The 65,724-nt window shown below is 34.4% G+C and overlaps 2 protein-coding genes across 9 annotated transcripts; both read left to right on the top strand.

The window, feature by feature from the left end:
* The first annotated feature begins 5,066 nt into the window (after positions 1-5,066).
* LOC101899801 (peptide transporter family 1) lies at positions 5,067-53,629 on the top strand. 6 transcript variants are annotated; one of them, XM_059129785.1, is made up of 7 exons: positions 5,067-5,220; positions 10,630-10,853; positions 42,533-42,611; positions 47,398-47,626; positions 47,683-49,012; positions 49,073-49,309; positions 52,821-53,629. In XM_059129785.1, the coding sequence occupies exons 2-7, from the start codon at positions 10,818-10,820 to the stop codon at positions 53,130-53,132; spliced, it is 2,223 nt and encodes a 740-aa protein (XP_058985768.1). In that variant the 5' UTR covers positions 5,067-5,220; positions 10,630-10,817; the 3' UTR covers positions 53,133-53,629. The 6 variants fall into 6 exon arrangements, with proteins under 6 accessions (XP_058985768.1, XP_058985770.1, XP_058985769.1 ...); XM_059129787.1 differs by having other exon boundaries at positions 5,105-5,220; positions 10,641-10,853; XM_059129786.1 differs by having other exon boundaries at positions 5,123-5,338; positions 10,641-10,853.
* Positions 53,630-56,978: 3,349 nt separating this feature from the next.
* On the top strand, positions 56,979-63,403 carry LOC131805975 (microsomal glutathione S-transferase 1-like). Of its 3 annotated transcripts, none has more exons than XM_059129791.1 (5): positions 56,979-57,096; positions 59,693-59,934; positions 62,852-62,887; positions 62,986-63,065; positions 63,129-63,403. In XM_059129791.1, exons 2-5 carry the CDS (start codon positions 59,758-59,760, stop codon positions 63,379-63,381), a joined length of 546 nt encoding a protein of 181 aa, XP_058985774.1. In that variant the 5' UTR covers positions 56,979-57,096; positions 59,693-59,757; the 3' UTR covers positions 63,382-63,403. The 3 variants fall into 3 exon arrangements, with proteins under 3 accessions (XP_058985774.1, XP_058985776.1, XP_058985775.1); XM_059129792.1 differs by lacking the exon at positions 56,979-57,096 and adding an exon at positions 59,404-59,422; XM_059129793.1 differs by lacking the exon at positions 62,852-62,887.
* The last annotated feature ends 2,321 nt before the right edge of the window (positions 63,404-65,724 follow it).

Here is a 65,724-nt window from a genome sequence, read left to right as displayed (position 1 = left end):
GGACAACGAATGTTTTCTCATCGGAGAAAACCAAATTCGACAGTTAACCACTTTCAGCCAAGCGAAGCAACTCTTCATCTCATTTGTGGTTTTCCAGCCAAATATAAAGAAATCACACTGTCACGCATGAATTCCATAACGAATAACTTTTTTTCTAGAAAAATCTCACCAAAATGCTTTTGTACGTTTGTAAACAATACAATGAGCTGTCACTGGAATAATTTTAACAGCTGTCGAACGAGTGGCTTAGAAATGACAGCAGTCTGAATTTGGTTGCAGTTTTTTGATCTTTCAAAATCAAAGATCAGATGACAATACGAGGATTATTTTATTCGGAAATTTTAACCATCAAGTGAGTCAACAAAAGAGTATTTTGGTTCTTTTTTTTTTTCAAAATATGATAAAAAAATCCTTTAAATGTGTTCGCAGTCCGTCAAAATATCCTAAAACTGTATTTCTCATAAGGAAAAATATTATAGAAAATAGAAATGGGGATTAAAAATATGACAAAAACTTAAAAGAATCTTGAAATCGGAGTTTATCCTTATGTAGAGAGTGAATCAAAAAGTGGACCGTTTTTAGCCCTTTTTTGAAGGGAAATGAAATATATCTCAAAATATTAGGGCTTCTTGGTATATGGTCAAGGATGTATAAGAGCCTTATAAAAATTGTCCTTAGAACCGAAACTCTTTGAAGGTTTTGACCTACAAACTAGTGACTACCAAAACCGCTTGGCATTCTCCAAACCCCATCTGTATTCTTTTGTTATGTATAAGTATTTTTAAGGGTTTATTAAATTTAACTTTAAATTCCTTTTGTACTGTGAAGTTTTGTACTATTTCACAAACGTTTACAATAATTTCATGTCGTGGAAAAATAAAACGATATTGACTGTATCAAATTTGTATTGATAAATATTTTTTTCATTGGCACACATATAACCATCATATGCTTTATTAGGGTTAATAATTTATTTAGCTTTAAAGCTATATTTAAATGCCTATACTCAAGTCCAGCTTGAGACATACAGCAAAACAGATTGAGAGAATAACTTAGCACTGGACACGACCAACATAAATTTAGCTTAAATTGTGCTTGCTCCTCACCAATTCAATTCAATTAAGCTTTTAACAAAAGAAAGCTTTTTTTAGTGAAAATAAATAAACAAATCGGCCGTATAAGAGTTCCAGCGCTAAATTGTAAACAGCGCTATATTTAAATAAAATGATAAAGCCATTTACACTTTTTTCACTGTCATGAAACTTTCTTGAACTTGAACGCCGTTTGTTGCTGCAGGTTATAAACCTCCGCAGACGTGTGTTATCTATACGCAAGTTTTTATGAGGAATGGAAGAAAACTATTTTCCTTTGTTTTGATATGTAAGTTAGTACGTATATGCATTTATTATCAACAAATTGTAAAGGGAATGGGATTTCACTCTTTCATGTCGGAGAACATTCTTGTGTAGATAAAAATCTCGTAGAAATTGTATATTAATAAATGATACATCTGCACAGTCTACGAAACTGAAAGAATTGTTTGATGAAATCTAGATTTTTACACCGTACAACACAAAAATAATTACAGGAAAAACTCATTAGATTATGAAAGTAGGGATAAAAAAGAAGAAATGCGTATCGGCGTTGTGAAGGTATCCCCTCTATTTGGGCGAAATCCATCCTATTCCACATTTTTTGAAAATTTTGGATTAAGATTCCTTGGAGCTCTTGCGAAAATATAGTGTCTTTGGAAATATTAATTATAACAATTAAAGGATTATTTTGGTGAAAAGTTTCACCCTCAAGCGAGTCACCAAAGGGTTATATTTGTGGGATCGTAGCAAGTCAAAATATTCTACAAAATTATTTGAAATCCTTTTATGGATCCTAGAATACGTCAAATGTCTAAATCTTTACCAAACGCCAAGAATTCATATTAAGGTCAAAGTTCACATGATTTTAGGCAACATATTCCTACATATCATTATTTTCTAAGGATGTCGTCAAAGGCCAAAATATTTTTATCAAATTTCACTATATGTCCTCAAAGAAAGGAAATCTCAATTTCCACTAAATATCAAGAAAATATTTGCATCAATGTTGTCAAAAAACGTGAAAACCCCGTCTGCATAAAATAAACGTGTTAGCCAGTAAGTGTCAAAAGAAGACATATTCACAAGACATTTAGGTATAAAATTTTTTAAGAAAATTTCATTCGAAATGTGTATATTACAAGTGACCATTTTCCACTGCTAATTTGATGTGTTTCCATTTTAAGTCAAAATCTTCTTTTTTTTTTTTGGGAATTGTAAAAAAAAAAAATATTTCCGATCAAATTTCGTTGTGAGCTTCTGAACAAATTTGTATTAAAAAATAATTTCCTATAAATTAAATACTTTCGTTACAAAGTTTTCATATACATAAGTTAACTGTCTAATAGCCAGTCTAGGTTGTGGAAGATTCCAGATTTGTTTTCATGATAAAAATCCCAAAAGATTTTCAAACTTTTAGACCACATGTAAGGCTTTATAAAATATAAAGGGACCCCAATATTGAGACTCATTTAGAAGTTTGAAAATTTATAAAATTGGTGAGATGAAAAAACTGCAACCAACTTTAGACTACTGTCATTTATTTCTAAGCCACTCGTCCGACAGTTGTTAAAATTATTCCAGAGACAGCTCATTATATTGTTTAGCGTACAAAAGCATTTTGGTAAGAATTTTCCAGAAAAAAAGTTATTCGTGTTGGAATTTAAGCGTGATAGTGTGATTTCTTTATATTTGGCTGGAAAACCACAAGTAAAGGAAGTGGACGGAAGAAAACAGCAACATCAGCAGAAATGGTTCGAAAAGCAAAGAAACGACTTGATCGAAACCCCCGTCGCAGTGGCCGAAAAATGGCTCGTGAGCTGAACATATCGCAATATTCCATTCGGCAAATATTGAAAAATGAGCGCGGTGTAAAGCCATTGAAATTCCAAAAAGTGCAAGAACTTACACCGCAACAGAAAAAAAATAGACTCAAAAGAGCTAAAGCGTTGCTTCGCTTGGCTGAAAGTGATGAACTGCCGAATTTGGTTTTCTCCGATGAGAAAACATTCGTTGTCCAGCAGTTTGTAAACAAACAAAATGAAAATGTGCACCTTCGGTAGGCCACCAGAACTCTTGATGATGGTGTGGGCCGCCACAACAGCCGATGGTCGCTCTCCGCTCGTATTACTCGATTGTGGCATCAGAATAAATGCCTAATAGTATCGCGAAAATATTCTGCAGGGTGTATTAAAGCCAAAATGAGGATCCTCTCTTCATTACCAGCGCATAATGGCTACCAAAATCTCCAGATACAAGTCCGTTAATCCATTGTACTATTGTGTCTAGAGTATTTTGGAAAGCAAGGATGGCACTAAAAATACCAAAGTATCGATCAACTTAAGCATGCGCTTCTCCGGGAATGGATCAAGATACCGCAGAGCAACATGGGGGCAGCGTGTGACGATTTCATTGGCCGTTGAAAGGTCGTAATTCGTGTCAAAAGTGACAAAATCTAAACTTATTCTAAAACTTGATGCTATTTCCGACATTTTTTGCTTTCATTCAATATAATTTTAAAAAAATATATAAAAATTATGGCGTTTGACTTTTTTAGTGGACCTGAATCGAACATTTTCGAAAGAAAACAATTGTCAAGTTTCATCTAATTTGCTGAGGAATTGTGACAGAAATAATTACCACTCGAATTCTAAAGTCGATTAGCCGAAGTAAGCTTATTTTGTATTTTTGTATTTATATCAATACCTTTTAAATTAAAATAAAATGTATACAATTTATTTATAAACGTATTTTTCCATATTTTCTTACCACTGCCACTAATCTTGGAAGAGGTAAATTTATGTTGTATGTGACCTCTCGAACTAAATATAGTTGCTATGGAACCCATGGTATGACTTTCAGAATAGGTAATATTTAAAATCGAATGAAACTACTTTATTTGATCAAAAGAGGCGTCGTCGATGTATTATTTACATCAACTCAGAGGGAATTTTATAAGGGATAAATATCAAAATCTGATCCGATCCCGACAAAACTTTGAAAATTTATTTTCAGGATGTACCCAAGATCTTGTAACGGAAATCCTTGCTGTGGAGTGTGTTATACGGATTTTGGTGACTTGGATATAAAATCGGATGGTGGAGGGTACTTAAAGTTCGGCACGAACTTACAACATTCTTACTTGTTTTTTTTTTTTTTTTTTTTTTTTTTTTTGTACAGATATCTTTGGTTAGACATTGTTTTCTAGCCAAATTTTTAGGCAATCGGTCCATTGCCACAACTCCTCTCCAAGATTATTCAAGAGATTTTGATAATAGCCAATTTGACCATAAGTCAGATTTTTAACGAAAAATCCACGAAAATAAACTCATGAGTACCAGCTTCAACTTATTCAACAAAAAAAAAAATAGCATTTCTGTCCTCTTGGTTGCAGAATTATTTAAATAGTTAAAAAATTCTCTTTATTTATATTTATACTATAATAAAATCGTGGTAAAAATGCATGAATTGAAGGTTAAAATCGTTTTTACTCATTAAACCTCCCTCGTAGCTTTGCAGTGTCTCAGATGACAAATAATCGAACAATTCAATAATTTATGAGAGCACTAGACATTATAGAATGTAATTAGATAATAATCGAAGTCTAAATAAATCTCTCTCAATGGCTTTTGTGAAATAGAAATCCATCAAAACAAAGAGAGAGAGAGTGAGATAAAAAATTGCACTGCAATGCTCTTTTTGTGTGGTAAAATATTCAATGCCACCAACAACAATAAAAGCCCCAAACTCACACTCAAACCCAACTGCAGCTCAGAGCGACGCTTCAAGCAACAACAATTGCAATAAACAACACAAATGCCGATTAGAGTGTATTTGTGGCTTGGTGTTACACCTCGGTTCGTTTGTTGTTGGACGATTTAAGTCGTTCGTTGACATAACACATAAGAAAACAAAAGTCGAGAAGAGATATTGATGCTCTGCTCTTGTAACAACCGAACATTACACTGATGCCAACCGGGCAGTGGCAGCAGCGCTTGCAGTAGCCACAAACAATAACACTTGTAACCCGTGTAAACGATGCTTTATTTGTGCAACAACAGTTGCCCAGAACAGACGTTGTTTCTTTTGGCGATCGGTCGGTGGGTTCGGTCAATCGGTCATTGTAGTGGTCAGTATTCAGTGTCAAGTGTTGTTGCTGCAAAAAAGAAGAATTGAAAAAAAACGGTGTCTTTGTGAAGTTAGAGAATAATCGCACAAGTGTTTCGTTTTCAAAACCGTTTAATAAAGTAATTGTGTTAAAAAAAATGCATTATTTGGTATTTTAGAGCAGAGTTCTATTTTTTCTTTTTATTCCTCCTCCACACTCATTTGGCAAAGTGATAATATTTCCATAAGAAAATCACGCACCTCACGAAATGACCCTCAAAAAAAGTGTTCCGAATCGCATGTGTTCTTTATTATGGCATACATTACCTATTTGACTAAAATAAATGTCGATGGCAATAGAATTTTAATTATTTTAACTGTTCTGTTCAATAACACATTAACCACACATCGGTGACATACCTAACCTATGAACATTCACATATAAATATATTATTGTGTTTATTTTTGAAAAAAAGTGGGGGTTTGTGCATACTGTGGCTCATGGAGGGAAAAAATAGTACGAAAAGAATGTATTAGAAAACAATTGGTTACAAACATATGTAAGCATAGAAATATCTGGAAGCGGTTAAAAAAACAAAATTCAAGAAAAAATAAATTTTATATAAAATCCACTATTTTTTGACCAGAAGGTTCTTGAAAAACGCCAGATTCGTGAGTTTAAAAAAATATATAAAAAAGCATTTCTAAAAAAGGCATTATTTTTGTATAGCAGCTCAGATGGCTGTAAATGCACGATTTTATACCAGGAAGACCTTGCAAAACATGTTGCTACAAATCAAAAATTTGGTCTAGATTGAAGGTGCTTGTTTCCAGACGAAGAATATTTTGAGTTGTATTTAAAAAAAATATGATTTTTTGTCAGGAAGTTTTTGCAACGTCCAGGACATACTTAAAAATTCAAAAAAAAAAAATCAAATACCGGAAGTTTTTAACACCCACTTTCAAAAAAATCGTTTCTCGATCAGTGTGATTTTGGCAAATATTTCGTTTTAGGTTTAAGATTTTTAAAATTCTTTAAAAAAAGTATCGATCAATTGTGATGGATTTTTTCCAAACACTTTTTAAAAAACTTCCGACCAAAAATCCTGGATTAAAAAAAAAATTCTCAAGCGCTTGCCCCCTAAAATTTTTGGATTTTTTAATTTGTCAAACTTGAATTCTTTGAAAGTATTAGAAACCAGTAAAGAAAGTCTTAAAGTCGAGCGGGGCCGACTATGATACCCAACACCACTTTGCTAATTTAGTAGAGCTCCGCATAACAATTAAAAGTTTTAATGGGAGAATTCAATCATATGATTACAATTGTAATTTAAAGTTCAAAGGACTAAATATGCCGAAGCATTTGTATCTTTTAAATTCCGGATTTGTATTGCTCGTTTGGTGCACAAATAATTTGAAATCGGATAAAAATATATATGAGAGCTATATCCAAATCGGAACCGGTCTCAATAAGATTTGGCAAAGATATTTCTGAGCTGTATTTCATATATTTCCCTGAATATCGTTGTTACGGAGTGCATATTACGGCTGTGGGTAACAAATACAACAAATCGGATGAACAATATATATGGGAGCTATAGCTATATCTGAACCGATCTTCACCAAATTTGACATACTAGCTTCTAGACTCAATTCGGTCGTACCGATCTCGATAAAATTTAGCAAATGTATTTCTGAGCTGTATTTGATAAATTTCCCCAAATATTGTTGTTACAGAGTGCATATTACGGCTGCGGAGGACAAAAATAACAAATCGGATGAATAATATATATGGGAGCTATAGCTATATAGCTGAATCGATTTCGATCAAATTTGGCATAATTATTTTGAGGTTCAATTTGATCGTACGTGCAAAATTCCATACTATTGGGACTGATATTACACGTTTGGTGCACAATAAAAGGCAAATCGGACGAAGATATATATGGGAGCTATATCTATATTTTTACCGATTATCTTCAATTTCAATAGAGTTCATCCTTGGGCCAAACAAATGATTTGTGCAAAATTTCATCTGGATAGGGCAATAAATGCGAACTGTACTTTGTTTACAAAAATACATTGACAGACGGACTCAGAATGTGTTTCTATGCAGATCATCAAAATGAACTATGGGTCTATCTCGTTTCCTTTTGTGTGTTACAGACAAATGCACAAAGACATAGTACCCTGACCACCTGGTGGTGTAGGATATAAAAATTCACGAGGTTTGATTGACACATTTTTAAAGTGTGGAATTGTTTGACAAGTATTCATAAAAATCTAAATACCTTTTTCATATAAATCTACCCAGAAAGTATTTTACAAAATCCATTTATGGCCATTTTGTATAGTCATTGAATAATTTTCTTTAAAATGCTGTTTATTAGGGACAGCACAACGTAGTGTTCTTAAAATATAACCGTTTTTTGTGAGAAAGTCATTTTTATACCCTCCACCATAGTATTGAGGTTAATATACCCTCCTCGAAGGTTAATATAACACCTCGAAATATATATTTTATACCACACAAAGTATATATATTCTTGATCAACATAAAATTCTATGTCCGTCCGTATGCGGAAATCACTCTAGCTTCCGAACGAAATGAAATATGTTAATAAAAATTTACTCAAATGTGTATTATGTCTGCAGGACTTTTTGTATTGAAAATAGGCCACGTAGGTCCACATCTTCGTATATTCCCCATATAACGGTTCCTCCCGATATTCGGTATTTTGATGATTTTAGCGACAATATTCATCAGAATTCCTTCAAATTTTGTATATGATGTTCGTAATGGGTGCTGCAGCCTATGACAGGAGATTGTCTGTGCAGGTCCACGTCTTCGTATAGCGCCATATAACGGTTCCTCCCAATGTTCGGTATGACTTTGATGATTTTAGCGAAATTATTCACTGGAATTGTTTCAAGTTTGGTATTTGAAGTTCGTATTGAATACTACAGCCTAAGACAGAAAATTGTCTGTGCAGGCCCACGTCTTTGTATAGCCACCATGTCGGTACCTCACGACATTCGGTATTTTGATGACTTTAGCTACATTATTCACTAATTTTTTTCAAAGTTTCGCATTTGAATATTGTAATGGCTTATGGCAAAAGTTACCTATGCAGGTCTTTGCCGTCGTATAGACCCTAATATAACAGCTACATTCGGAATTTTTAAGATTTGAACAGCATTTTTAACGGATTTTATTGTTTTTGAGAATTGCCAAATTCGTTCCAAATGGTGGAGGGTATTTAAAGTTCGGCCCGACCGAACTTACAGCTTTTTTACTTGTTTTAAATCAAATGTTCGTCCAGCAGGGCCAATTAAAAAAGAAGTATTGTAATTCTTGCTAACAATTTTTGTGGCTCAAAATATTCACGATTATTGATCAGCAAGCTTGTGACAAACATTTTGAAAAACATTTTGCAATTTTTCCAGAAAATTCCTGAAAAGACGTTTTTTAACATCGATTTTTTAACCATGATTTTTGGTCAGGTTTTTTGACAAGAATTTTTCCATAATTTTTCTTGAAAAATCCACGATTATTCGTCTGGAAGGACTTCAAAAAAATAAACGAGTTTTCATAAAAAAATATTCTTAAAAATATCAGAATTTTTTGGTCAGAATTCTCTTCAATTAGATCACGTTCGGAGATGGGCAACATTAGTTCACTCCATCGGGTACTTCTCTCAAAAAAATCAAAATTTTCCAAGAAATTAATTTACCTCATAAAAGAGGATAGTCTCAGCCGATTCTGCTTAAACTTGGCAAATACCAATATTTTTGTCAGCGCTAGGTCAGATACGAAAATGGGCAATATCGGTCCACTCCATCAAATACCTCCCGCCACAGAGTCAAGGTTCGAAATAATTATAACACCTATTGTCTTCAAACTGCACATATCTCAATATTTCATTAATACAAGATCAGGTGTGAAGATAGGATATGTCGGTCCACGCCTTCTGGTACCTTCCCCACAAAGGGTCAACATTTTAAATATCCATGAAGTTCATAAAACGCGAAATTAACATTTGATTCCATTCAGATTTGGTACATCTCAATATTTTGCATCAACACAAGATCTGTTATAACGATGGTAGAGATCGGATCATTTCTTCTGGTATATCTGGTAACTCCCACATATTTCTACATATTCCAAAAATTCCATATAAAGTATAGGAGGTAGTCGATATAGTCCAAATCTGCCACGTTGTAATATTTATATGAGTCGGATACCAATCGGTCAATATTGACCTACTGCTTCGGAACCTCCCCCATAAAAGGTCAACAGTTTGAATACTCATAACAATAACTAGGCCGGGAGCGTACATCTGTCGGAAAACACGACTTATACTATTTCACTTGTTATATTTAACAAAGACCTAAAATGGTAAAGACTGGACAAAATGCATTCTGAGCAAATGGTTTCTGTCTATACTGTCTAGATAACAGCTCAAGACAGGACTATGTTAATATAAAAAACACAATTATAGGAAAGAATGACAAATAAATGTTTGGATAATCCAAAATATTGGTTTCAAAATTCTATTCCATATACCTTCCCAAATAATTGCATACTGCCTTAGCGGTTTAAATTGCTTAACATTGGTAACTATGTTGTTACGATATCATAACAACAGAGGTATTTTTCACAGGGTTACCATATTTTACTCTGTCTTGTCCTATCTTTACACTTCTATGTCTTTGTATTTAATATCGGAAATCTAAAAAAGTTCTTCGTCTACAAATGCAACAAACACAAATATTTATTTATGAAAAAATTGCATTGCAAAAAGTATTTCCTTTGAAAAATTACAATGCAATTTCGACAGCTGTAGCCATTTTTAAGGAAATAAAAATTAATTAATTAGAAATTTAATTAAAAAATTATTTATGTTGTTCTACAATGGGCCACTGTATGTAACAATACAGGTACATATTTAGTCATAGGCTTTTGACAGCCTTTAAACCAAAATGTCTGCTTCTGCTTCTGATCCGTCGCTGCTTCTGCTGCCGATTTGGAGTATTCTGTACTGTTGCACTCTACTTAATTAACATTTCAACTCACGTCTTCGGAGCAGTCGACAATTGTTATTTGCATTTATTTTTTTGGTTTTGCTTTTTTTTTGTTGATGCCGTACCACTCACTTAGCCTGGCTTTCAAAGTGCATTTATTGACGTTAACTCACAAAAAACGATTCTCTAGACAAACAAAAATTCTCATTTTTTGATGAATAATTGTTAAGCCTGTCATCGACATTTGTTTGATTTTTCGTTCAGTCTTTTGTTTAATTAGAGATCGGAAATATTTACATACGTGAGTCGCTGTGTGGAGGAGTTTATAATTTTTCTTTAAATTATTATAAAGATATTCGGAATTTTGTATTAAAATATTTTATTGTAGATATAACTTTTGCCATAGTTTTCTTTTAGCCAGTGTGTTAATTGTTTTATCTTGTTAAATATGCTTTAACAATACGACTGATTACGTCTCAATAAAAGTGATTTAAATATTGTTTGTTAAACGTGTGGAAAAAGTCTGTCGCCAATTTGTCAGAACAAAAAAGAATTCAAAAAACTTTGGGTTAAAAGAAATATAAAACCGGCAAAATGGTCAGCAGCTCCTTTAAGATATCGGAAAAGGAGGTAAGTCAATGTTATTATTCTAAATAAACATATTCATTCACATAGCATATTCACTACTCAAATACAAAACTTATTTTAAAAATATTTTTCTAAATGTTTTTTTTTTCGTGGAGGGTATAAAATATAGTATGGAGGGTATATTAAGTTTGTCATTCCGTTTGTAACACTTCGAAATATACATTTTAGACCCCACAAAGTATATATATTCGTGATCAGCATAAAATCCTATGTCGATTTATCGATGTCCTTCCTATCCGTCTATCTATCCGTCTGTGGAAATCACTCTAGGTCCATGTCTTCGTATAGCCCCCATATAACGTTATCTCCCGATATTCGGTATTTTGATGATTTTAGCGACATTATTTACCGGAATTGTTTCAAATTTGGTATTTAAAGTTCGTAATAGATACTACAGCCTATGACAGAAAATTGTCTGTGCAGGACCACGTTTTCGTATAGCCCCCATATAGCGGTACCCCCCAATATTCGGTATTTTGATGATTTTAGCGACATTATTTACCCGAATTGTTTTAAATTTCGCATTTGAAGTTCGTAATGGATACTACAACCTATGACAGAAAATTGTCTGTGCAGGTCCACGTCTTCGTATAGCTCCCAGACAACCGTACCCCCCGATATTAAGTATTTTGATGATTTCAGCGACATTATTTACCGGAATTTTATTTTTTTGAAAATTGTTAAATTTGTACCAAATTGTGGAGGGTATTCGAAGTTCAGCCCGGGCGAACTTACTATTTTTTACTTGTTTTTATTTAAAATTATTTGTTTTACTTATTTTTATTAATTCCAAGGGGTTATTTCAAAAATGAAACCCTTAATAAAAATTTACATAAAGTAATTTTGATCTCGCGTCAGAGATAATCCCCTTTAACATGGCTTCACAAATAATCAGGAGCATTTGTAAAAACGTGTGGTGAATATTTTAATGTTCATTTTAAAGAAGCTTTGCATTTTTAATTCACAAAATAAATGTAACAGATTCTTTGACATTGTTTACATCAAAAATACATTATTTTTAAAGGGTATTAAACCTGGTTCTTATTACCTTCCAACGTAAAAGTGGCAATATATGAAAAAAGTTATTATCACTGCATCATTTTGTCTCTTTCTGGTTGCGTGTTTGAGGTTCTGAAAGGCTCGCTTTAAGGTATGATTTCTAGTCTTTAGTTGCGATGTCTCGCCTTCTGAAGACATAGTAGTGCTGTGGCGGTGATAAATTTGGATATGGGATTTGTATTTTTAACATTATCACTGCTTACTTTTATACAGAAACATTAACATGATGGTTCCTACGTTTTTTTTTTTAATTCAAGGAAAACCTTAAATTACGGTTGTCCTCTAAATCTCTTATATTTGGAGATATCATATAGCTATAGGGGGTTTATAGTATATAATACGCCCAAAACGTGCCGTGTCGAAAAATTTTTAGATCCCAATATTTTTAAATCCCAATATTTTTGTCAGCACTACAATGGACCATATCGGCTCACATCATCAAGCGCACCCTCGAAATTTTGTACTTTCAAAGTTTTGAGTAATTATAACACTTATAAAATGTGAGATAATAGTCCGATTGTCTTTAAATTTCACATATCCCAATATTTTTTTAATCCACTTCTTCTAGTCCACTCCCACAAAGGGGTTTAAATTTTAAATAGTCATAAAGCTCGTAAAACGGAAAATGAGCATTCGATTTATTTCAAACTCGGCACATCTCAATGTTTCTGCCAACAAAAGATCTGGTGCGAAGATGATAGATATCGGCCTTCTCCTTTTGGTACCCACACAAAAGGTCAACATTTTGAATTATTATTTCTCCCATGAAAAAATCCGATTTTTTCAAATTGTTTTAATCAACACATGATCTTGTGTGAATATGGGACATAGCGGACTACTCCTTCTGGTAACTCACCCAAAAAAGGTCAACATTTTGATTAACAAAAATGGACATAAAATGCGAATTGAGAATGCAATTCCCATCGAATTTCAAAAATTCAAATATTTCTACTAAGAGAATATCTGGTGTTAAGATGGAATGGGAAAACTTCTGCTGGTACCTAACCACAACGGGTAAAAATTTGGAATAACATAAACTCTCATAAAAAGCAAAAGAAACATTCGATTCCTTTCAAACTCGTAAAAATCAAATATTTTTTCAACACAAAAACTGGTGTGGAGCTGATACGAAATGGACAATAATGGAGAAGCTTTTCGGAACCCCCACCAAAAAGCGTCAAAAGCTTCAATAATCATAACGCAATCAATAATCATAAAGTACGTTTATCCTACACCCCATCTGCGACCCTCACTCATTTTTGGTACCGCTTAGTACTGTTAGCACTCAATTTACACAAACACACCCTTATATTTTTTGTATCACCCCTCCACAACATTGATGTGTATGCAAAACTTCAAGAATTTAGAACAAATGATTAGGAACATTATATACGAAATTTGAAACAGTTCCGTTGAATAATGTCAATAAAATCATCAAAATACCGAATATAGGGCGGTACATTTATATGGGGGCTATACCTAAAAGTAGTAGCCCATTTTCAATACCAAAAGTTCTGAAGACGAAACACACATTGCAGCAATATTTTATCAACCTATTTCATTTACTGCGGAGGCTAGAGGGATTTTCACAGAGGGACGGTCTTCGTTAAATCGTCGTAGAATTTAATGATGCTCAACGTTACATGTACTTTGTATGGTCTCTAAAACCACTTTCGAGGTGTTACAGGCGGTATGACAAACTTAATATACCCTCCATACAGTAATATTGTCGAATTCATAAAAACGAATATTACAAAACTCTAATCATCAGAATCCGAAATTTGTGCAGAATTATTTACCGTATTCGTTGAAAAATCGAAAAAAAAAACTGTTAGCTGGGTAGGAGGTAGCCTTGTTCCACCTTCTGTAATTGTGACATGAAATCATATACAGTGACGTTTAATGATTTTGAGTGAAACACCTGACCAGATTATCAAATAATTTTTGGTAGATCAACCCTCCAAGATTATTAGAAGACAAATACAAAGTTGTCATTATCAAGTTCAAGGTTGCAAATAAATGTGAGAAAGATTAGATCTGATGATGTATAACACATGTGATATATAAAATCTCACTTCGAACATTTTCCATGCCTATGATGATAATGAAGAAAGCGAAATTAATGAGGCTAATTTGTTCTGTAATGTAATAAAAAACAACTAAGCAAAGGTTATAGTCGTGCGGGGCCAACATTGTGAAACCCTACAATAGGTCCAAACACATTTTAGTCGATTATTTGAAATAATGTCATATTGTCCTGCACAATTGTTACCTTAGATTTTTTACCTGAAGTATTTTCCTTATATTTACACTCAAAGTCGTGCTGATAGTTATACAAAAAAATTTCAAGCAAAAATTGAGGTCCATTTCATACGCTAAATATAATTCAAGGGTCGTTCACAATGTTACACCTCTGCGCTGTCCTAAACCCTAACCTCATGCAAAATTCCGAGTCGATTGGTTTTTAATTGTGACCTGAAAAGCCACTGCAAGATCAGGGAAGTTTTAATGCTTGGTCCATTTGAACCCCCTAAATATACATCCTGAAAAGTCAAAGGCATTAATTCTGACTCCAAATCTACCCCCATGCACAATTTCGGAGGATCGGACGATAATGGCGACTTGAGTATAATACTCACAAAACATACTGTTGTAAGGTGAAAAATATTAAAATTCAATATTGTAAGTAGTGAAAATTTTCGTAATTTTTACATAAACCTTATGGTATATTTTTCCGGCTAAATATTGTCCGATGACCAAACAAAATGGTAGACTTCTGACCAGCCCTAAACTCTAGCTCCATGCTTAATTTCGCGTTGATTGGTCTATAATTGCGAACATTTTTCTATTTTTGGTCCAGTTCAACCCCTTAATAGTTTGTGATCAACTTCAAAAGCCATAGGCTTCTATTCTTACCTTAACCCCACCTCTATTCAATTTCGTGGGGATCGAGTCATAATTGCGACCTATAACGTGATTACAAATTAACATGGATAGGCGGACGGACGGACATACACAGTTAAATCGACTCAGGTTGACGATAAGGGAAGATCCATATATAGTTTCCTATGACGGGGACCAATATTTCAAGGTGTTACATAATTTTTGGGCCTATCAAACTTATAATACGTGTTTCTATAGCGGAATTTATGGTGCCATGAAAGAATCAGAATCCAAATGAAATACAAATTTATTTTCCAGTTTTATATGACAGATATTGGGAAAATACAACCTATTTGGTACACAGAGATTCGAAGATTCTTTATTCTTTTACCTTGGGATTGAAAAATCGTTTCAACAAAAGTTCGGTCCATGAATATCACATCTCTGTTGATTCGCTTTCATTTTCAAAAAAAAAAAATTCAAATGTCATTCGATTCAGACATTCCAATAATGCCAATGACATGTTCGACATCACCATAACATTCCCAAATTAATTGTTGTTAAAATTACAAAACCGGAAAAACGGTCAAAATTAGAAAACATTCACCTCATCGACTTAAAAATAATATCGGACATTCACCACCGACTGGACGTGCCCAGATAACCAAGGCGTTTGGGAGAATGTTATTGCGATTGAAAATAATTTTCTTTTCAATAGAATAGAACAATTTAAGGATGGAGATCAAGAAAAGACGCCACACATCAATATTGGAATGATTTATTAATGGCATATTAACACGCCATGTGTCATGTTAATAATTTTGAACGATTTCAGGGTCATGCCTACCACCACCACCACCAGCAGCTGTGGGGACAACCACAAATTCATCAATTCACAATTGAAATTGGAATTTAATTGATTTGTTAAATGGGTTAGTGTGCCAATAAAAGGATTTCGTTCGTTACGCGATCAGAGTTGAATGAATTCTTTATTGAAATTGGGTGGCATTGTCACTTCGAGTGAAGAACTTGACCCACATTTAAGGAGATTTGTTCTGGAGTTTATTTCAATAACTGGCGAAGATATTTTGATTGATTTCTTTTGGTTGTGATTTGTGGAGGGTCATTAAACTTTCAATAAAATTAAGAGTCAACGCCCGGACGAAATGGCTGAAGGTAGAATCTTTAAATTTTGGGTGAGGGTGCCTCTTGTTGCGATGGTGTCAGATAAGACAGGGTTTTTGAAAATTTGTAATAGAACGGCACGAAAAGTATTAAGGGGTGCTACATATGATAGCTTTGTATTTGACCCTTTGGAATGAGGGATGTATGATAGATGCACCAAAGGGTTTATGAAAATTCAAAAAGTACTAAATAGTATTACATTAGGTACCATTTTGTATCATGTGAACGGCTAGAGCTGAAAATTTGGAATGGAACTTAAGGCTGACCAAAAGGAAGTTTTGGAAGTATGTATTCATGTATACAAAAAGTACTAAAAGGTACCAAATTTAGTACAATGTTAATTTGGAGGAACGGATGGAGCCGGAATCCTGAAATTTCAGATCAATGAGGAGTGTAGGATTGGGATATGGAGGCAGTTTTCTAAATTTGTACTTATGTTCACGAAAAGTACTAAATGGTTCTAAATTTGGTACAGTTTCGAACATTGAAATTTGCATGATAGATGTTGCGCAGGGTTTTTGGAAATTCGAAGTTTAAGGTTACAAAAAGTTCTAAAATGTTAATCAACTTCTGAAATGATACCATTTGAACGCATAGAGCTAAAAACTTGAAATTTGGTATGAGAATCAAGTTTGTTTGGTGGATTTAGAAATATGTACTAAGTGTGCGAACTGTACTAAATGATATTGAATTTGGAAGAGTTAAGTTTAGGGTGAATGGATGAAGCTGGAATTTTGAAATTTTGTATTGAGGTCCCTGTTGGTGGCAGGCTTGTGATAAGTGCACAAAAAGTACTAAATAGTACTATATTTGGTACAATTTGGTATTGGGCGAATAGATAGTGCTTGAAATCTTAATTTTGGTATGAGGGTCGCTGTTCATGTATAACCTAGACGTAAGGAAACGGTTTTGGAAATGTGTACTAAATTGTACGAAAAGTACAAAACGGTACTAAATTTGGTCTGAGTTCTAGGGATATAGATAAAATTCTGAAATTTGTTATTTAGATAACTTTTGGTATCTGAGGTTTAGATTTGAAGGTGGGTTTGGAAATGCGTTCTATATTTGTACGAAAAGTACTAAATTTTCTATTGGGTGAAGGAATAGAGCTGAAATCCTGAAATTTGATATGGATGTCAATGTGGGTATCTTGAATTGGTATCTGGAGGTGGTTTTGGAAATGTGCACTAAAATAGTTCGAAAAGTCCTAACTGGTACTAAATTGGGTGAAGGAACAAAGCTGAAATCCCAAAATTTGATATGGATGTCAATGTTGGTGTCTGTGGTTATGATGTGGAAGTTGTTTTGTAAACGTGTACTATATAGGGTGAGACAAAAAAAAACTGCATAATTTTTAAATTTTATTAAATGAAAGCAAAAAATTTCGGAAATAGCATCAAATTTTAGAATAAGTTTAGATTTGTTCAAATTGATCACCTATGGCACGAATTACGGCCTTCAAACGGCCAATGAAACCGTCACAAGATGCCCAAATGTTGCTCTGCGATATATTGGACCATTCCTGGCAAAGCTCTTTTTTGAGGTGATAGATACTTTGGTATTCTTTAGTGCCAACCTTGCTTTCCAAAATACTCCAGACACAATAGTCCAACGGATTTGTATCCGGAGATTTTGGTGATCATTGTACGCAGGAAATGAAGCGAGGAACCTCATTTTGTAACCATTCTTGGGTGGCGGGCGCTGAGTGCGGTAATGCTGAGTCCTGTTGGAATATCCAAGGTCTGCAGCCAAAAGGTTTGCGTGCCCAAGGCTTTAATACACCCTACAGAATATTTTCGTGATAATATTGGGCATTATTCTGTCGATTAATACGAGCGGAGAGCGACCATCGGCTGTTATGTCGGCCCAAACCATCATCATGGCCGGCCCTGGAGGTATGGTGGCCAACCGAAGGTGCACATTTTCAGTTGACTCCTTTGGTAAGTAAAGACGAAGCAACTCTTTAGCTCTTTTAAGTTTATTTTCTTTCTGTTGCGGTGTAAGTTCTTGCACTTTTTGGAATTTAAATGGCTTTACCCCGACCTCATTTTTCAATATTTGCCGAATGGAATATTGGGATATGTTCAGCTCACGAGCTATTTTTCGGCCACTATGACGCGTTTCGTTCGAGTCGTTTCTTTACTTTTCGAACCATCTCTATGGATGTTGCTGTTTTCTTCCGTCTACTTCCTTGACGTCGGGCTACACTTCCAGTATCACGGTAACGAGCGATGTTACGAGACACAAAATATTTATTCACATTTAAATGCTGTAGCGCTTTTACGATAGCCACTTGTGATTTTCCAGCCAAATATAAAAAATTACACTATCACGCTTGAATTCCATCACGAATAACCTTTTATGGAAAATTCTCACCAAAATGCTTTTGTACGCTTGACAACAGCCTGAAGTTGGTTGCAGTTTTTCTCAACCTGTATGTAAAACCATGAAAGTCTGCAGTGTATGAGGTTTGGATTTTATTTTTTGTCAAACTAAAAAAAATGGGTACTTTGAGTATTAAATAGGCCTAACACCAACTGTTGGAACGAACCTAATAATTTTAAGACGGACTATTCGCTGATGATGTAGCAGGCACTTTTTAGTCTGTGTATATTTAAATGAGCTTTGTAATGCATGAGAAACTGACTGTCACACCAACTCCGAGGCGAAACTACGGATATTTGGGATGGTCGTGAGAATGTGTGAGGTTTTGAAAATTCGTACTAAAATTACGGATTATTTTGTAAATATTGCAACTTGTCCACTGATTTGTTCCCTTAAATTTTTCCAGTTTCCGATGATGTTTTTTTTTTAATCAAATGGTCTGTAATTGGGATCTTGTAAAAAAATCGTAACGAAATGCTGAAAAGAAAGCTGTCACTACCAAACATCATGTCATCCATAATGTCACTATCTTCACTTTTTGAAAGTCGGGTTTCATAACATTGGTTTGATGTACCGTCCAAGTGTCACATGTATGTCTTAATTAATATGGGAACATTAGATTAGTTATGGGTTTTATTGCCGTAATGTCCAATAACAAGCACCTCCTTAAAGTGCCACAGTTTTAATGGAACATGACATGCCACATACAAATAAAAAAACATCATATTTTTTTATTAGTCCCTACACTTGTTATATTTCTTGTTAATATTTTCTTGGAATTGTGTAAATCACGTGCCCACGTTATGCCATCGTGGAATTCCATCTAAGCTAATTTTATATCGTCTTACAAACAATGGGTGTCATGTCACAGCAATCGCACTTTTTTGTGGACCACAACTTGAATAAAAATGTTTTGTAACAAAACAACAATTGCAACTTGTCCGCTATCGCATCGTCGTTTTTCGTTTTATGTCACGATTATTCATTCATTCACTCTGTCATTCATTCACTTTGACTATCGTTTAACTGGACTACTGTTTTTTTTTACTGATTTGGAGATAAGTGTCAGCCAGCCAGTTAGACAACATCACATTATAATCTAATGCACTTCTGGGTGGCAGTTGATTTTCCGCATATTGATGGGGGTGCCCACTAAATATCTAATCATTGCACTTGACTTAATTTAAACGGTTTAACTAAATCTGTTGGTGTTTATGAATGTTTTTTGTACTTTCCCTCCTTCGGGTAATTTTCCTGGTTTAAATTTTATTGTTCTCATTTGGTATCGCATTGTGACTCACCACTAGTAAAGAATAACCGATGACGAGAAAGTAACTGATTTTTTTTAAATTTATTGATTGGAAATATAATTTATGGATTGAAATAAACGTGTCAGTATAAGGGGATGTTTGGTCTAGTCCAGAAATCTATAAAGATTAGTGAAACAACAGACTGACTAAGAATCAACGCCCAGACGAAGCGGAATCTTAAAATTCTGTCGAGGTTCAGTTTTGGTGCGTAGGCGTGTGATAAAGCTGAGTTTTTGGAAATTCATACTGAAAAGTTAGGAAAAGTACTAAAACGTACAAAAAATTTAATACTTTGTATTATACATGGTAAAATTAAGAAGGTAAAGTCATTTCAAACCAGTAAAGAAAGTCTTAAAGTCGGGCGGGCCGACTTTATGATACCCTACACCACTTTGCTAATTAAGTAGAGCTCCACATAACAATTAAAAGTTTTTATGGGAGAATTTAATCATACACTCTATGATTAGAATTATAATTTAAAGTTCAAAGGACTAAATATGCCGAAGCATTTGTATCTTTTATATTCGGAATTGTATTGCCCATTTGGTGCACAATTAATTTGAAATCGGATAAAGATATATATGGGAGCTATATCCAAATCTGAACCGATCTCGATAAAATTTGGCAAAGATATTTCTGAGCTGTATTTGATATATTTCCCTGAATATCGTTGTTACGGAGTGCATATTACGGTTGTGGGTAACAAATATAACAAATCGGATGAATAATATATATGAAAGCTATAGCTATATCTGAACCGATCTTCACCAAATTTGACATACTAGCTTCTAGACTCAATTCGTTCGTAAGTGCCAAATTCCATCCCATTTGGACATATATTAGACGTTTGGTGCACAATGGAACGGACGAAGTTATATATGGGAGCTATATCCAAATCTGAACCGATCTCGATAAAATTTAGCAAATGTATTTCTGAGCGGTATTTGATGTATTTCCACAAATATTGTTGTTGCAGAGTGCATATTACGGCGGCGGTGGACAATAATAACAAATCGGATGAACAATATATATGGGAGCTATAGCTATATCTGAACCGATTTCGATCAAATTTGGCATACATATTTTCAGCCCTAATTTGGGTGTATGTGCAAAATTCCATACTATTCGGGCTGATATTACACGTTTGGTGCACAATAAAAAGCAAATCGAACGAAGATATATATGAGAGCTATATCTAAATTTCAATAGGGTTCGTCCTTGGGTCAAACAAAAGATCTGTGCAAAATTTCAACTGGATCGGGCAATAAATGCGACCTGTACTTTATTTACAAAAATACATGGACAGACGGACGGACATGCATAAATCGATTCAGAATGTGATTCTATGCAGATCATCAAAAGGAACAATGGGTCTATCTCGTTTCCTTCTGCTTGTTACAAACAAATGCACAAAGACATAATACCCTGACCACCTTGTGGTGTAGGGTATAAAAAGCATTCCCATCTCCGCATTTTTTGTAATTCACCTTGTCACATTTCACTACATAAAAACAGGTTCACATCTCTGATTTGTGTATGTACATTTGATGTATAATTACAAATTTTGACAATGAGATGTTGTAAAATGAATAATTTTTGAAAAAATTGTAAACATATGACTGCATGACTTTACCTCCTTTATTCTACCATGGTATTGGACAAACGAAATGAGAATGAGAATGAGAAATTCTGGAATTTGGATTTAGAGTCACTGATGGAGTGCAGCATTGGAAATTCGAACTTTAAGCTTACGAAAATTTATTAAATGGTAGGAAACTTCTAAAATGGTACCATTTTGTATTATAATAACGGATACATCTTTTCCTATTATTCTTTGCGAAAAAGGAAAAACTTTAAGAATATATAAATCCTTGAAAGTCTGAAGGGAAGTACGATGTATGAATAAATTGTGCATTTTGAGTACTAAAAAGTACTTTCCTAAAGACGAACTGTTTGAACGAATATAATATTGTAAGGCGAGCTTTTCGCTGGAGAAGTAACGGGTACTTACTTACTAGCTAAGGATGTACCGGGTGAGATAAAAAAAAACTGCAACAAAGTCAAAAGCCATAATTTTGACATTTTTTTTAATTTTATTGAATGAAAGCAAAAAATGTCGGAAATAACATAAAATTTTAGAATAAGTTTAGATTTCTTCGAATTGGTCACCTTTGACACGAATTATGGTCTTCAAACGGCCAATGAAACCGTCACACGCTGCCCGAATGTTGCTCTGAAGTATTTTGGTCCATTCCCGGAGAAGCATTTGCTTGAGGTGATCGACACTTTGGTATTTTTTAGTGCCAACCTTGCTTTCCAAAATACTCCAGACACAATAGTCCAACGGATTGGTATCCGGAGATTTTGGTGGCCATTGTGCGCTGGAAATGAAGCGAGGAACCTCATTTTGTAAACATTCTTGGGTGGCGCGTACTGAGTGCGATGGTGCTGAGTCCTGTTGGAATGATCAAGGTCTGTGGCCAAAATTTTTGCGTGCCCAAGGCTTTAATACACCCTCCAGAATATTTTCACTATAATATTCGACATTTATTCTGATGCCACGGTCGATTAATACGAGCGGAGAGCGACCATCGGCTGTTATGGCGGCCCAAACCATCACCATGGCCGGTGCTTGAGTTCTGGTGGCCAACCGAAGATGTACATTTTCAGCTGACCTCTTGTGCAAGTAAATACGATTATTTTATTTGTTTACAAACTGCTGGACAACGGATGTTTTCTCATCGGAGAAAACCCAATTCGGCAGTTCACCACTTTCAGTCGAGCGAAGCAATTCTTTAGCTCTTTTGAGTCTATTTTCTTTCTGTTGCAGTGTAAGTTCTTGCGCTTTTGGATTTTCAATGGCTTTACCCCGAGCTCATTTTTCAATATTTGCCGAATGGAATATTACGATATGTTCAGCTAACGAACCATTTTTCAGCCTCTGTGCTTCTTTACTTTTCGAACCATTTCTGCTGATGTTGCTGTTTTCTTCCGCCCACTTCCTTGATGACTGGCTGCGCTACCAGTATCACGATAACGAGCGATGGTACCAGACACAAAAGATTTATTCACATTTAAATGCTGGAGTGCTCTAACGATAGCCACTCGTGGTTTTCCAGCCAGATATAAAGAAATCACACTACCAAGATTGAATTCCATCACGAATAACTTTTTTTCTGGAAAATTCTCACCAAATAGCTTTTGTACGCTCGTAAAGAATATAATGAGCTGCCACTGGAATAGTTTTAAAAGCTGTCGGACGAGTGGCTTAGAAATCTGAAGTTGGTTGCAGTTTTTTCATATAAACCTGTATATAGTTTTCAAGTTTTTCTTTTTTTCGGAGAGAATAATCGGAAAATGTTTACCGTTTACACCAAAAAATCTTGGAAATCTTTCACGTTGATGTTTCTAAAACCACCTCCATACCTTAACTCCAGATACCAACAGAAACTTTTTGGTATTCCAGCTCAATACATTGAATTTATTAAAATTATTACTTTTCGTATAATTTTGACTTGCGTTATGATTATTGAAGCTTTTAACCCTTTATGGGGGAGGTTCCGAAAGGGTTAGCCAATATTGTACATTTCGAATCTGACCTAAGTTTGATGTAAATATAACAAGGTGTTAGATTTGACCTATATCGACTACATTGCATGAAATATATGATAATTTTTGGAAAATCTTCAAATGCGCGCCAGATATTGTGGACCGAAGTATTCCGCTTCTTTTAATACTGATATAAAATATTGGGATGTGAAAATTTAAAGAAAATCGAACATATTTATACAATTCTCTAAGAATAATTGTAAGTCATAAGTTTAACCAGGAAAGGTGGACCGAATTTTTTTATTAGATCTATTGTTAGAGAAATATTGAGATACAAGAATCGTTCATTTCAAAATGTTGACCTTTGTGACGAAGATACAGGAAGAAGTGAACCGATAAATTCCATCTTCACACTAGATGGAAATATTGAAATTTGAGAAGCTTAGAATGAATCGGATGTGTATTTCGCATTTCATGAGAGTTTGGGTTGTTCGAAATTTTGGACGGTTGTTGGGGAGGCGCCACAAGGAATGAGCCGACGTCTTCAATCTTCACAATAGATCTTGTGTCAATAGATATATTGGAGTGTGACTAGATTGGAAGGTATCAGAGGTTCATTTCGCGTTTTACGAGCTTCATGACTATTCAAAATTTTTGAACCGTTGTGGAGGAGGTACCATATGGAATGTACCATATTTAGACCGTTTTTTGTTTTGATAAAAAATATAAAGATGTGGGAAATTTAAAGACAATCGGACTTTTATTTCACATCTAATAAGACGTATAATTATTTCAAATATTAACCCTTTGTGGGGGAGGTACTTGATGAAATGGGCCGATATTCTCCACCAAGTACTGTCAAAAATATTGGGATTTGCAAAGTTTGTCCAAAATCGATTGATGCTTTTTCTTTCTATGAGGTAAATTATTTTCTTAAAAAAAAATAGTTTTTGAGGAGAAGGTACCAGATGAAGTGGATCAATATTGTCCATCTCCGAACTCGATCTAAGTTTGATAATAATATTACCATGTATCAAGTTTGGATCAAATCGGATACTCTCTTCGAGAGTTATCATTATCAGCAGACGGATGGACGAACGGACGGACACCTCTAGATCGAATCCAAAGGTCCTAAAACGGATTTGGTCCAAAGAGGCCTAGCGTTTAGTCATAACAAATGATATATACCCTCAGTACCCATATGAATGAGGATATAAGAAGCTTTCATTAACGTTGTCTAGACATAACATGTTTTAAAATTCTGTAATCAATTTATTCACTCCTAACTTACTTTTGAGCTCAGAGAATAATTACTTTCCACCTAAAATAATTATTATTGCAAAAACAAAAATCGAATATTTCCAATCAGAAATTTTCCCAAGCTAATCATTTCAACAAAATGCACATGGTTCGACATGACCCTCGTTCCCTATTTGTTAATTGACACTTTAGATCTTGCGATGTTTATCTCAACAACTTTTTTTTATCACTTTGCATCTGTTAAAGACTACCGTTGTTGTTGTTGTTGCTCCGTTGTTTGCAATTCATTTATAGTGAATCATTTATTGCTTTGTTGAGGTGTGTGTGTGTGTGTCTGTGTGTTTTGATTGTTTGAACATAGAATGCTGCCGCATCTCAGATAGATACCCAGTAAACAATTTTTGCCGAATTCGGTCCGATTTCTGTCAGAATCTCTGAAAAAATGTCCGATTCTGATTCCGAATTCCTTCCGATTTCGGTACAAAAGTTGTATGGACGTGGTCACCGAATTCGGAAAGATTTTCTGAAAAAAATCTGAAAAAATATTAGATTTTCTGGACGAATTCGGTCCGAATTCGGTGAAAATTCTTGAAAAAATAGGAGAAAAAATTAGATTTTCGGAAAAGATTCGGATGACAACTCCGAATTTCTGAAAGAAATCGGGCAGAATTCGTCTGGAAATTCGGCGGAATATTCAGATTTTCTCAAAGAAATCGGTCAGAATTCGAAAGAAAATTCGGAATAAAATTCAGATTTTCTGAAAAAAAAACGCTCAGAATTCGGGAAAAAGTTCAGATTTTCTGAAAGAAATCGTTCAGAATTCGGAAGAAATATCGAAAAAATCGTCACACCACTTAAAAATGAAAAAAAAAAAACACATATTTATTTAAAAAACAAACAATTTATTTCGGGTTTCGTAAAAATGTAGTTTAAATATTACATCTATAATACATTTACATTATAAATATTATTTTTATTAGGAACATAACATACAGTAGCACGTTTCTGTTTCAACTGCTAAACAAGAACTAAAAATAAAAAGCAGTGCACACAGAAAACCGGTATGTAGTTGTTTTTGCAATTTTTTTCCATCATATTTTTTTGGGAACGAAAGAGAAAGAGGCTTATTTACAACAACAACAAAACGCACATTTTTACAACGGAAAATCTAACAGTTCACAATAACAATAACAAATAGCATTTTTGCTTTGCGCTTTGTTGTTGTTGAGATCTTGAAATGAATGATCACAACAACAACTACTATGGGAGAGAATGTGTCAAACCACCACCATCCGTTTACATGTGGGAGAGAATATGCCAGAGCAATAGACAATCTACTCTCTCCGTTTGTACATTTTTCGAGTTTTTTTCGCTTAAAAACACAGGAAAATGTGCAGAAATTCTAAAAAAAAAAACGTTTAGAAAATCGGACCAATTTCTATCAGAAATTTCTGAAAAAAACGTCAGAAATTTCGGAAAAAAATCTAAAATCAGAGCAGTCGGAAAAAATTGTTTACTGGGTATTTCTGCTCCCCGGCATTGTTTGCCACGTTATTTTACGTTTATTTTTTTTTTTTGTATCGGAAAAGCACAGCTCAAATTGAAACGGTGCTCGATGTCTCCTCCTCAGAAACAAAAGTTAGACTACCAAAACAATTAAAAATGGTTAAATTAATTTTTACTACAACAAATTCACTGATTGTTGTTAGTGTTTTACAATTGTATGCTCCACACATTCGATTCGATGTGATTTGATTTTTTTTTGGTAAATTTATTTCCGGTCTATGTGACTCTCTCTCACTCTCTCTCTCTGTTCCCTAGATGAGCATAGCCGTAGTTATAGTACTAAAAAAATGGCAGTAGGAACAACAACCACATCACATTTCCATAGTTCAAAGCCATTAAGCCAATGTCGGTCTATAACCAAGTATCAGTCGATATTTAAACGTTTGAAGCGTCGCTTCGTGTGTGTTTGCGTGTTGTGTTGTGCTGTCCTGTGTTCCGTGCTTAACCAAATCTCAGATGGTCATAATTTCGAATTTGAATAACCAAAATAAATAACAATCAAAAATTTCTACAAAGAAAATTAGTTAAAAAAGAAACGAAAAAAAAACGTTAATAAACATAGATCGGGGTTTTTGATGTGAAATTTGTTATCCAAGCCATTGTTATTTTTAGATTTTAAGCCGGCATTCCTAAACTTCACGTGTCCCACATTAGCTTTTAGCTGTGTTTTCTTTCGTAACTTTGCTTTTATGGAAATTAAATAAACAGAACAAAATTAAATTTATTTAAAATCTGAGCCAACATCCATACAGCATGTCCGAGGAGGCTTTAGTGGTAAGTGGCATTAGAAATTCTGTAGCAACAAAAAATGTTCCACTCAATAACGAGTTCTCGCCATCAAAAGTGTTTGATTTAGGAATATTTGGAAGAAGAGAAGATCAAAAAATTCTCATGGTTGACTATGTTGGAATTTATAAATTTAAATTTGAATTTATTATGAGTACCTACAAATTTTTTGCAAGTCATTATGACAAACCTTTTCGAACAATCGCCTGAAGGAGTAAGAAAAGTTAACAGTGGAAAATTTTCAAGAAGAGTTTCATTTTTGGCACTAGTGAAACCTCATTGCTTGGAAACTATTGCAATAGAGCGAAAGGAAACTAAACTGCTTAAAAATAATTTAAAAAAATCCGATTTGAAAAGTGTTTGCCCGACATAGAAAGGAGTTGGTTTTCTATAGCATTAATTCCTCTAGCATTTGCCCCTCGTCTAGAACCTTTGCCCTTCCCGCCGTCGACTAACTAACTCATCGTTAATGGAGAATTCTTCAGAAGTTAGTGTAAATACTGTTTTGACAAGATTCGAAGTTCTGCGTCATATTTTGAACGACTCCGGAGTCGACTATAGAAAATCACTTGATGCCCGTTACCTGAGAGTATCCTCTTTCAGTCCATATTCCTCATTTACTCAAAGAGTGGTTTCTGGTTTTGTTTTTTTTTTCACAATTCCACGGCCAGACGAAATGGCTGAAGCAAAAATATTGAAATTTTGCCCGAAAGTCCAGTCTTGGTACGTAGGTGTGCGATAAGGCTGGGTTTTTGGAAATTCGTACTAAAGGGGTACGAAAAGTACTATAATGTATTAAAAATTGAATTGAATATTGGAAAAGCGGAATGAGCTAGAATTTTGAAATTTAGAATGAAAGTCACCCATAGAGAATAGTTGTAAGAAAGGATTTTTGAAAATTTGAACTTCAGGGTTACGAACAGTTCTAAAATGGTACCATTTGGTATTATATCAATGAATAGAGCTAATAAGAATCAAGGTTGAAAATATGTTTTATATATGAAGGTGATTTTGGAAATGAGTACTAAATGGTACTAAATTTGGAACAGTTTGGTTTAGGATGAACGGATGAAGCTGGGATTTTGAAAGTTTGTATTAGGGTCCCTGTTGGCCGTAGGTTTGTGATAAAGTAGCGGTTTTTAAATGTGTACTACAAGTGTACGAAAAGTACTAAATAGTAATATATTTGGTACAATTTGGTATTGGGTAAACAGATAGAGCTTGCAGTTTGAAATGTTGTGTTAGGGTCGCCGTTTATGTGTAAGCTGGACATAAAGAGGTGGTTTCGGAGATGTGTTCTATAATTGTACGAAAAGTACTGAATTGTATTGGGTTAAGGTACAGAGATCAAATTCTGAAATTTGATATTTAAATTATTTGTGGTATCTATGTTTGATATTGGGCGATTGTTTGGAAATGCAAGCTATGCGAGCATTGGTACGAAGAGTACTAAATGGAACTAAATTTGGTATTGGATTAAGGAGGTAGAATCCTTAAATTTGATATTGAAGCCTCTATTGGTATCGGGAATTGAGAAAAATATGTGATTTTTGAAATATGTACTATAACTGCACGAAAAGTACTAAACAGTACCCAATTTGGTATTGGATTGGAGCGCTGAAATCCTGAAATTTGATTTGGGCTTTCACTGTTGGTGTCTGTGGTTGAAAAAAGGAGCTGGGTTTGGATATGTACCAAATGGTACTAAATTTGGTAACAAAGGAAATTAAAGAGCTGAAATCGTGAATTTTGACATTTACGTGATTGCTGATATGTGAAGTTGAGATATGGAGAAAAGTACTAAATGCTCCAAAATTTGGGAGTGGGTGAAGGGATATAGCTCAAACCGTGAAATGTAATATTGCGATAATTGTTGCTGTCTAGATATGAAAACGAGTACTAAAATTATACGAAAAGTACTATATGTAACTAAATTTGGTATTGAGTGAATGTATAGACCTGGAATTCCGAAATTTGATATTGAGGTAATTTTGTAAATGCGTACAAAAATTGTTCGAAAAGTACTAAACAATACTATTTTTGGAACACTGTTGGTGTCTAGGATGGAGAAATTTAGATTGTTTTTGATATGCGTACTAAATCTTAATAAATTTGGTATTCGGTGAAGGAATAGAACTGAATTTCTGAAATTTGATATTGTGGTCACTGTTGGTTACTAGGGTTACATATGGAGGCGTGAAAATAGTTATGAACAGAGAAATTGGTGCCGGTCCATTGTGCAATGGTTTTGCTAATATTCTCCCCGATAAACCTCAAAATTATATATTTCGAAGCCTTTCTAGTGTAAAACGTTTTCCTATCATTTTTCCCGAGAAAGGAAAATCTTGAAAAATATATAAAACCTTGAAAGTCGGGAAATTTGGTACAATGTATAAAGTTTTGATTAACAATATTGTCAAACTGATCAAATTGTGCATTTGGAGTACTAACAAGGCCTAACAAGAACTGTTGGAACAAATCTCCAATTTTAAGGTAGACTTTTTAATCAAAAAGTTAATCTTTTGTGGGGGAGATACCAGAAGAAGTGGACCGATAAATTCCATATTCACAACAAATCTCGAGTTCAGAGAAATACATAGTTAAACCAAATATGAGAGATAGAATTACTAAAAATTAAGAACCTTTGTGGGGTTGTACCAAAATAGGTAGGACGAAATGTATCATCTTCACACTAGGTCTTGCATTATAAAAAATATTTGGATGTTTGAAATTTGAAAAGAATCCGATGCTTTTTTGACATTTTTAAGAGCGTTTAGCTAATTCGATATTTTGACTCTTTATGCGGGATGTACCAGAAGAAGTGGACCGACATATCCCATCTTCACAACATATCTTGTCTTAAGATTAATATGGAAACTGGAAAAACTTATTTAAAATTTTGATCCGTTGTGGGGAGGATCAGAGAGAATGATCTGATATATTCCATCTTCACACCAGATCTTGTGTTGGTAGAAATATGGAGGGAGATACTTGATGGAGTGGTGCCAATTTTTGCACCTGACCTTGGACTGATCAAAATATTACGATTTACAAAGTTTGCACATGAGTTAAATTATTTTCAGTGAGAATTAACCTTTTGTGGGGGAGGTCCCAGAAGAAGTGGATATTGTCGATGTTACCCATCCCCAAACTCGTTCTAAGTTTCATAATAATATTACGATGTATCAAATTTGGACCAAATCGGATACTCCTTTCGAGAGTTATCGTACCCACCAGCCAGCCAGACGTACATACAGACATCCCTAGACTGACTCCAAATGTCCTGAACCAATTTTGCCCTGGAGTTTAAACCAGTTATTACGCCATATGAAATAATTACGATGGGTTCTACTACTTTCAAAGGGGTTTCTATTGAAAATAGGCCTTTCAGAACTTTATTTATTGGCGGAAGACGTCTCAATGCACCTTCTATATATTGCAAGGTTTTCTAAAGATTATAAGGACTTTCAAAAGGGTTTCAGTTGACGGAATTCCTTCCGATTTTTTATGGAAGAATTTAGTTATAGATACTTGACTATCAACATTTTTTTTTTTTTGGAAAATTTTATAAATATAAGACATTTCCTATAAAATTTCAAATCGGTCTTTAAAAAAATATATTCTGCAAAGATAATCATCTTTCAAAATCTTCATTTCATTTATTTTAGTTTTTGATATTTTAGTGTTTGAAAGTAAACGAGTTCACATGCAAATTTAATCGGTGAAATAAAACGCGTGCCTGGTACTAATTTTGATTTTGATAGCATCCAAATCGTTGAAGAGATTTTAACTTAACGTTAATGCAGCTCATTTGAATTTACTCATCCATTACGATAAATATGTTTTAGACATTAATAGTTTCAATTTTTTTAATAATACTTAATCATATCCGCATTATAGGAAAATATTGTATTCAGTACTAAACTGAAAGTACTGACAGCCGCAAAATAACATATTAACAATAACAATTATTATTATTAATCTAAAATTTCATAAAAACAGAGGAATGTGGTTTTGAATTATTTTTTTTTTTAATTTGCAAGGGAATTGAGAGAAATCTTCCAATATTTTCTTATTTATTTTTTTATTAAAACAACCAAAAAAATGGGCAAAGAGAGGCTTATTGAATTTTATACATGAATCTTCCACCACTAGAACTAAAAAAGTTTCGATATTGAAAACCGCAATTCCTAATACTGAAAAGAGCCCCGGCTTATGTAGACAATTTATAAATAACAAGATTTTCTCTGCTCCAGAACTGCGAATTTGATCCTAATTGTTTCTACTTTATTTTATATTATTACCCAGCAGAATTCTGACGTCACACTCATACTTGTTCACATCATGCATGCATTACGGTTTTCGTCACACAAGTGAAGTGGTTTTTCAAAACACAACAAACATATCGATTGCAGTATAGATAGACGAAAATAAGAGTCTGTTTCAAGCTTTGTTTTTATTTTTATTATTATTTTTTTTTGGCACAAGTCAAGGCCGACTGTTGGCACGCTTTGTTGAAAAGAAGGCATCAAACACAATTGCAATCATGTAGTATATCTATGAAATTCTGTCTTAAAAAGAATTGTGGAAGTTGAAAAGAAAAACGCAAACAGAATATCAAGTGGAGAGGTTCGAGTGGTAATAAATAGTGAGTGATTGTATGACGGGAGCGATAATGTGATATCCAATGCCACCTTAAATGAACTGGGACAAAATATGGAAATATCGTTACTTGGGTGGGGGAAATTGAAGGAAAACTTAAATGCACATCATCTATTTTTTTGGACAAATTGTGTCACATCTCAAAAAATTTCGTTTTGGGGAAAACGACTGAAATTTGACTTCCGGAATTCAAAAGGTGATTACACAAAAAGTATTAAAACTACATAAACAATTAGATGCAAAAAAGGTCACCAGATATCAGTGCTAATTTTTCTTTGCAAGATCAAGCATGTAAAAAATCTGTAAGTCCTTGAGTTCGTTAGATCTCAACATTTAAATTTTTATATTTTTAGTCAAATTTTAGGTCTCCAAAGGAACAATTCTAGCTTTTATCCTACACTGTACACCAAATTTAGCACCATTTAGTACTTTTCCTCCTCTCATGCATAGCGAATTAAGTACTTTTCGTACTCTTCAAGCACTCATTCCCATAAACTCCCCTTTATCTAACCCACAGTGACCTTTGTATAAAAATTCAAAAATGCACCTATATTCCTTCATTAAACCCTTAGTCATATGGCTACAGAGGTTATATATCATTTGTTACGGCCAAAACGTGTCTTATCGAAATAACTTATTTAGACCCTAGGACATTTGGAGCCAATCTGTTGGTGTCCGTCCGTCTGGCGTCCGTACGATAACTCTCGAGGAGAGTAACCGATTTGATCCAAACATGGCACATGGTTATATTATTATCAAACTAAGATCGAGTTCAGAAATGGGCACTATCGGTCCACTCCTTCTGGTACCTCCCCCAGAAAATGTATTTTTTTATACAAAACTATTTACCTTATACCGGGTGAGAAATTTTATTGAATGAAAACAAAAAAATCGGAAGTAACATAAAATTCTAGAATGAATTTGGATTTGTTCGAATTGGTACCTTTGGCACGAATTATGGCCTTCAACCGGCCAATGAAACCGTCACATGCTGCCCGAATGTTGATCTGCAGTATTTTGGCCCATTCCTGGCGAAGCTGTTGCTTGAGGTGATCGACACTTTGGTATTTTTTAGTGCCAACCTTGCTTTCCAAAATACTCCAGACACAATAGTCCAACGGATTGGTATCAGGAGATTTTAGGGGCCATTGTGCGCTGGAAATGAAGCGAGGAACCTCATTTTCAACCATTCTTGGGTGGCGCGGGCTGAATGCGATGGTGCTGAGTCCTGTTGGCGTCCAAGGCTATTATATTCGGCATTTATTCTGATGCCAAGGTCGATTAATACGAGCGGGCAGCGACTATCGGCTGTTATGGCGGCCCACACCATCACCATGACCGACGTTTGAGTTCTGGTGGCCAACTAAAGGTGCACATTTTCAGCTGACCTCTTTGGCAAATAAACACGATCATTTTGATTGTTTACAAACTGCTGGACAACGAATGTTTTCTCATCGGAGAAAACCAAATGCGGCAGTTCACCACTTTCGGCCAAACGAAGCAACTCTTTAGCTCAGACTCAAAAAGTCTATTCTCTCTCTGTTGCGGTGTAAGTTCTTGCACTTTTTGGAATTTGGTTGCAGTCTCACCCTATAAATTGGAGAGTAAGGTGGGTTTATGCATTTTTCCCATTTCCAACTCCTCTAGTACTTCCAAAAATGAATACACAAATCTGAATATAATGTCTAAATTAAAAATATGCTTATATATTTTATAGAGGAGGATTTTTTGATGCAATTTTTATTTTTTTTAAAATCTGGTTCAAAACCTTATTAGGAATACGCTCACGACTGAAACTCCATTACCTTGTTAGAGATGACTTAGTAGATGACTTTTCTCCATCCATTACATAGAAATATATCGTTCTATATTTCATAAAACTTGATGTGTTACAAATTGATGGTCGAGGTTAATTATACAAACGTAGGGTATCACATCACCGAATAACAGTTAATTTCACCTTATGCAATATCTCGTGTTTTACAAAATGTATACAACAATTTTTTATGCAAAAATTATTTTAATTTTTTTTTTAATTTTACCTGAGGTAAACTACACACTATTATTAAAATAAAAACCAACAGCAACAAATAAACCCACAAACAAATACCAACATAAAACCATCACCTGTACCATTAACACACCGACAGGCAGACACACGAACAGAAATACCATTGAATGTAGCTATTTTTTTTAACTTTAGCAAAAAGCTTAATAACAAACATTCGATAAACCTCTTGTTCAGTTCAGCATGACGGTCTGTCTGTCAGTCATTAAGTGCTTGAATTTTACAATGAAAGTGTAAATGACCCACTTTACAAAGAGAGAGAGAGACATATCAGCCGAAACAGATATGCCGGTTTACTCGTTTTGCGCATTTCTTTTTTTGGGAGAGAGGAGGGACAGAATGGATGATTTGTGGAAGCGGTGTTGGTGTCGATCCCGCCAACTTCAAATCATAATTTCCAAATGATGACTAATATTTAATGATGGCCTCCCTTAATGGTATTTTCCGTGATAACACCTACAAATTCCAACCACTCATATTTAAATCATTTACAAACAGCAAAATAATTAGCTAAGGTCAGTTATAATGACAAAATGGAAGAAACATCATTTATTTTTTAAAATTTCTTGTCGGAAAAGAGTCATTATTAATTAGCTTTCCTGTCGTCGTATGCCACGTGAAGAGTTTGCTCTAAATTGTCTTTAATATGACCATTATTTCATAACCTAAAGGTACATCCTATTTTTGAAGATCAATGATCTACTACATCCGGTATCCATTACTATCATACTTATGTAATTTTGGTTTTTGTAGCAGATATATGGTTGTTATGGAATGTGATGGAGTTGCTTTTGGGTGAGTAAATTCGGCTATTGTGGGAAAGTGTAATTTCAAATATTTCAAGGACACATTATATTTCAAACTTGTAGGAATTGTGAAAAAGTGATTTCTGAAAACCTTAAAAAAACATGGGCCTGATATTTGTTATTCACAGAGTATTCCATACGAGTTTAATTCGAAATAGTTAAATGCTAAACATTCTCCGGCAGCGGAAATTGTAACTCCATTAAATTATGTGTGAAAATAACTCTAACTGCAAACGGATTTGAGTATATGGATAAGATTGCGTCCAAATGAGCTTGAAATCCTTCGCTTTTTGGTATTGAAAATGGTTACATAAATGAGGGCGAATTTTGTATAGCCCCCTGTATATGTTTTAGCATTGTTCGAGTGGATGTCGAGGAATAGTGAAAAATTTACACCCAATTTACTCTCCACTCTTTACACCCTACATCACATACAGGGTGAGATAAAAAAACTGCAACAAAGTCAAACGCCATAATTTTTACATTTTTATACCCTACATTACAAGGTGGTCAGGATATTATGTCATTGTGCATTTGTTTGTAACAGGCAAAAGGAAACGAGATAGACCCATAGTTCATTTTGATGATCTGCATAGAATCACATTCTGAGTCGATTTATGCATGTCCGTCCGTCCGTCTGTCCATGTATTTTTGTGAAGAAAGTACAGTTCGCATTTATTACCCGATCCAGATGAAATTTTGCGCAAATCATTTGTTTGGCCCAAGGACGAACCCTAGTGAAATTGGAGGAAATCGGTAAAAATTTAGATATAGCTCCCATATATACCTTCGTCCGATTTGCCTTTTATTGTGCACCAAACGTGTAATATCAGCCCGAATAGTATGGAATTTTGCACATGTATCCAAATTAGGCCTGAAAATAAGTATGCCACATTTTATCGAAATCGCTTCAGATATAGCTATAGCTCCAATATATATTTTTATTTTAGTCCTCCGCAGACATAATATGCACTCTGCAACAACAATATTTGGGGAAATATATCAAACACAGCTCAGAAATACCTTTGATAAATTTTATCGAGATCGGTTCGGATGGTACGAGACACAAATGATTTATTCACATTTAAATTCTGGAGTGCTCTAACGGTAGCCACTTGTGGTTTTCCTGCCAAATATAAAGAAATCACACCATCAGGCTTGAAACAAATGCCACTGGTCAAAAACTTTGCAGAGCTCAATAGCGTAATTTTCCAAAATGAATTTTGAAATAAGGGGGCTTCCAACATATTATAGTGTTGTAGTGTATCACTTGGTCTGCTCCGCACATCTATAGCCTTGGCTTAAATTTTCTAGAAATGTGAAAACTCCAGATTTACCCAATATGAGCCCCAGTGCATTTTTGAAAAATTTTGACAGATAGAATTGTGGCCAAAATACCGATAGTTAGGAGATACTGTTACACTTAAACCAGATGTTGTGCATTTTCAATACCAAACACAAACTTGTATCCCAAATTTCAAGTCAAATAATATGACCTGAATGTTAATGTCGACAGACATAGCTAATTCTTACTTTAATTCTATGTTGATCAAAAATCTGTATACTTTATGGGGTCTTAGAGAGATTTTTTGTCGAAAAGCAATTTTTTATCTGAGATCTTTCAACTTATTGTGATTTTGTTTATTAACCGGTTGTCCCGATAATATTGATATTTTGGAATGTCGAATGAAAAATAAATTCCTCGGTCTTTATCGCATATGTGTAAAATGAAAGAGGGTGGGAGTCAACAGACTCCGATTTATTGCCCCAAAGTCAGTTCGATGCTTCCAATGACGCAAAAACGTAGTTTCACAGATGGTCTGCTTCCGAATAACTCAATGCATTCGAAAACAAGTAAGCAAAGGATAGTCCTGCGGGACTGACCATGATACTCTACAACACTACAATATGTTAAAAGCCCCTTTATATCCAAATCCATTTTGGAAGATTTAGCTTTTGCAATCATGTCACGGAGCACTGCCCAGATATTACCACTAGCATTTTGACCAGGGACATTTGACCAATATTTACGGACTCCGTCGTGCTGTTAGTTGTTGTGGCCCATTTTACAGCTTAATATAATCCAATGGTCATCCAAAATGCTAGATTTCTTCCCGGGCCTTAAGTCGATTGGCTTCAGGCGTGTCGATTGGCTTTAATTGTGTGATCAGGAATTTTTTTCTTTTTTTTGTTTCATTTGAACCCCTAAATATTATGCGATCATCTGCAAAAGCAATAGGCTTCTATTCCGGCCCTAGCCCCACCTCCTCTCTAAATTTATTGATGATCGGGCCATAATTGCGACCAGAGTGATTACAAATTAACATGAACAGACGCACGGACGGACATACATAGCTAGATCGACTCAGCTCGGCGAGATTGGAAGTTCCATATATACTTCCTTATGTGGGAAACCAATATTTCGAGGTGTTTGGCCAATCAAACTTATAATACCCCCAACACATGGTGTTGTAGGGTATAAATACACACTATTTACATTAAAATCCGAATAATGGATACAGAACACATTTCATATAATTCACAGCATGACCAACTTGATTTTGACACCTAATTATTTAGGAAATTGTCCCTGACCAAGTTATAACCCACATTTGGGCAATAGTGTATTGATGAGAACATATGCGACAACAGGTGACAAAATAAATTATTTGAGAATAAAAAATATTTATTTACCATTTTTACTATACTACTTAAGCATAAAGCTATGTATATGAATAAAAAAAAAATATATTCATCCAAAAATGGCCTACAGCACGATCACCCACACACACACAACACAAATGCCTTTATCAATCACACGACTAATTAATCATTCATTCAAATATTCAATTAAAGATGACATTGAGGTAAATCATGCTAATCCCATTAACGTTTGTCAATCGATTCTCTTTAATTAAGGAATGCATTGTGTGCCGTTTTTTCTGTTTACAAACATTTTTTGAAGTTCAATACCATGCCCAAAATGCTTTTGCAAAGTACCCAAAACTGAAGTTCATAATCAACTAACATTTACGTGTACTCCATAATGCATTCGAAATTAATTCTAATACCATTAGACGTCACAACATGTGTTAATTGTTCATGACATTCAAGCTAATCAATTGAAGTTGTTTTTTTTTTTTTCTGGCTATGAATTTGTCACCTATTTTTGTATTCAAAACACAAAATTCCAAACGTAAACCTTACTGTCGCATATATACATTTTTAGACAAGTATGCGATTAATTGATAAATACTGTTTGCAATATTATTTTTTTAATGAAATGACAGAAATTGAATGCAAAATGCTGGCTAATATTGTGGGGGAATTCGTTCGATATTCTATAAATGATAAGAGTGTAAATCGCTTAAAGCCAAATTCAAGTTTTTTGACCTTGACTAGTTTTGCATTTTTTGTTATTTATGTTTTGTCATCGTCACAGACAGACACATTTTGATAAATATTCAAACACATAATTTGGAAAATTTGAATACTATAAATATGTTAATGTGCAAATATAAATATTATTGTTTCAGACACACCTATTTTGAACTAATTATATATGATAATATTTATTTTGGTAATCTCATAGTAATCTCAGGATATGTTGTGTAATTTTTAGAAAGATCAAATTGAATGATATTGAGAGATGGGAAACAGTAGTCTTAGCACGTATTCAGACTATAAATTTTTTTGATTGACAATTTTACCTTCAGATAACCTACACTTGGACACTAATCCGAAAATGTCCATAAATTTGGTTAAAATACATGACTTGATATGGAAAATTGTCAATGCATTTTTTTTTTTTTTTTTTTTTTTTTTTTTTGGTTTTCCATAAAGGTTAGAAAACGTGGATTTTTAAAGAATTTTTTGAGCCTCCTTATATGTAATTGGACATGAAACCTATGAAACCTATGTACGTCCATCTGTCCGTCTGTCCATGTTAATTTGTAATCACTCTAGAGGTCGCAGTTATATCCCGATTACAAAATTTAAAATGGAGGTGGGATTGTGGCCAGAATAGAATCCTTTTTACTTTGGAGATGATCGCATAATACTTAGGGGTTGAAAATGACCAAAAAGTGAAAAATTGACAGATTTTGCAGTTGGTCTATAGGTCGCAATTATATATTAATCAACCAAGAATATTTTTAGTCCCGGCGAAATCACAAATAGACAAACAGGTCAATCCTGACCGTTACGTAGATGTCGATAGTAAATATATCGGATATATATAGCGAATTATATACAATGTGTATATACGAAGGAAGGAGATGTTAGCTAGGATGCTTATATCTCAACAATGGCTGAACCGATTTTGACAAATTTTGTAAATTCAGAATGCCATCTTGGCATAAAAGTATAAAATCGCATAAAAAGATGCCAATAATATTGTTAATATTTTTTTTTTTTGTTTTTGTAGTATTTTCTGACATATTTTTTTATTCTTTCATATTTTTTATAGTATACATTTTGTAATATTTTTTCACCTTACAACACAGTTTGGGGTTATTATATACAGATTGCAATTATCGTCTGAGCCTCACGAACATTTTCTTAGGATAGGTTTGGCTCAGAAGGGCTAGGCATATTGTTTTCAAAGATGTTCGCAAACTATTTAGGGGTTGAAATGGGCCAACAACTAAAAAAGTGAGGGTACTCTTGCTTTTGTAGATGATTGAAAAATATTTGGGGGTTCAAATGAACCAAAAAAAAAAATTCTGATCACACCACCCTACAACACTACAATATGTTGGAAGCCACCTTAAGTCCAAATCCATTTTGGAAGATTTTGGTTTGAAAATAATGTGATAGAGCCCTGCTCTAACTCTAACCCCCATGCAAAATTTCGTGACGTTCGGACGATTATTGCGACATGTATGTAATACCCTCAACAAATAATGTTGCGGGGTGAAGAAAAACTTGAGAAAATGTGCAATTCAAAATCGTAAGTAAAAGTTTAAAAAATCGCATGCGATAAAAAATATGACAAAAATAGGAAAAAAATTAACCAAAAATGATAACTTTTTTATTGTCTTATTTTTATGCGATTTTCTTAAATTTTATCCTTTTCTGGCAAGAAACAATTCCGAATTAATGAGAATACTGAAAGTCGGTACCACAGTTCTTGACTTATAAGCGAATTAACAAAGATTTGATTCCGCCGCGATTAAAAATATTCGCGGGGTAGTAGTTATTGTTTTTTTACTCACTTAATGTTGTCCTTCTGCCCAGCCCAGCCCTCCCTCCACTCTACCTCCATGCAAAATTTCTCGTTAATTTGTCTACACTTGTGACCTGTTGAGCAACTGAAAAATCAAGAAAATTTTCGTTTTTTTTTTGTCTTTTCCAAAAGCAATAGCCTTACCCCACCTCCTTTTTTAATTTCGGGCCATAATTGCGATCTGTAGTGTGATTACAAATTAATATCCGATTTGGTCCAAAGTTGTTGTAATATTATTAGAACTTAGATCGATTTCGGAAATGCACAATATCGGTCCACTCCTTCTGGTACCTCTCCCACAAAAGATTACCATTTTCATAGACAATTATTTTCCTTATAGAACAAGAAATTATGATCTTATTTGTGCAAATATTGTAAATCCCAATATTTGCATTAGTTTTAGGTCAGGAGCGAAAATGGAAAATATCGGTCCTCTCCAACATTTACCTCCCCCACAAAGGGTCAACATTTTCAATAATTAATCCTCTTATAATTTGCAAAATATTTATCCGATTCTCTTTAAATTTTTTTAACCCAAGATCTGGTGTAAACATGATATGTGTTGGTCCACTCCTTCTGGTGCCTCCCCACAAAGGGTCAAAATTGTGGAAAATTATATCTCTTTAAATTTGCAAAATATATATCCGATTCTCTTCAAATTTCACACATCACAATATTTCTATCAACACATAATCTGGTGTGAAGAATATATCAGACCACTCCTTGTGGTACCTCCGCCACAACGTGCCAAAATGGATAACTATGTACCTCATAAAACGCGAAATGAACATTCGATTATTTTCAAACTTAGCAAATTTCAATATTTTTGCTAGCAAAAGATATGGTATGAAGATAGAATATATTGGTCTAATCCTTCTGGCACCTCCTTCACAAATGTACAACATTTTGAATAACCAAAACCCTTATAAATGCCTAGTAAGAACCCGATTTCCTTCAAATTTCACATATCCCAATATTTCTATTACCACAAGATCTGGTGTGAAGATGATAGATATTGGCCCACCCCTTTTGGAATCTCCCCCACAATGGGTCGCAGTTTTCAATATATATGTCTCTTATAATTTTCGAAACAAGTCAGCGATTCTTTTAAAACTTGTTAACCTGAGATGTGATGTGAATTCATCGGCTCACTCCTTCTGATACCTTCCCCACAAAACGGTTTAAATTTTGATTAATATTCGCATAAACTTGGTAATAAAGGTTAGATGCTCAACCTATTTTTTTCAGTGTTATATGAAGTGGAATGCTTCGGTTAACTATATTAGGTACCTCACACACATTTCTTATTTTCCCAAAAATTGCTACATTTCTTATGCAAAGGTGAGTGAAGTAGTAAATATATCTCAAATCTGGCATATTTATATGAGACTTAGGTCAAATACGAAATGGACCTTTGGAACCGCCCCTCATAAAGGGTCAATAGTTTGAATAGTCATAACCCAAGTCAAAATATTTTCTAATAAATGATCTGTGGCTGAGGGTATACATCAGCCGGCAAAACCGACGGATACTTTTTGGCTTGTCTTGTTTTCAAGTTTAAATTCAATTTTCCCTTCAATAGAACAGTTTTGACCTATAGTCCATGTAACGTACTTGGATATAATTTAAGTTTTCATCATAAAATTTGCTTATTGCAAACTTAACGCCGTTTCAATTTGTTTTAGTTCATTTGGACGGTTTAGTACGCCTATGTGCATCAGATCGCTAAAACTTTGTTGTAGAATTTAAAAGTCGAATTTTCGAGCTCAGTTGTTCCTTCTGCATAACAAGTTAGACCACAGGTACTAAAGTTCAAACAGCTGAATATTTACATTAAAAAATAGCGATTTTTTCGAACATTGCAAGAGGTATCGCAATAAATTAAACACTGATTTCATTTTTTTTCAAAAATCCAAAAAAAAAAAAATATATACAAAAACAAAAAAAAATAATTTTTCGAATGTCTCAGTTTTTTGATCGATGTGAAACCTTATATCCCTAAGGTGAGTGATACCACTACTCTGTCCCAGTCAGGTGGTGGAAAAGACATTGAAAGATTACAGTAAAGCATTTTGATCATACAATAACCCTACTTAAAGACGCACACAATATTAGTCTTACAAAGATCTCAGATTATAATATGTATGTCTGGAGGTACTTTTTCATACAGTTGATACAAAATTTCTTAGAATTTCGCCTAAACATTTGATTTCAATGCAATTATTAAAAAAAAAAAAAAAAAAACATTTACTTTTGATTATCATTAAAGCCTTACGAACAATGTAACAAAGACTATTAAAAGCCCATTCAAATTTTTCGACGAATAAGCTATTATTTTATTAAAAATTCAATTTTCATAGAAATACTTTTGCTTTTTTTCAAAACCTGTAACCATTCAATCAACCGTTGGTATTTTGCGACAAACTCTCACTCGTTGTATTTCTGTGTCACATTTGGTAAGATTTGATTGATACTTGTTTTGTGGCAGTTGATTGCCGTTGTTGTTGTTGTTGTTGCTGTCGCTATTATTGTTTGGGAGTTATGTTGCCAAGTTATGTTTCTGTCTGTTTTGTTCAACGGCTCCCAGCACCAAACCAAAAATAAGAGAATAATTATCTCAGTGTTCAATTAAGTCATGCTGGAGATAAAAGACCACAACTGCAAAGATAGTCAACAAATCTACTCGGCTGGCTGTTTTAACTGAAATGCCTTACATTGTTTTGAGGAAAAGATATTTCTTTTTTTTTTTTTTTTTGTTCAATTGTATTGCATTGTCAGAATGACATTTTTTTTTTTTTTGTAAACTCACTTACTTGCATTTTACTTCTTTTTGATGGAACGTGATGGAATGTGTTCGGAAAACAAACAAATAAAATTAATTTGTTGTCTTTTTTTTTTTCTTCTTTTCTTTGCAGCCGGTGAAATATCCCAAGTCGGTGGGTTTTATTATCAGCAATGAGTTCTGTGAACGTTTCAATTATTATGGCATGCGAAGTAAGTATCAAGTGTTGTTGTTGTTGTTTGTTATTAATTTCCGCGTTTGTTTCGGTAATGTAACTTCAAAATGTGGTTAGAATTTTAAAATTATTTGAAAATACGGAACAATTGAGAAATTCATTCTGAATTTTTTTTTAAATCTATTATGTTTGTCACTCAATTTGTAACTCATCGAAATGATCATTTGAGGAACAACAGAAGAATCAGCGTAAAATTTTAAAACGATTTAAAACTTTCCGTTTGTTCAAATCACTCTAACTTTCGAAGTGACCGTTCAGATAGCTAAAATTGTTGTTCATATTAATATTATATATGAAATTTTTCTGGGATTGAAAATGGTTTAAATCGGAAAATGGTATATAAAGGTACTTTCCGACACTCGGAATTCTGATGATTTGAGACAAATGTCCAATGAAATGTCAAAGCTCGCAATAGATAAACCACCTTTGGCAACAAATTATCTTAGTAGGTTTTAGTCAGTAGTTCGCATATAATCGTACCACCCACTTTATGGTGCTCGATCGAATATGCATTCCCGATAGTTTTATTATACCCTACAACACTATGTGTTGGGGGTATTATAAGTTTTATGATATATGGATCTTCCTAGCTCGCCGAGCTGAGTCGATCTAGCTATGTATGTCCGTCCGTCTGTCTGTCCGTTTGTCCGTCTGTCCATGTTAATTTGTAATCACTCTACAGGTCGCAATTATAGCCCGATCTTCACGAAATTTAAAATGTAGGTGGGGTTAATGTCAGAATAGAACCCTATTTCTTTTGGAGATGATCGCCAAATGTTTAGGGGTTAAAATGGACCAAATACTGAAAAAATGTCGGATTTTGCAGTAGCTATACAGGTCGCAATTATAGACCAATCGACACGGAATTTCGCATGTAGCTAGAGTTTAGGGCAGGGAAGAAGCCTACCAATTTGGGTGGTCATCGGATAATATTTAGCGGGTAAAATAGGCCATATCTTTTTTGTTGAAAAAATTCAAATTTTTTCATTAAACCGCGAATATTTTAAATCCCGGCGAAATCACAAAGCCATCACAAGGTTACTTCTGATCTTTACATTGATGTTAACATCCAACAAAACGGATATATAGAAAATATGTGTGATATATATGTCTATCAAAGAAGATGTGCTTGAAAGATCTATTTTATGTCGAGAACGGCTGAACTGATTTCGACAGTTCTCATTAATTCAGAATGGCCTCTTGGCAGAAAAGAAAAAACATCTAAAAAATCGCATAAAAATATCGATCTAAAGATGAAAATATTGATTTGCAAATTTCCTCATATTTTTTCAATTTTGTCATATTTTTGGCATATTTTCATTTTGAATTAAACATTTGGTAATATTTCTACAGCTAACAAAACTAAGTAGTTAGGATATCATATACAGATCGAATTTATGGCCCGATCCTTACGAAATTTTGCATGGGGATAAGATGAGGGTCAGAATAGAAGCCTACTCTTTTTGGGTTACCGGACATTGCAAAAGCCAAGCAGTTTTGGATGGCCATCCAAAAATATTCAATGTGCGAAATAGTTTGCCAACTTTTGTAGACAAAATACGAAAATGTCCATTCCAGTGACTTTTTGGAGAATTCACAAATACAGGAAAGACGCACTTCTGACTACTTCGTTAACGCTGATTTCGTTGAAGAATATAGTCAAATGTCTGTATCTCATATAGATGCGTTTCAGTCAAAAACCAATAATAAATGTTAATCATCTTTTCACTTCTGAGAGATTATAGGTCTCTGGGAAATATTGGTTCCAGATCTAGGAAGACCATTTACGTGCAACATCTACTAATAAATTGGAAATGAGCAAATTAGTTTAAGTTGCTATTATTCGAAAATTAGAGAACGAAACCTGATGGTTTTCTTTTATTATTTGTCACAATATCTTGTGGAATTCTTTCGAGTATCTCGCCTATATAAACTGTATCGTTTATTGTAGTGTTGTAGGGTATTCAACGGTGGGCCCCGCTCGACTGTAGCCTTTGCTTACTTGTTTTAATATTATTATATTATATTATTCGAATTTTCTTTACGTCATAGATTATTAAAAGTTAAGTTTTCTTATAAAACTTGACGAAAACTATAGTTTCTGAACCTTTTAGAAATAATTTTTAAGATTTCATTTGAAATTCGAGAATTTTGAGAAAACAAGTACAAAAGCACCTAAGCTTGGCTGGGCCGAACTTCTAATAGCCTCCACCATTTGGAAGGAACTTGCAAAACGTTAAGAAAATTTCGTCGAAAAATACCGTTTAAATGAGAACCGTTATATGGTGGCTATACGAAGATCTGCATAGACAATTTTTTGTCATAGGTTGCAGTACTCATTACGAAATAATGTCATTAAAATTATCAAAATGTCGAGGCTACACGTAGACGTGGACCTGCATACGAGATTTTCTGTTATAGACTGTAGTACCCATTACGAACTTCAACTACGAAATTTGAAACAATTCCCGTGAATAATGCCACTAAAATAATCAAAATAGCGAATATCGGAAGGTACCTTTATATTGTGGAAGGTACCTTCATATGGTGGCTATACTAATACCTTCATAGGTAATTTTCAGTCATAGACTGTAGTACCCATTACGAACTTCAATTACGAAATTTTAAACAGTTTCGGTGAATAGCGCCGCTAAAATAATTAAAATACCGAATATCGGGAGATACCATTACATGAGGGCAACATGCAAACGTGACCCGATATGACCCATTTACCTGCATACTGGGAAAATACACATGTGTGAAAATTTTAGCAGACGGAAATCGCTAAATCGACTTCGAATTTTATGCTGATCAAAAATATATAAACTTTATTGGGTCTGACATGAGTCCCTCCATAGTACAGGGTGAGATAAAAACATTTTTTTTTAGAATAAGTCTAGATTTGTTCGAAGTGGTCACCTTTGGCACGAATAATGGCCTTCAAACGGCCAATGAAACCGTCACATGCTGCCCGAATGTTGCTCTGCGGTATTTTGGAGTATTGCCAGCGAAGCGGTGCTTAAGGTGATCGACACTTTGGTATTTTTTAGTGCCCATCTTGCTTTCCAAAATACTCTAGCTACAATTGTCCAACGGACTGTACTGGAAATGAAGCGAGGAGCCTCATTTTGTTACCACTCTGGAGTGGCGCGTGCTGAGTGCAATGGTGCTGAGTCCTGTTGGAATGTCCGAAGTCTGCGGCCAAAATGTTTGCGTGCCCAAATCTTTCATACACCCTCCAGAATATTTTCGCAAATGCCACGGTCGATTAATACGAACCGAGAGCCACAATCAGCTGTTATGGCGGCCCCAATCATCACCATGGCCGGCGCTTGAGTTCTGTGGCCAATTCATAATCAGCATAAAATTCTAAGTCCGTCTGTCTGTCTGTCCGTTGAAATCACGATACAGCCCACATTATTTGACGTAGAGCGCCAAAATTTAGCAGAGCATATAACGGTACCTCCCGATATTCGGTATTTTGATGATTTATGCCACATTTTTTCACGGATTTGTCTGAAAATTTGTATATGTAGGTCATAACGGGTCCCTGTACGTGTGGCAAAACATTGCATGTATAGGTCCACGTTTTGGTATAGCCCCCATATAACGATACCTCCCAATATTCGGCATTTTAATGGTTGTTGTCACATCTCTTCTAATGTTTCCTTTACCCTAAGGTGGAGGGTATTAAAAGTTTGGCCCGAACGAACTTAATGTTTTTATACCCTCCACCATACTATGGAGGGTATATTAACTTTGTCATTCCGTTTGTAACTCGTCGAAATACTCATGTCAGACCCAACAAAGTATATATATTCTTGATCAGCGTAAAATTCTAAGTCGATTTAGCGATGTCCGTCTGTCTGTCTGTCTGTCCGTCTGTCTGTCTGTTGTAATCACGCTATCTTTCGAATGAATTGAGATAGATGGCTAAAATTTTGCACACATGTTTATTTTTCCAGTAGGCAGGTTAAGTTCGTAAATGGGCCATGTAGGTCCACGTTTTCATATAGCCCCCATATAACAATACCTCCCTATATTCGGTATTTTGATGATTTTAGGGACATTTTTCACCGGCATTGTTTCAAATTTGGTATTTGAAGTTCAAAATGGATACTACACCCTAAGACAGAAAATTGTCTGTGCAGGTCCACGTCTTCGTATAGCCCCCATATAACGGTACCTCCCTATATTCGGTATTTTGATGATTTTAGCGACATTATTCACCGGAATTGTTTGAAAATTGGTATTTGAAGTTCGTAATGAATACTACAGTCTGTGACAGAAAATTGTCTGTGCGGGTCCAGGTCTTCGTATAGGCCCCATATATCAGTACCTCCCCATATTCGGTATTTTGACGATTTTAGGTACAATACCCACCGAAATTGTTTGAAATGTGGTATTTGAAGTTCGTAATGGATGCTACAGCCTGTGACAGAAAATTGTCTATGCTGGTCCAGGTCTTTGCACAGCTCCATTTTGACGGCACCTCCTTATATACGATATTTTGATGATTTTAGCTGCATTATTCACCGTTTATTTCATATATTCTTGTTGATATTGGGCACCATACACTGAACGACTCGTTAATGTTGGGCTATCTTCGGGTCTTTCACTGTCTGCGCGATCGATAGTAATACTGCCGTCGAGCGAAATATTTTTCTTTCAAGTCAATTCAATAACCCGTAACTCAGATATTTTATTGTTATTTTTAATTATTTTTCTAATCCGACTTAAAAAATATCTCATTGTCTTTCCAGCCATCCTGGTTCTATATCTGACCAGTAAACTGCAATATGACGATGATACGTCGACGGTCTTGTTCCATGTCTTTACGATGTTAGTGTATTTGTGCCCCCTGGTGGGTGCCATCGTTGCTGACAGTTGGCTGGGCAAATTCAAGACCATTCTGAATTTGTCCATTGTTTATGCCATTGGTGGTGTCATCATGGCCTTGGGTGCCGTGCCGGTGCTGAAGCTGCCAGTTCAGTAAGTCAAACCCCTTTAGAATCCATATTTTATTTCTAATAAATAATTTTTTATAGGGCTGTAACCATATTGGGGCTCGTTCTCATTGCCATCGGTACGGGAGGCATCAAACCTTGCGTATCTGCATTTGGTGGTGATCAATTCCGCCTTCCAGAACAAGAAAAACAATTGGCCACATTCTTTTCCCTTTTCTATTTCGCCATTAATGCCGGTTCCATGATTTCAACTTCGGTTACACCCATCCTGCGTGAAGATGTCCATTGTTTCGGCGACAATGATTGTTTCTCATTGGCATTTGGTGTTCCTGCTGTTCTCATGTTGTTGTCGGTGGTAATTTTTGTGGCCGGCAAGAGGTTGTATGTGATGAAACCCCCAGCAGGAAACATGATTTTGGGTGTCTCACGTTGCATTAGCCAGGCCATCAGTGGCTGGAGAAGAGAGCGCAAAACAAAACCCAAGCCACATTGGTTGGACTATGCCGAACCAGCTGTGGGCTCCAAAATGGTTTCCGATGTAAAGACGTTGCTGAAGATTTTGGTATTGTTTTTGCCTTTCCCCGTTTTCTGGGCATTGTTCGATCAACAGGGTTCAAGGTGGACTTTCCAGGCCACCCGTATGGATGGTGAAATTTTTGGTTTCTTCATTAAACCCGATCAAATGCAGGTGGTTAATCCTCTGCTGATTTTGGCCTTTATTCCATTGTTCGATTATGTCTTGTATCCCCTGTTGTCCATGGTTGGCATACGCAGACCCTTGCAGAAATTGACACTTGGAGGTTTGTTGGCTGCTGGAGCTTTCTTGCTATCGGCATTTGTGGAACTGAAATTGGAGGCGGTGGCACCTGTTGTCCCCGGGCCCACAACATCACAGCTGCGAATTTACAATGGCATGCCTTGTGATTATAAATTCCTAACCGAATTTCCCATGAGTGATATGAAAAATGAAAGCCATGTACCGGCGTTGGGTTTGTGGATGGAGAGGGAAGTCCCATCGGCTATGCTTACCTCTTATCGCTTTGATGCCTCATCGGCGGATCCTGCATGTCCCGGAATATCGGGTATGATTAAAACGATGCCCGGCAAGGCCGTCAGTTATTTCATTGCCAACGATCGTATGCATGAATTCATGGATAGTCCTGAACAACCCAAATTGGGCAATCCTTTGGTCCGTGTCATGTTAAATATTCCTGCTGGTCAGGGTAACTTTACCATTGTCGATGCAGCCAACACTGTGACGGAGCTGGCTTCGTACAACACATCACAGTTGATAACTGTGGCGAGGGGAAAAGCTGTTCTAGCTTTAAATGATCAAGTGGTTATGAATCTAACTGCCCGAGCGGGAGGTGTATATGTCCTCATGGCCAATGGAAATTTCAAGGAGGGATTTGTAAGTAGACTTCGGGACTTTGGTATGAGAGATATTTTAAACATTTTTTCTCTTTTTTAGAATTATCAGCAACATGTTGTAACCGAACCCAACTCTGTCCACATGATGTGGCAGTTGCCCCAGATCATTGTCATCACCGCTGCGGAAATTATGTTCTCCATTACCGGTTTGGAATTCTCATTTACTCAAGCTCCCCAGAGTATGAAATCGGTATTGCAAGCCTGTTGGCTTTTGTCGGTGGCCATTGGTAATATGTTGGTAGTTGTTATAGCCGAGCTGAAATTCTTCGAATCACAGGTATGTACAGGGTATCGGACCCAACAAATATATATATATTCGTGATCAGCGTAAAATTGAGACAGAATGCAAACATTTTGCATAAATGTGTATTTTGCCATTAGGTTAAGTTCGTAAATGGGTTATGTGGGTCCTCGCTTTCATGTAGCCACCATATAACCATACCTCCCGATATTCCATATTTTAATGATTTTAGCAACATTATTCACCGGAATCGTTTCGAATTTCTTATTTAAAGTTCATAATGGGTAATACAGCTTATGACACAAAATACTTTTGCAGGTACACGTCTTTGTATAGCCACCATATATAACGATACCTCCCAATATTCGGTATTTTGATGATTTTAGCAACATTATTCACCGGAATTGTCTCAAGTTTCGTATTTGAAGTTCGTAATGGATACTTCAATCCATGACAGAAAATTTTCTATGCAGGTCCACGTTTTCGTATACCCCACATTAGCGGTACCTCCCTTTTTTGGCCTTTTGATGATATTAGCACATTACTCAACGGAATTGTTTTAAATTTCATATTTGAATGTCCAATGCCTAGCCTATGACAAAAAATTGCATAAGGAGGTCCTCATCTTCGTATAGCCCTCATATAACGGTTTTCATTTAAAATTTATTTTTTGACAGATTTTTTTCAAATTTTTCCAAATGGTGGAGGGTATTAATAGGCCCGGCCGAACTTTGGTGATTGTACCCTCAGCCATATGTCTATAGAGGGTATACATATTATTTGATACGGTTAAAACGTGCCTAGTCGAAATAACGGTCTCTTTGGACCAAATCCGTTTCAGAACATTTGGAGTCGATCTCGCAATGTCCGTCTGTCTGTCTGGCTGGTGCACACGATAACTCTCGAAAGGAGTATCCGATTTGGTCCAAACTTGGTACATCGTAATATTTTTGTCAAACTTAGAACGAGTTCGGAGATGGGCAATATCGGTCCACTCCTTCTGGCACCACCCTCACAAAAGGCCGAGATTTTCATTAAGAAAATATTTTCTGCACAGAAAGAGAAACGATAATCCGATTTGCTCCAACTTTGCAAATACTAATATTTGCGTCAGTTCTAGGTCAGAAGCAAAAATTTATAATATCGGTCCACTCCATCGAATACCTCCCCCACAAAGTGTCAAAATTTTGAATAATTAGAACGCTTATAAAATGAGATGAAAGAGTCTGATTGTCTTCAAATTTCACACATCTCAATACTTTCATTACCCCAGGTCTGTTGGTAAGTTGGAATATATCGGACCTTCTGGTAAAGATAGAAATTTTCAAAAAAAAAAAAAAAAAAAAAAAAAAAAAAAAAAAAAAAAACAATATTTTCTGCACATAAAGGGAAGCGATAATCCGATTTTGCTACAACTTTGCAAATCTTAATATTTACGTCAGTTGTAGGTCAGATACAAAAACGGTCAGGTGCGAAAATGGACAATATCGGTTCACTTGTTACGACACCAACAAAGTGTCAAAATGTTGAATAATTATATCTCTTATAAAATCTGATATAAGAGTCCGATTTTCTTTCACACGGTTTTTTCATTAACCCAAGTTCTGGTGTGAAGATGGGATATATGGGTCCACTCTTTCTGGTACCTCCCACACAAACGGTCAAAATTTTGAATATCCAAGAAGAATATAAAACACGAAATTAACATCCAATGCCATTCAAACTTGTCAAATCTTAATATTTCTATCAACACAAGGTCTGTTATAAAGATGTTAGAGATCGAATCATTCCTTCTGGTACCTCAGCCACAAAGAGTCAATGTTTTGAATAACCAAAAACATCATAAAATCCGAAATAAGCATCCGGTTCCCTCAAATTTCACAAATCTCATTTTGTCTACTAACACAAAATCTGCTGTGAAGGTGGAATACAGGGTGAGATAAAAAAAGCCGCAACAAAGTCCAACGCCATAATTTTTACATTTTTTTTTTAAATTTTATTGAATAAAAGCAAAAAGTTTCGGAAAGAGCATCAAATTTTAGAATAATTTAAGATTTGTTCGAATTGGTCACCTTTGGCACGAATTATGGCCTTCAAACGACCGATGAAACCGTTACACGCTGCCCGAATATTGCTCTGCGGTATTTTGGCCCATTCCCGGAGAAGCGCTTGCCTAACGTGATCGACACTGGTTTTTTTAGTGTCAACCTTGCTTTCCAAAATACTCCAGACACAATAGTCCAAAGGATTGGTATCAGCACATTTTGGTGGCCATTGTGAACTGGAAATGAAGCGAGAAACCTCATTTTGCAACCATTCTTGGGTGGTGCGTGCTGAGTCCTATTGGAATGTCCAAGGTCTTCGACCAAAATGTTTTCGTGCCCAAGGCTTTTATACACCATCCACAATAATTTCGCGATAATATTCGGCATTTATTCCGATGCAACGGTCGATTAAACCGAGCGGAGTGCGACCATCGGCTGTTATAGTGTCCCACACCAACACCATGGCCGGTGCTTGAGTTCTGGTAGCCAACCGAAGGTGCACATTTTCAGCTGACCTCTTTGGCAAGTGAACACTATCATTTTGTTTGTTTACAAACTGCTGGACAACGAATGTTTTCTGATCAAATTCGGCAGTTCACCACTGTGGGCCAAGCGAAGCAACTCTTTAACTGTTCTGAGTTTATTTTCTTTCTGTTGCGGTGTAAGTTCTTGAACTTTTTGGAATTTCAATGGCTTTACCCCGATGCGAGCTCATTTTTCAATTTTTGCCGAATGGAATATTGCGATATGTTCAGCTCGCGAGCCATTTTTCACCCACTGCGACGCTTCTTTGCTTTTCGAACAATTTCTGCTGATGTTGCTGTTTTCTTCCGTCTACTTCCTTGACGACAGGCTACGCTACCAGTATCATGGTAACGAGCGATGGTACGAGACACAAAAGATGTATTCACATTTAAATGCTGAAGTGCTCTAAGGATAGCCAGTTGTGGGTTTTCAGACAAATATAAAAAATCACACTGTCACGCTTAATTCCGTCACGAATAATTTTTTTCTGGAAAATTCTCACCAAAATGCTTTTGTACGCTTGTAAACAATATAATGAGCTGTCACTGGAATAATTTTAACAGCTGTCGGACGAGTGGCTTCGAAATGACAGCAGTTTGAAGTTGGTTGTAGTTTTTTCATCTCACCCTGTTATATCTGCGAACCCCTACTGATACCTCGCCCACAAAGGGTTACAATTTTAAATTCTTTTATCTGTCATAGCTGGCGAAACAAGTCAGCGATTCTTTACAATTTGCTATATCAAAATATTTAACTTAACCAGAAAACTGAATTTATGATTTCGCGTAAATTTGATATAAATGTTCGATTTTGTTACCATACCCGTATTTTTATCTCTCCACTATATCAAGAACATCACACGAATTTCAACATTTTCTAAAATTTTCTGTCGGCAAAACCAACTTATACTTTTGATATTTTTTAAATCTTAATCGAATAATGCCACATTAACCAATTTTTTTTTCTTTAATTCACAGGCTGCTGAATTTGCACTCTTTGCTGGTCTCATGATCATCGACATGTTTATATTCATGTTATTGGCAATGCGTTATAAATATGTAACACACAGCGAAGAAGGTGATCCAGAAGCCGGAGAGAAATCCGTTAGACCCAATAATGAACAAATGGGACAATTACCACCGGCGCAACCATCAACTCCACAAAGAATCAAGAACAACGAAGAACGTATGGCCAGCAAGGACAACAATATGGAAAATCAGAAGGATACCACCACCAACAATGGTGTTACGAATGAGGCCTACGATCACAATGAAGAAGATATGAAATGAAATTCAATTGAATTTTGAATAGAAAATAATGGGAAATGTGTCACTTTAACATTTCCTGACTGTGATCTGTACTTATCTAGCTAATTCCTCTTTTTATACTCTCAATATTTCTCTGTTATAAATAGAAGATCACTTCCTGTACAATATTTTCATAATTTTCTCAATGCGTTGATTTTATCTCTTTTTGTAAACATTTTTTCATTTATAATTTATTTTGCTTTTTTTATTCTATCTTTGTTTTTCTCATGTTCTTTTAATTTTGCCCACATAATTTTTTATATACTATATTTTCGTATCGTTATTAGTTGTAATCTGTTATATTAACATAAACTGTTATACATTTATTTTTTGTTAAAATCAAATATTCGAATATATATCGCATGTAATAGTGTTAAGTATGTACAATTGTATATTTTTGTAAAAAATAGTTATACTTTTTTTAGTACAATAAAAAAATACCTCCCAAATAAAGTCTCTAAAAACATTTTTAAAAGAAATATTTGTTATTTGCTAATTTTTTAATGAAAACAAAATTGAATTTTAAATGTTTTTAAAAGAAAGTTGTTTTATTTAGAGTTTCTTTTTGATTCAATGAAAAATAAAACAAAATTCAGAGCATACTTTGAGGCTCAAAGTCACATACAAAAAGTACGCTCCCTAAAATAGGCTCTGATTTATTGTGAAAATATGGTAGGGCATAATTCTTTATGCTAGCAACACCATACATATTTTTCGTCTTGCTTTTCCTACTTCTGTTTGCCTGGTGTTTTCGTAAAATTACGATTTTCGGTCAATCGACAACCGAGTGACGTTATCTAAAAATCGAAAGCAGAAAGGAAAGAAATCATTAAAGCATAAGGATATTGTTAAGCCGCTTACAACAGTCCTAGTTATACCCTCCACCATAGTATGAATGGTATATGAAGTTTGTTACTCCGTTTGTAACACCTCGAAATGCACATTTTAGACCCACCCCACAAAGTAAATATATTTTTGATCAGCATAAAATTCTATGTCAATTTAACGATGACCGTCTGTCTGCGGGAATCACTTCTAGCTAAAATTTTACTCAAATGTGTGTTTCGTCTTCAGGACTTTTAGTACGGAAAATCGGCTATAAAGGTCCACGTTTAGTTATAGCCCCTATTTTCGATATTTTGTAATTTCGTAATAATAGTTCATAATGGTTACTAATGTCTGTGACGGAAAATTGGCTATGCAGGTCTACGTCTTTCCATAGCCCCCATGTAACGCTACCCCTCCAAATCCAGTACTTTGATGAGTTAAGCAACTTATTCACCGGAATTGTTTCAAATTTGGTACTTAAAGTTCCTGACGGATACTACAGCCTATGATGGAAAATTGTCCGTGCAGGTCCAGCCTTCGTATAGCCCCCATATAACTTACCGATATTCAGTATTTTGATGATTTTAGCGACATTATTCATCACAACTGTTTGTAGTTCTGAAGTATTTGAAGTTCGTAATGGATACTACCTATGATAGAAAATTATCTGTGCAGGTCCACGTCTTCGTATAACCCCCAAACAACGGCACCTACCGATATTCCGTACTGGAATTGTTTCAAATTTGGTATTTGAAGTTCGTAATGGATACTATAGCCTAGTCCAGGTCTTCGTATAGCCCCTAAATATCGGTAACTAATTATATTCGGTATTTAAAAATCTTAATAAAAACAAGTAAAAAAGCTGTAAGTTCGGCCGGGCCGAACTTTGAATACCCTTCACCATTTGGTACAAATTTGGCAATTTTCAAAACAAAAAAAATAAAAATAAAATCCGTTAAAAATTCTGTTAAAATCCTAAAAACACCGAAAGTATCCGTATATTAGGGTCTGTACGACGACGTGGACCTGCATAGGCAAGGCTTTTGTCACAAGCTATTACAATATACAAATGCGAAACTTGAAAAAAATCTGTAGGTAAAATCATCAAAATATCGAATATAGGGAGGTACCGTTATATGGGGGCTATACGAAGACGTGAACTTACATAGCCCATTTTCTGTCTTAAGCCGTAGTATCTGTTACGAACTTTAAATACCAATTTGGAAACAATTCCGGTAAATAGTGTCGCTAAAATCATCAAAATACCGCATAGCGGGAGGTACCGTTATATGGGGGCTATACAATGACGTGGACCTGCACAGACAATTTTCTGTCATAGGCTGTAGTATTCATTACGAACTTCAAATACCAAATCTGAAACAATTCTGGTAAATAATGTCGCTAAAATCATCAAAATACCGAATATCGGGAGGTACCGTTATATGGGGGCCATACGAAGACGTTGACCTACATTTTCAATACCAAGAGTCCTGCAGGCATAATACACATTTGAGTAAAATATTATAAATCTACTTCGACATAGAACTTTATGCTGATCAAGAATATACATACTTTGTGGGGTCTAAAATGTATATTTCGAGGTGTTTCAAACGGAATGACAAACTTAATATACCCTCCATACTAAAAATCGTATTGAGGATTGATAAAGGATTTACAGAGGTTCTACTGTATAATTCGTTTTTAACTACACAAAAGCTTCAATGAGGTTAAGAGAGACACAAGCCAACTTTGGTTCCTCTTAATCTATAGCAACATAGAAGTTTACAATGCAAAAAAATTATTGTAGGAATTTTTTAGAAATTTATCCCTTAAATATAGTAGGTCAAAATTTAATATTTGAATGCTAAAGAAAGCTACCATTCCAAAACTCATTTGAGATTATTTTTTAAATTTCGCATTTGAATATTGTAATAGCTTGTGACAAAAGTTGTTTCTGCAGGTCCACGTCGTCGTATAGACCCTAATATACGGCTACATTCGGTATTTTTAATATTTTAACAGAATTTTTAACGAATTTTATTTATTTTTTTTTTAATTGTTAAATTTGTACCAAATGGTATTCAAAGTTCGGCCCGGCCGAACTTACAGCTTTTTTACTTGTTAGCTATTAACTTCTTGTCAACGCTGGTTTAAAAAGTTCATGCACGATCCATGTTTTGTTTTACTGTCAACCATCTTCAGATTGGTTTATAATTTAACAATGATGCGTTTGATTTTACCAAAAAAAAAACAACAAAATTAAATAATAAATTAAATCAACATTTTCTGATCGAAAATTTCTCACAATTATTGGGAATGGAAATATGATATTAAAATAATACGTTATAGTTTTAAGAATTCGCTTCATTGCTGTTGGTTATACTTTAAACTAAAACGAAAAATTTCCAATAAAATATAACTAAATCTTATTGAGAATGAATAAAGATTTTATAGGGTTTCTACTGTATAATTATTTTTAGCTACACAAAAGCTCCAATGCAATATACAAGTTAAGTTGCAGGGAAACACAAGCCAAGTTTGTTTTTTTTTTTGCTAAAGTAACATAGAAAACCACAACCTAAAAAAATAATAACGAATGAAAAGTAGTAAATTATTGCTGAGTATTTCTAGAAATGTGTCTTTTAAACATTAATTGCTAAAATAAAAAAAATGTTGACCCATTTTTATATGACGATCCGAAGGTGAATGCTAAAGAAATGCGCCATTTCAAACTAGCTTTTGAAATTTTGATGTTATGAGTTAAATCAAAAAGTAGAATAATACATTTAATATGGGGGTTTATCATTCACAATACATATAGGCCGGAAAAGATCCTTAATGCCACAACAATGAATATCAATAATTTCGTAACATTTTGGCAATAACTGTAAGCCAGTGAAACTAGATATTTCTCTCTTAACTTGTTTTGGTCAATTGTGCCGATGCAAACACAACACATTTGCAAAAGCACAGCGATGCAGCAAAACAATTCTGAATGCTGTTTCATGGAGCTTAAATCTGTATATCTTTAGAGTTTGTATCAAAATCATTCGAGTTCTAAACGCTGGCGCAGTAACATTTAATCGAATCTAAACTTAATATCGCGTAGACGTTCAAAGTAAGTTTTAAAATCAAAAATGAAATGAATGTGTCCCGGCGCAATTTAAAGAAAAATCACTTTGTTTTGAGATTAACATATCTAACTGTTCATGATTGTTCAATGAAAGTTAATTATAGTGTTTTAATGTAATATCTTAACATTACATGCAAAGGCTATTTGCACTAAGTTATAAATTTGAGATCAATGAAAAATATTAAAAAATAACTATGAAAAATACAATTAAATTACAACTATTGTCGAACGAGATGTCGAACGCATTGCATACCCTACCATCCGAGCTTAAAAACCCATGGAAATAAATATCCTTCACAACTGAAGAATGATAGAGATTTCAGGAAAAAAATTATTTGATTTTTTTTTGTACTGCATTTGGTTCAGAAAATGTAATCCCATCTTAAGACAGACTTGGAATTTGAATCTACCCAACAAAAAATGTATTTTATGAGGTATATGGAAAATATATGAAAGTGCTGCAAACGTAGAGAATAAATTAATAAAAAAGGCCAAATTATGTTTATTCCTCGGACATAAGAGAAACATAAATTATAACGAAATTATTTGAAAATATGACAAAGGTCGTTAAAAAAAACTAAAATCTGGAGTTAAAGCTAAAAAACTGATTTCTGAAAAACTTACAAAAAATTTGGTTGAAAATTGTGTCTGAATCCATCGACTAGTAAAAAATCAAGAAGCGTACCTTTTATGGAGATATACTAAAATATTTACCGATAATCCATTTTGTAATATCAACCATGTAAAACATAATATTGTGTTTAATTTTATTAGTCAAAGATTAATCACCACATTCTGACACCGCAACATGAGAGAAGACCAAAAATGGAAAGACGCGTACCACACCGTTTTTCAATTAACTTTTGCTATTACGAGCTCCCAAAATTTGGAGCCTTTATGAACAAAGGAAACATTTTGTGAGGTTTAAATCTTTATGAAAAAAATTATAGCTATTCTAAAACAGAAGAGAACATGTGAACGCATGAAATCAATATAGAAAAAATGTTAAAAAATTAAAAAAAAAAAACGAAAAATACCACTTAAATTTAAAATGTTTTATGGGGACTATACGAAGACGTGGTAATTGTCATAGGCTGTAGTACTGATTCCGAACTTCAAATACGAAATTTGAAATAATTTCGTTGAATAATGACGCTAATATAATCAAATTTGAAACAATTCCGGTCAAAAATGTCTAAATTCATCAAAATACCAAATATCGGGGTGTACCGTTATATGAGAGCTAAACGATATCGTGGACCTATATAGACAATTTGTGTGGATTTTAAGACAATTCTATTGAAAAATTCTATTGAAAAATAATTCAATTAAAAAATAGCGAATATTGGAAGGTACCGTTATATGGGGGATATACGATATCGTGGGCCTATATAGACAATTCTCTTCCATGGGGTAAAGTACTCAGAAGGAACTCCTTGTGTGGATTTTCAGACAATTCCAATGAAAAAATATGGCTAAAATCATGAAAATACCGAATATCGGGGGGTGCCGTTATATGGGGATTATATGATATCGTGGACCGATATAGCTAATCTTCGAACTTGACATGCCTACATACAAAAAACTGATCTGTGCAAAAATTTATCTTCCTATTATTATTTCGATGAGTTACAAACGGAATGACGGACTTAATATACCCTCCATACTGTGTATGGTGGAAAGTATGACAATATTCAACTTCAAGATCATCAAGAACACTTTTTATCATTTTTAACGTCTTTGGTCGATATATAATGGTTCCATGAAACTTCAAAAATAAACCTAATAACAGGAAGTCCCGGTATACACAAACTTTAAGGGATCGGACTTTAAAGGCCAAAACTAAGTACTATATTAAAAACTGAAATATATAATAATGTTTCCATTATTTGTCCATTTCCAATATTTGTCAGGAAAACACTTATATGTCATAATTTTTAATCAATTTTTCCTCAGACTTTTTTAGAGTTCATGTATGAAAGGAAAATACAATTTATTTTTTTGTAAATCCATTCTAAGTCAAAATTTCCTATAATAATTAATTTTTTGGATAATGTGCCAAAGCTAGATCGAATTTCACTGTTCACTGTTTATTTAAGATTTGCCAAAAAATTTTGGTTTATAAAAACTATTTTTAAATTATCGCCAAATGTAGCATTTTCTCCAAATTCACTGCAATCAATTTTTAATAAATTTTCCACAATTATAACTACTTAAGAATCAATCTTAAATTTAACAAGGGCAAGGAAGTGGTTGCTGGGTTGTGTTACAATGTAAAAAAACTTACTAATAACTGACGTATTTTATTAAGGTTAACGAAGTGCAATTGAATAATTAAATGTTTAATAATTGAATGATAATATAAGGTCTGTCAATTTTTCTATTGTTCTCATTAACATATGTTTTTTCAAAATCATGGTCCGATCAAATATTATTAATTTTAATTAATTAATATATTAATTTTTAATATGTATTTGAATATATTCATTTTAATTTTTTGTTTTGATCCAAAATTCCAACATCATCTCCAATATAATATTTTTATAAACATACACACACTCGCACTTTTATTACGTTGCAGTTTTGCGATCCGATCATTAAAAAGTAAACAAGTTTCGACACATTCTACACATCAGACGAATTAAAATGGATGCTGCGACCATATCATCAATGCCCAACAACAAATCAACGCCCAGTGGTGGCTTCTCTCTGTTGAACCTTGAAAATCGCGTATTTTGTTGTTTCTTACTATGGACCAGTGTTTTGGTTGGCAAAATGTTGTTGATGTCTATGCTAACGGCATTGCAACGCTTCCGCAATAAGGTAAGAAGACTCAAAATTTCAATATTTCACAAGAGTAAATGTTGACAAACGATAACGTGATTATAAATTCATTTTCGAAAAACCGTTCTGATGTTAGAACAACAGATCTATGAAATCGGAATTGATTTTGGAAAGAAAAAAAACAAAAATTACAGAACCAAGAACTTCTGATATCTAGCGAAGATAAAACAACCCATTAAGAGTCCAAAAATAGTAAATATCCTTGAGTTCCATTTTTTAAAGAAAATTCGTTTCATGATAAGACATCAAGATAGATACTGAAGCTAACAAAAAATTATAGCCGAAATTCGGCGAAAACTTTTAACTTTGCATATTTACAGACCCTGAAATAATTCAATTTAAAAAAGTTTTCAAACAATCTAAATCAAAGAGTCTAAAACACATTGTGAACTTCAAATACGAAATTTCAGACAATTCTGTTGACAGTTTCAGTTAATTCTGCTAAAATTTTCAAATATTGAATTTTACCAAATTTCCCTCAGCCAGTGTTCGATTAATTAAATATATGTTGACTTCTGTTATGATTATTAAAATTGTTGACCCTCTATAAAGTAGGTTCCGAAGGAATGGGCCAATATGGACAATTTCATATCGGACCTAAATATATATTATATAACAATATTGGTTACTTCCTTCACTTTTAATAGTATAAGTTATAGATTTAGAAAATGCTAAAATGTGCGTGAATTACCCAATATAGTCGACCTAAGTATTCCATTTTCGTACTTCCATTTTCTTGAACCCTATGTAAGGGAGGTACCAGAAGAAATGGTCCGATCTCTACCATCTTTATAACAGATCTTGTGTTGATGGAAATATTAAGATGTATCAAGTCTGAATGGAATCGGATGTTAATATCGCCCTTTATGAGCTTCATGGATATTCAAAATTTTGACCTTTTATGGGGGAGATACTAGAAGGAGTGCGCCGATATATACCATCTTTATAACAGATCTTATGTTGAAAGAATTGTTGAGATGTTCCAAGTCTTAATGGAATCATATGTTAATTTCGCATTTTATAAACTTCATGAATATTCAATGCCAGAAGGAGTGGACCGATATATTCCATGTTCACACCAGAAATCGGGTTCATAAAAATATTCTTATGTGTGTAATTTGAAGACAATCAGACTCTTATATCACATTTTATAAGATAATTCAAAATTTTGTTCCTTTGTGTGGGAGGAACTTCATGGAGTAGACCGATGCTGTCCATTTTCCTACATGACCTAGCACTGAGGCATATATTAGGATTTGCAAAGTTGGGGCAAAATCGAATTATACTTTCTCTTTTTTTTTTTTTTTGAAAATTTTGATATTTTTTGGGGAGGTACCAGAAGGGGTGAACCGATATTGCCCATCTCCGAACTCGATCTAATTTTAATAATAATACCAAGTTTGGACCAAATAGGATCTAAAACCTTTATTTCGATTGGGCTCGTTTTGGCCGTATCAAACCATATGGTTGAGGGTATAAGAATCCATGTCTATTGGTTCTTAGTTGAGAACTGTAGAACGATTCCAAAATCTAGACAATTTTTAGGTTTTTGGTCGATTAAATATCTGCGAAGATATTCCAAAACAAAAGTCTTCTATTTTGATCTTTGACCTATCTCTACCCCATGTAAAATTTCGGACTATAATTGCGACCTGAATATAATACATAGTATTGTAAGGTGAAAAACATATTAAAATATTTTCAATTCAATATTGTAAGTCATATTGAAAAAATTTCATGAGATAAAAAAATATATCGCAAAATATTAGAGAAAAATATTCATAGTTTTATTAGAATCTTTTTTTAATAAGGGCAATTCTGAAGTGGTGAGAATTGTCAAAATCCGTCGAGCCGTCTTGAGTTGTAAACGGTCTAACTAACATCCCCTTCTTTACTATATGAGATGGTATATGTTTTGCTATACATCCAATATCTCGGCTATTACCATCACTGTAATGGTCAGAAGTGAACTTTGCGTGTATTTTGATATCGCTGGAATTAGAAATTTTCGCGGTTTAATGAAAATTTTCGTAAAGATAAAAGTTATGATCTTTTCTACCTGTTAAATATTATTCGATGACTATCCAAATTAGTAGGCTTCTGTTATCTAGCCCTATTCAAAATTCCGAGTCGATTGCTCCATAATTGTGACCTCTAGAGCAAGTGCAAAATCAAGAAATTTGTTTTTGTTTTTGGTCCATTTCAATGCTGAAATATTTTGCTATAATCTCCCCCAACAATAGGCTTCTTTTCTGACCATGAAATTTCGGACCATAATTACAAGGTGTAGCGTAATCAAAACTTAGCATGGACAGACAGACGGACGAACACATATAGCTGGTTGACTCTTCGAGATAGGAAGATCCATATATGACACCCTATGTCTTGGACCAATATTTCTAGGTGTTACATAATTTTTGGTCCAATCATATTTTTAATACCCCCAATACATTGAATTGTAGGGTATTTAAAAAAACCTATATTTAAAAAAATTCTATAGAATCCCAAGTACTCAATACATCATCGACGCACTATAGTTGGTATAAGTGCTTTCATTATCATTTCTTTCACAATACTTTATTTAAAACTTTAAACATATTTTATTATTTACCTTTAGGTTTTATTTGAATTTATTCAATTAAGCAAAATTTTATTTATATGCACACTTTTTTCACACATCATCTTTTACAACTCTTTTAAATCAAGTTAATATTTTAAGAGTCATGGTTTATAAGCATGCACTACAATATGAATTTGTTATTTTATTAATGGATTTAATCAGCTTTTTTTCAAAATTTAGCTATTTAGCTTCTCTTTCATATTTTTTAATAATTGGAATTTACTAATTAAAATTAACAAAATTGTTGGAAAAGTTAAAAGTTTTGAAATTTTACAGATTTTGGGTCTAATGCCACACAGTCTTCTTAAAAAGGTAGACTATCACATACACAAAGACTTTTAATAAAAATTATAGGAAAACTCAATTCTAAACTCATATTGAAAAAAAAACTTATTCTCGAACTGTTTTAGGTATTCCCGAACCAAGAGGATCTGTTTTTCAAGAATATAGAAGTAGCTTTCAATGATCCACATGTGGAAAGAGTTAGAAGGTAAGTTATAAACAATTGCAACACCAATCATGAACTAATTTATTTTGAATCTTATTATTACAGAGCCCATCGCAATGATATGGAAAATATTTTACCCTATTTCACCATGGCTTTACTCTACATTTGCACGGATCCAAATCCCACAATTGCCTGCAATCTGTTTCGCGTAGCCTCTGTGGCACGTATTATTCACACCTTGGTGTATGCCTTCCGTCCTGTGCCACAACCTTCCAGATTTTTAGCTTTCTTTGTCATGTTCCTCATTACCATTTATATGGCAATTGTTGTTGGTTTTGAAAATTTGAAATATATTTAAATTAAAAGGCATTTCATTTAAATATTAAATGATATTATTTTGTTCATTTGGTTTATATATTTTTTAATTTTAACATATTTTTGTTTTAATAAATTAAGCGTCGTTTTTTTCATATTAATAACACATAATGACTACACATTGCTAGAAAGAAGTTCTTTGAAATTTGTCATTTCGAAAGGAACTCGAGATTTTGGGATAGAGTCATAAGAATAGAATACATTTTAACAGAAAATTAAGTAATCCAATTTGTTTGCTGCTACGAAACTATTTTAAATGTTAAATCCTTGTTCTCGCATACATTTCTTGTGAGCCTCAATAAGATCGCCGCATTCCGATTCACCACGTTCGATAATACTGAAATTAGAAAAAATAAAATCAGGAAGATTAGTAATACACGTTGATATCGAAACGAATGCATATACATTTATATAATTTGGAACTGCATTAGTTATAGGTCAGTGGAAGAAGGAACTTTTTCTATCAAAATATCAACAATATTAAGAAGTAGAATAAGTTTTTTAGTTCGATACAAAAAGAAAATGCTATAAAGATTTCAAAATTGGAATATGCCACCTATTTTTCTGGAGGACTTTATATCAACCGATATTGAATAATGTTTGTAAATTGAGTTTTCATTTAATGAGAAGCAAATACCAATATAATTCAAGTTCTGCTAGAAAAATTTGAGCTAAAACCTTCGAAATGCCCAAGGTACCACCATATATGGGCATACTAAACAGTGAGGGCTATAATGAATAGAACAGAGAATCGGAACTGTTAAATTACAGTTAATTTAGTTGGAACTTAAGCTTCACCGTAGTCAAAAGGTGCTTCACAAGGAGACCGTTGGTGTACAATATAGAAATCAGCTATTATCTGAATTTAACTTTTAAATCCCAATTTGTATTTTCAAACAATGTCTTAAAAAATAATAATAATAAAAAAAAAAAAAAAAACAAAAAAAAAATTACAACATAAGCTACAGACAGACAGCCATAGGCTATTGTCTTATCGATATTATATATCTAATTTTTTATTTAATATTACATAAAAGTTTAATTTAATATTACATACACTGTAACGAATTTGAAATGTTTAAATAAAAAATACTCTACTACTACTACTACTAGTAGCCAAGAGAGGATCTACGTCTGAGAAGAAAGTTTACAGGGTGAGATGAAAAACTCTCGCTCTTCGCTCTATTAATCGACAGTGGCATCAGAATAAATGTCGAATATTATCGCGAAAATATTCTGGAGGGTGTATCAAAGCCTTGGGCACGCTTCATTGCTTCATTTACAGCGCACAATGGCCACCAAAATCTCCGGATACCAATCCGTTGGACTATTGTGTCTGGAGTATTTTGGAAAGCAAGGTTGGCAAGGTCGATCACCTCAAGCAAGCACTTCGCCGGGAATGGGCCAATATACCGCAGAGCAACATTCGGTGACGGTTTCATTGGCCGTTTGAAGGCAATAATTCGTGCCAAAGATGACCAATATTCTAAAATTTGATGCTATTTCCGACATTTTTTGCTTTCATTCAATACAATTTAAAAAAAAAAATGTAAAAAAAATTATGGAGTTTGAATTTGTTGCAGTTTTTTTTATCTCACCCCTGTATATCTTCAATCTCGGTGATTTGACAGTGACAGTAGAATGAGGACATAGTGGCGTCTCCGTTGATAAAATAAAATTGTCCCTAAGTTCTATGAGGAATAAAATGTCATATCGACGAGCATTCAATTACTATAGTCGACATGTCGATGGAGATCTACCAAAGCTCATTAAAAGGAGTTGCAACTTATCAGAATGAATGGTAGGAAGTTCGAGAAAACATATCCTAAAACAACACTAAGGGAACTTCCGATAAGATTGACTCCCCCAGTAAAGAAACCAGTCAAGGCCCCAAATAAGGCGACGACTGTGGAAATCCATACCCATGTGGAAAGGTGGTAACGAAGAAAGCTGGACTAAAGAACCCTTTAGAGAAGGCATCTGAGGTGCCAAAACTGGAGGTACTACACTCCAAAGCAAGGTAAGGCATTGCTGAGATAAAGTCAACGGAACCGCATGCCACTAAAAAGGCTGCGGGGAAGAAGAGAAATTAAAGGATGCCGTACCCTTGAAACCGGCTCAGGTGAGACCATCACTTCATTCATTAACTAAACCCATTACAACGGCAGAGTTGGTGAAAAAATCAGGCGGACAAGACAGAGTCAACCACAAAGAAGGCTACGGCGAGCGGACTTAAGAACATCTCATCTGCTGAGTTGCGAATCTCACCGAAGGGAGCAGCCTCGAATGCGACCAAGTCCCCCGCTCGGCAAATGGCTGTTAAGAG

This window comes from Musca domestica, unplaced genomic scaffold, assembly GCF_030504385.1.
Source record: "Musca domestica strain aabys unplaced genomic scaffold, Musca_domestica.polishedcontigs.V.1.1 69, whole genome shotgun sequence".
NCBI classification, from domain to species: domain Eukaryota; kingdom Metazoa; phylum Arthropoda; class Insecta; order Diptera; family Muscidae; genus Musca; species Musca domestica.
Note: the sequence above shows the minus strand (reverse complement) of the source record. Positions and strands in the feature narration are given on the sequence as shown.

Excerpts from the sequence above, each read along its gene's own strand:
- LOC101899801 (XM_059129785.1), top strand. The coding sequence starts at position 10,818 with ATGGTCAGCAGCTCCTTTAAGATATCGGAAAAGGAG. Across the intron at positions 42,612-47,397 it reads CAATTATTATGGCATGCGAA|CCATCCTGGTTCTATATCTG; the intron begins GTAAGTATCAAG and ends TTGTCTTTCCAG. Across the intron at positions 49,310-52,820 it reads TGAAATTCTTCGAATCACAG|GCTGCTGAATTTGCACTCTT; the intron begins GTATGTACAGGG and ends TTTAATTCACAG.
- LOC131805975 (XM_059129791.1), top strand. The coding sequence starts at position 59,758 with ATGGATGCTGCGACCATATCATCAATGCCCAACAACAAATCAACGCCC. Across the intron at positions 59,935-62,851 it reads TGCAACGCTTCCGCAATAAG|ATTTTGGGTCTAATGCCACA; the intron begins GTAAGAAGACTC and ends GAAATTTTACAG. Across the intron at positions 63,066-63,128 it reads CATGTGGAAAGAGTTAGAAG|AGCCCATCGCAATGATATGG; the intron begins GTAAGTTATAAA and ends TTATTATTACAG.